The sequence below is a fragment of the Emydura macquarii genome, unplaced genomic scaffold (genome assembly GCF_026122565.2).
Source record: "Emydura macquarii macquarii isolate MOO-44397 ecotype Brisbane River unplaced genomic scaffold, CSIRO-AGI_Emac_v2 contig_3113, whole genome shotgun sequence".
NCBI lineage: Eukaryota > Metazoa > Chordata > Testudines > Chelidae > Emydura > Emydura macquarii.
Window position 1 is genome coordinate 614,312 of NW_027133250.1, and position 72,089 is coordinate 686,400.

A 72,089-nucleotide genomic window follows, 5' to 3' on the forward strand; every position below is an offset into this window, starting at 1 on the left:
CCCCCTTCCAGGAATGTGACCCTAATAAATGAGCATACCCCAAGGTGAAGGGCAAATCTGGTAACAAATGTGCTAGACCATCCCCCTCCTTCAGCGGTGCTTGGGATCTCACCCCCCTCAGGTTTCAGTTGTCCCTCATCAGCGCCCCTCACCCCCATTATTTTTAGTAAAAGTCACAGACAGGTCACGCTTACATGAATTGTTGTTTACTGCTCGTGACCTGTCTGTGACTTTTACTAAAAACAACCATGACGAAACCTTAACCTTATTCATGGAGGATAGGTCCATCAATGGCTATTAGCCAAGATGGGCAGGGACACAACCCCATGCTCTGGGTGTCCCTAAGCTTCTGACTGCATGATGCGGGGAGTGGATGACTGGGGATGGATCACTTGATAAATTGCCCTGTTCTGTTCATTCTTTCTGAAGCATCTGGCATTGGCCATTGTAGGAAGTCAGGATACTTGGCTAGGTGGACCATTGGTCTGATCCAGTCTGGCCATTCTTATGTTCTTAGTAGAATGAATGAAGGCCCCTGGGATGTAAGGGACACCTTTGCAGAGCTGAGCCATCTGTTGCACAGTCTGTCTCTCAACAGGTGGCCACCATGTAGCCTGTGAGGGGCCTCCCTTGCATGGTCATACGGTGAATAGGCCACAGACTAGTAATACAAACTCCTCCAGCCTCCCAGCCCTGTTTTGAACTATGCCCTCAAATGACTCAGCTATTTACACTGTCACCCTCAGCCACATATAACCAAGGGAGTATCTAGTAGATGTAGGGAGGTGAAATTACTGTGGCACTCTGCACCGCAAAGCAACACTCTGGAACCCCCGTACACTGCCATGTGTTTGTGATATGTTCTGTACAACGGGTGCCTTGTGAGAGATCATCTCGAAAGTCTTGATGTGTTGAACATTAATATCCTGTTGGATTGTCTGTGCTAGCATTACATGTGAAGTTATGAGGTTTAGCTATGTGTGTCTTGTTCAAATGTGTTGTGAGGTTGGGAACATACACACTAGGAGGGTGGTGAAGCACTGGAATGGGTTACCTAGGGAGGTGGTGGAATCTCGATCCTTAGAGGTTTTTAAGTCCTGGCTGGATAAAGGCCTGGCTGGGATGATTTAATTGGGATTGGTCTTTGTAGGCTGGTGGCATGGTCCAGCTGGGGGCGTCGCGACCCTTTCTTGGGCCCAGGCTCCGAGGAAGGCCACAGCGCCTTTCTCTTAGGAAAAAAGCTCTTGGCTTATGAGCCTTTTAGCCCTGGCCCTAAGTGGGGCGGGCTTTTCTTGCAGTCAGTAGCCCCCTGACTCTCACGTAGGGCAAGGCTCATATGGCACCCACAACCCCCAGCCTTCCAGCAGGCCGGGCGGGCAAGCTGTCTATTGCCCCCGGCTCTCAAGTGGGGCTGCCAAGCACATGCAGTCTATAGCCCCCAGCCCTCAAACATGACAGGGCTGGAAAGCAGTCTGTTGCCCTTGACCTTCAAGTGGGCAGGCAAGGTAAACAGTTGACAGACCCCGGCCCTCAAGTGGGCAGGGCAGGCGAAGCAGTCTATAGCCCTTGGCCTTCTGACAGGTGGGGCGGGCAAGGCAGTCTACAGCCCCTGGCCCCTAAGCCGGGCAGGGCTGGTGAAGGAGTCAATTGCCCCCGGCCCTCAAACGAGTGGGGCAGGCAAAATAGTCTAAATCCCCCGGCCTTATTGGTATCCTCTGGGCAATCAGAGAAGCCAAGCACTCCCGGGGTGGCTAGGGAAGGGCGTGGGAGGGGGTGCAGGCCCACCCGGCTCCACTGCATCCCAGCCCAGGGCCCTAGCAGTGGCAAAGCAGTTTGCCACTGAATCAGTGGGGCTCTAGACACAACACACTGACTGGTCTGGCACACAGTCAGTCACTCTCTAGTCGGCTGTCCCTGGGCTACTTCCTCCCACCCAATCCCCAGGGTACCTGCATCCAAGTATCTCCCTCCAAGTCGCTGGGGTAGACAGCGAGCGGGCAGCCTGCAAATCCCTCACCGTCGACCAGTGGCAGGTCCAGAAACTCCTCAGAGTTGTCAGTGGAGGGCAGCTCCTCCGGGTCCCAGGGGTTCCTCCCATCCATGAGGTTTAGTCCGCTCCTGTGGGTCCTCTATGTCAGGCAGCTCCTCCAGGTCAGGGCCAGCCTCAGGGGGTTTCTCTGACCCAGCGGGCTCAGGTAGCTGTTCCCAGTCACTCGGGCTCGGCAAGCCGGGCAGACTTTGGAGGCTCTGGTGTGTGGGGCAGTTGCTCCAAACAGCTGCAGGGCCTGAGTCAGGCCTAGATTGCAGCCTCTGGGAAGACACATCTGCCTCCAGCGGTAGCTTCCTCCTGACTGAGCTGCTGGACCGGTCTTTTATACTTCAATCCCTGGTCCTGGCTCCACCCCTCTGCTTCCGGGTGGCTTGGCCTGCAGGGCCTGGATCTGTCCAGTAGGGCCCAGGCTCCGAGGAAGGCTACAGCACCTTGTTACAGTCCTGCTCTGAGCAAGGGTTGGACTAGATGACCTCCTGAGATCCCTTCAACCCTAATCTTCTATGGTTCCATGATTCTAACCAGCCCTTCAGGTACAACAATGGAGTAGCCAGACATGCTGATGGACCATTAAAGGGAATCCACTATCCCAGGAATGGTATACAATGGAGACTTCTCAGAGAGAGCATGAAGACAATGGCGACTGCTTGACCAATGGGGACGAACCCCCGAGCCATAGCAAAAGATCTTTCCAGCAAGGTGGAAGAAACTATAAAAGAGAGGAAGTGACATTATCACTTTGCCTCTCTCCCCCCAACTCAACACTTTGAAGAAACACTTGGAAGATAAAGACAGTTCCAGCCTGTGTATTGAGGAACAGAAACGTGTTTGTACCATCTGTCAGGGTGAGACACTGCTTAATTCAAATTCTGTTTAGTTTGTAGAACTCAGACTGCACATTTCTTTTTGTTTCTTAAGAAACCAACTCTGACCTCTATGTCTGCTGCTTATAATAATTTAAAATACATCTTTCTGTAGTTAATAATTCTGTTTTATATTTTACCTAAAACAGTGTGTTTTGATGGAAGTGTTTGGGAAATCTCAGCTCAGCTAACAAAGGCTGGTACATGTCCTCTCCACATTGAGGGAGGGATGGGCTGGGTAATGAACTAGTCTTCTGGCCAGTCTTCTGACTAGTGCAAGACAGTACAGTTCTGGGGTGCAAGGTAGGGAGCTGGGGGGTTGGCTGGTGCCTTTCTTTGTGTGATTCATGTGTGGCTTTGGGAGCATTCCTGTGAACTAGCTGGGTATGAGGCTCCACATGCTGTTGCATTAGGTGATCACAGTGCCTGGAGCAGTTTGTTGCTTGTCACTGGCAAAGCACTGTGAGGGACAGCCCAGGCTGGAGAGTTAAGGAGGCATAGTAGTACCCCAGTTTCAGGTTGCACTCCGAGGACTCCATCACAATTACCTCTGTATATGGCATGGTGACACCATAACTGGAGACTGTGTCCAATTCTGTGTCTATGCTTCAATTAGGATATTTAAAAACGTAAGGAATCTGAAAAGAACTTCGAGAATGATTCAAGCTCTGGAAAATCTGCCTCACCAAGAAAGACTAAAGAAACTTAATTTATTTAGCTTAACAGGGAGAAAGGTCAGAGGTAATGTGATCACTTTCTGGAAGTACCTACACAGAGAGAAGATTTCTGATAGCAGAGGGCTCTTCAATCTCTCAGACAAAGGCAGAACAAGATCCAGTGACTAGATGTAGGAGTCATTGGGTGAGGTTCTCTGGCCTGTGTTCTGCAGAAGCTCAGTTGAATGTTCTTAACAGTGCCTTTTGGCCTTAAAAGCTATAAATCTGTGAGCCAATTGGCACCGTTGGGCTTCCAAATGTCACTGCCATCTTGAACAGTGTCCAGTGGGTATGGTTCCTGGTATAGCTACCATCTCATTTGGCCTCAAAAACCAAGAAGGAGGTGGGAGGCACCCGCCACCAGCCTTGCTGAGCAGATTGTTATTTATACAGCTCATTATCTAACACCATCTGCCGTTGTGGTGCTGATGCCTATTTGAAATCACAGTGGCAGGTGTTTGGATACAGGCAAGAGTACTATTTTGCATCACATCTGTTGGTGCCTGTGCTTCTCTTCATCTACAATATTGCACTAGCCACTCACCTCAGAAATTCTGCACCAGCTGCCTCAGTTGCATAACCTGGGATCCAGTTCTGGAACAATTTGCTAATGGGGATGCCTCTGCCAGCACCATCAGCTCTGTTCCTGATTAAACTCTTCCTCCAACTCCCCTTTAGTCTTGTTTGAGCCAGGCTCAGCCATATCTACACTTCAGGCAAATTCATCTGTCCTTAGGGCTACTACACACCACACATATAAGAACATAAGAACGGACATACTGGGTAAGACCAATGGTCCATCTTGCTCAATATCCTGTCTTCCAACAGTGGCCAATGCCAGGTGCTTCAGAGGGAATGAACAGATTGGGTAAATCATAAAGTGATCCATCCGATCACCCATTCCCAGCCTCGGGCATACAGCAATCCTTGCCTATTCTGGCTAACAGCCATTGATGGACCTATCCTCCATGAACTTAGCTAGGTCTTTTTTGAACTCCATCATAGTCTTGGCCTTTACAACATCCTCTGGCAAGGAGTTCCACAGGTTGACTGTGCGTTATGTGAAGAAATACTTCCTTTTTTGTTTTAAATCTGCTACCTATTAATTTTATTTGATGACCCCTAGTGTGTTATGAGGAGTAAATAATACTTCCTTTTTTACTTTCTCCACACCAGTCATGATTTTATAGACCTCTAGCATATACCCCCTTAGTTGTTTCTTTTCCAAGCTGAAAAGTCTTAGTCTTATTAATCTCTCCTCATATGGAAGCTTTTCCATACCCCTAATCATTTTGGTTGCCATACCTTTTCCAATTTCAATGTATCTTTCTGAGATGGGGTGACCATATCTGCACCCAGTATTCAAGATGTGACTGTACCAAGGATTTACAGAGTCAATATGATATTTTCTGTTTTATTATCTAGTCCTTTCCTAATGATTCTCAGCATTCTGTTAGCCTTTTTGTCTGCCTCTGCACACTGAGTGAACCTTTTTCAGAGAACTATCCACAATGACTCCAGGATCTCTTTCTTGAGTGGTCACAGCTAATTTAGACCCCATTGTTGTATAGGCATAGTTGGGATTATGTTTTCCAATGTGCATTGCTTTGCATTTATCAACATTGAATTTCATCTGCCATTTTGTTGCCCAGTTATCAAGTTTAGTGAGATCCCTTTGTAACTCTTTGTAGTCTGGTTTGCACTTAACTATCTTCAGTAATTTTGTATCATCTGCAAATTTTGCCACCTCACTGTTTACCCCTTTTTCTAGATCATTTATGAATATATTGAACAAAACTGGTCCCAGTACAGATCCCTGGGGAACTCCACATTTTACCTCTCTCCATTCTGAAAACTGACCATTTATTCCTACCTTGTTTCCTATCTTTTAACCAGTTACTGATCCAAGAGAGAACCTTCCCTCTTATCCCATGACAGCTTACTTTGCTTAAGAGCCTTTGGTGAGGGACCTTGTCAAAGGCTTTCTGAAAATCTAAGTATGCTATATCATCTGTATCACCCTTCTTGGGATTATGCAATAATGTCCCACTCGTCTGACAGACACTGGCGTCATCTTTAGAATGCCATTGGCTCTTCACCACCACTCCACCTGTTTTAAGGTGCCATTGCCAGTCACCTCTGACATAGTTTGGAATTGGATTATCGAAGTGAAAAGGAAAGTTTCTGTCTTCTGCAACTGGGGAAGGGCAGGATGGGATGCTCACAACTGCATTGAGCAGCAATGTGTATGTGGCAGTGAGAGGACTCTTGTTCCAAGACAGTGGCCATCCATGTGGATGTTTCTTCCCTTGAAGGGGACCAGCAGGCCAGAGGGTTCTAGATTGTAGGAGCTGTGCCACACTCTTGGAAACCCAGCCACCACAATGTGAGGCCACCTGTGCACTGCAGACACATAGCACATCCCTGCAGAGGGTGGCCTTTCTCTTCTATAGGACGGGTTATTGTGCCTGGATGTGGGGAGGGATTAGCGAAATCTGCTACAGGGTGAAAGTCCTGAATCCTGGTCCATGCTGAGTCTGACTCTCCATGGGGACTTATGCAGTCAGTGGCCTTGTGTATCAAAGCATGGAAGCCAGTGGAAGCTGAAATTACCCTTGTTTCCTCAATGGTCCTCTGAAAATGTTCCATGTCTAGGGCCCCTGGAACTGTGCTTCATGGGCACAGAGGCACAGCCTCAATAGCTTCGCTTGTCTGAGCCCTGCTTCAGCTCATCATATGTGGATGAGTCTGTACTTCAGTATCACTTGCCCCTCAGTGACTCCTAGGAAGGCCCACTGGGTCAAAGACTCTATCCTGAGCAGGTGGGCTCTCCTTGGCCTCTCGCTCTTCCTGGCCAGTCCCTCATCCCTTGTCATAAAGACCAGCACAAGTGTATGGCACCACCATTCCCTCTCCAGTGCCCCCTCCCTGTTGGCTGCACATCACTGCTGCGCCAATCTTCTATCGTTCTGACACCTCGGCCAAATCCAGAGAACCCGTTGAAAATCCCAGCGTGGCCCTGCTCGTAGCCACCTCAGGAGACCTGGGCTCCTTGTATCTGAGGAATGGCTTGACATGAGTAATGAACACCTGGCAGGAGGCCTCATTTCTTGGAAGATAGACTTAGGGAGGTAAATGTTTGAAAACAAAGTATTTGTGCTAAATAACATAAGTAAATAGGTCACTAGGCGAAGAATGTTTGTGCCAACTAAGGTCAGAGGGAGAACATCATGGAAACTATTTAGTATGAGCTAGATAACAAGGAACAAAATAAATTAGGAATGTAGCAATGCGGTAAAGAGGAAGTTGAGCCATGGACAGAGCTTGCCGCACAGGGATTGGTTCCTGTGAACTAACCAAGCCAATCCCAAAACGTGTGATGCAATTTATAGTAAAGGCAATGAGATGTGTAATGTGTATAAAGGGAGACGGTTTCTGTGTGACTCTGGAGCTGTGATGTACCCTGCATCAGGTGCCCCCTCCATGTTTGAGCCTGATCAACTCGGTGCACCATCGCTGTATGCTAAATAACAATACCTGAGTGACAAAGTCTGGAGTGAAACTGAGGTCTTGGGAAGCCAAGTGGAAAGAGGTCTTGGAGGGAATCCCAACACTCCTCTTCTTGGTCTCATACTGACTTGCTATGTGATTCAGAGCAAGTCTGAGCCTCAGTTTCCCCATCTATAAAGTGGATGTAATGGTACTCACCTGCCTTAGAGTGCTGAGGTCTTAGGCAATAATGTTTGTAAAATGAGGTGGCAAGTGCCATGTACAAAGGCCAGTCAGTGGCATGGGAGGAAACAGAGTGTAGTAGCTGGGTGTGTCAGCTCTTTGCTCCTCTGGAGGGGAGAGGGGCATCACGACCATTTTGGTATTGCCATAGGCGGGTAAGGTTTGGTGGACATTAAAATCTCTGGCAAATCTGAATTATGCTAAAGTGCTTCACAGAAATCCCAGCATTCGAAGTCTCACTAGACTCAGCAGAAAATCCTACTGTCACACAGTCTATTGTGCGTAGGAACCCCTCACGGTTCCAACCTAAAGAACAAGCCAAGAAACCTCACAGAAAATCTTGCTGTCAGACATTCATTACTTCAGGGCTACTGAATCAATTCCCTTTCCATTGATTCTTCAGCTTCAGTGAGATCAAATTTGTGCAAAATTGATTCGCCCATTTGGAGTAACTGTCTGGAGGCCCCAGATTTCTGACTGGATCTCATTGTGGAAGTATATTATTTTCATGGACTCCAAAAAGGCTACATGTATTTAGCTGAAGATTTGCAAAGCTATTCAGCGCTGGGTGACACCAAGCACTGAAAACTGAAGTGTCAAAGTATTTGAGAAAGTCAGAAGCGTCTGTTAAAAGGGGTGTCATAGTGGGAGTTGCACTGGAACATTAGCTACAGCGATCTCTCCCAAGCCTGTCAGAATACATTTGGCCTCATGCACCCTGTTCAGATGATGCCTCCCCTGGAGAAGTGCTTCAAGCACATTCTCAGCCCAGGAAGATGGAGGCTTTGATGGGGAGAAAAGGTCATCATGATGAGGAGGTCTCCATTCCTGCCTGTCCCAACGTACCGAGGGAGTATATTCAGAAGGTTAAGAAGCAAGAATAGAGAGAAGGTGATGGGGGTAGTATCTTTTAGTGGACTAGCTTCTGTTGGTGAAAGAGACAAACTTTTGAGCTTACACAGAGCTCTTCTTCAGGTCTGGGAAAGTACTCAGAGTGTCACAACTAAATACAAGAGGGAAGCAATTGTTTAGCATAAGCAATAAGAATGGCCATACTTGGGGTCAGACTGATGGTCCATCTAGCCCAGTATCCTATTGCAAAAACGGCCAATTCCAGGTGCTTCAGCTGGAGTGAACAGATAAGGGAAGTTTATCGAGTGATCCATCCCATCATCCACTCCCAGCATCTAGCAGTCAAAGGTTTAGGGACACCCAGAGCATGGGGTTGTGTTCCTCACCATCTTGGCTAATAGCCATTGATGGCCCTGTCCTCCATGAAATTATCTAATTCTTTTTGTAATTCATTTATACTTCACAACATCCCGTGGCAATGATTTCTACAGGTTGACCATGAATTGTGTGAAGCACTTCCTCTTCTTTGTTTTAAACGTGCTGCCTATTAATTTCATTGGGTGACCATTGGTTTGTGTGTTATATGAATAACACTTCCTTATTTACTTTCTCCACACCACTCATGATCTTACAGATCTCTATCATATCCCTCTTAGCTGTCTCTTTTCCAATTTGAACAGTTCCAGTCTTTTTAATCTCTCCTCACACGCAAGCTGATTTGTTGCCTTTCTCTGCACTTTTTTGCAGTTTTACATCTTTTGCAGTGCCTTTCTTTGCATCTTATGCAGTATACATCTTTTTTCAGATGGGGCGATCAGAACTACATGCAATATTCACAGTGTGGTTATACCATGGATTTATATAGTGGCTTTCTGATATTTTCTGTTTTATTATCAATCCCTTTGCTAATGGTTCCTAACATTTTGTTACCTTTTTTGACTGATGCTGAACATTGAGCAGATGTTTTAAGAGAACTATCCACAATGACTCCAAGATCTCTTTCTTGACTGGTAACAGATAATTTAGACCCCATCATTTTGTATGTATAGTTGGGATTATGTTTTTCAACTTGCTTTAATTTGCATTTATCAACATTGAATTTCATCTGCCATTTTGTTGCCCAGTCCCCTAGTTTGGTGAGATCCCTTTGTAGCTCTTTGCCATCTGCTTTGGTTTTAACTATCTTGAGTAATTTTTCTATCATCTGCAAACTTTGCTACCTCACTGCTTACCACTTTTTCCAGATCACTGATGAATATGTTGAACAAAACTGGTCCCAGTACAGATCCCTGGAAAACGCCACATTTTACCTCTCTCCACTGTGAAAGTGACCATTTATTCTGACTCTTTGTTTCCTGTCTTTTAATCAGTTACTGATCCATACGAGAACCTTACCTCTTACCCCAGGAATGCTTACGTTGTTTAAGAGCCTTTGGTGAGGGGCCTTGTCAAAGACTTCCTGAAATTCCAAGTATACTATATTCACTGGATCATCCTTGTCCATGTGGTTGTTGATTCCCCATCAAAGAATTGTAATAGTTTGGTGAGGCATGATTTCGCTTTGCAAAATACATGTTGCCTCTTCCCTAACATCTTGTGTTCATCTATGTATCTGATAATTCTGTTCTTTAGTATAGTTTCAACCTATTTTCCTGGTACTGAAGTTAGGCTTCCTCTTGTTGGGTAACATACCTTTAGAAACCCTTCTTGTTCCCCTTCATGTCCCTTCCTAGCTGCAACTCCAATTGCTCTTTGGCCTTCCTGATTTCAATCCTGCATGTTCGAGCAGCATTTTTATAATCCTCCCTAGTCATCTGACCAAGCTTCCACTTCTTGTAAGCTTCTTTTTTGTGTTTAAGCTCACCAAGGACATCTTTGTTAAGCCAAGCTGGTTATGTGCCATATTTGCTATTCTTTCTTGTTGTTATAACCGATCAATCCAGTGTCTTTATTAAGTCTATGATTTTTAGTGTCTAGCAAAGTAATGAATTTAAACTCCCAGACTTGTCTCTTGAAGGTGTCGTGCATATTTCTTTGAAGATGAGGACTGAGCAGTCAGATCTGGCGTGGTCATTTTATGAAAGTGTTCACCCCCAGGTGATATGGTGTTTTTGTCTTTTTTTTTTTTTTTGCTGTGTGAGTTCATCTGAGAATGTAGTGATTGCCTTGTTTCACCCAAATAGCTGTTACTGGGGCATTTAGTTCACTGGATGAGGTACACCACAATGTGATAGGCATGTGTAGGACCCATGGATCTTGAAAGGTGCGTTGTCTGGGGTATTGACTAGCATAGCAGTGAAGATACGTCTGTAGATTTTGCATCTATTGTTCTGGCAGGCTCTGGTGCTGCTTTGGGTTGTTGTGTCCGGATCTGTGGGGAGTTTGCGTCTGATGATGAGCTTGGTAGGGTTGTTTGAAAGCCTGAAGATCCATGGGTCTGACTTAGATTTTATGGCTTATCATAACAATCTGTAACCCACTCACATCCTTCCCCCTTTTTTTCTTATGACTGTAGAAGTGTTAATTGGTCACTTCACCTTGAATAGTCTCTTACAATATGTTAACAACTTGTACTAAACAATTTGTTCCACCTTGCATTTAGCTGTGACACGTTGAGTCACAGGCTCCTGGAATGAACGGTGAGGACAAGGAGGAGGAGGATGGGGAACATGTAACCAAGAGATCCAGCTATTCCATGAGCCAGGGTCTGTTTGAGACTCCACTGCAGCCCAGTCAGTACTGGTGGTCGTGCATAGGAAGCCCGATGCAGGGGAGGAACCTCGGGTAAGTGTGTATTTCCCATTACAATGATATACTACTGACGGTGCCCCCAACAGGACACTGCTGTCGACTTTTCATTGATTTCCTCGTGCTAGAAGAGGTTGCAGTACAACAAAGAGTGGCAAAGTTGTTATCTCTTTTAATGCCCCTGTAGACCTAGGCAGGGAGACCACATGGAACAGTTTCATTATGTGAACAGAGCTGTCTTTTGAATCCTCCTGAAAGAGCTCAATGAAACTTTCATGGAGATACTCTGAAATCTCTTCCGAAGCCTTTAGTGATGGCATCTCTGTGGTAGGACACCTTCCCACAGCAGCCTCCAATAGGATGAGTAGCATACAGGTCTGGATGGTGTCAGGATACCAGCAGCAGCTGTGCTCTCTGTGCCTTTGTTACCCTCAAGGTAAGATATCTGCTAAAATCCCCACCACACGTGGAAATGGAGTAATGTGTTCAGTGCCATGGCCCTATATTTATAGTTCCATGAAACTGAGCAATTCCTTTCCCATTTCCCTCATCCCTGGCAGGCCATACTCACCACGACTGGTGCTGTGAGTGGTGGCATGCTCAGGTGCTGTGAGGCAGAAGTGTCAATCAGCATGTCGATTGTAAAACTGACCATAGCAATCTGGCATTGTAAGTTTCCACAGTGTGATCACCATTTGCCACTATCAGCGCAGCTTTCATTCGGGTGCCCCTGCCCTGGAGGACTGGGCTGAGCTCAGCACACAGATCCAGGAATTGGCCTTGCACATCCAAAAGTTTTGCAGCCACTTCTTGTCATCACAAGCCTGCATTATAATGTGGTCCCACTAGTCAGTGCTTGTTTCTCAGGCCCAGAAGTGGCATTCCACCATCTGCAGCTGCTCTGGGAATGCCACCAACAACTTTGACTGGTTCTTTGCTATGTCCGATAGCATCGGTCCTCCAAGATATCATCCTGTTCCTTTCTGTTTTGGTTCTTCTTGCGGCTCTGCAAATACAACAGGATCGTGCATCCTGTGCTCATAATGCTTTTGACAATAGTGCAGAGCTGTGCAGGCTCCATGCTTCTGTCAGAGATGGCAGACAGCAAGGAGGGTCATGCGGGTTTGTGTCATTTTTTTTTTAAAAAGGCACAAAAATTATGGGATATAGATGGCATTATGGGATGGAGACAGGTGCATGCTGGGAAGTTGACCCCTTGCTTCCAGTCACTCCTGTGCAACTTGTTTCTGTCCCATCATGCATTTCCAAAACTTCCCAAAAGACAGTGCACTGGACAGTGGTAAGTTGCACACTGGGATACCTACCCATGCTGCACCACACTGTGCATTGACACAATCACTCCCAGTGAGTACACACAGCGTCAAGGACCCAAGTATGCATGCGCACACATGATAAACTAAGTGCGGTGGCTTTATGCCGACGTAACTTTCGGTGGTAAAAGTCTGAAGTGTAGCTGTGACCTAAATTGCTGTCACTTACATGGATGGCCTGGGCTGGTGCAAAGACACCAAGAGAATCAGGGAGGTGAAACTTGATCCTTTATGTCCTACCCCTACATTGAGATACACTCAGTGAAGGGGAGAATCTGAGACTAACCTGGCAACCTGCTCACTGAATCTGAACCTGGGAGTGTTGAACTGACCGCACCTGCTTTTAGGGCTTTCCGCCTCACATCTAATGGCACCAGATGATCAGGTCGCTATAGTGACTCCTAAACTGTGAGGCTTATTCTGTTTGGCAATCTTATTTCCTCCCAGTTTTCAGATCTTTTAGACTTCTTTAATCACGTATTCTAAGCATCTCTTCATTGATGACACTTGCTTTGGCTTTTTAATAATTTATTCTTCCATGTTTTTGGTTATTTATTTATTGGTGTTGCTTTAATGAAGTAGCCAGATCTGATGGGACAGACGCATTACACATTTCTGTACAAAGATGTAAACTGGCTTTATTTGATCAGTTTGCTCAGAACCCCAGGGGTTTAGGCAGAGGAGCACTTACAAATAATGCAGCCATCAAGATTATCTTGTAGGAAATTCATTCGTGTTCTCATTACTGCCACTCCCAGTTCATTGATGACAGGACAGCACTGACCCCCCAGTCCCCGTGGTACTCCATGGACTCCTCCTCCTGACCCAAACGGCAGTGGAATGTCATTTATCTTTGGTTATGACCTTTCAGCCCATGCAGTTCTTTGACAGTTTCATACCTGAATTAATGTTCAAGTAAGGTTTCCTCAAACATTGCATCAAATGATTTACTAAAATCCAGTATGACTGTCAACCATAATCAGATGTAATATTAGACCATTTTTTTCCCTTCTTCCACTAATCTGTAAGCTGATCAAGGAATGGATCCAGTTTGTTTGCTATTAAACTAAATGGAGCATCACAATAGTAAACAATGCCTTTTCCAGTGAGCACAAAGAACAGCAGCTGGTTGTTAGACTGGCACAATCATCGTCCCCTCTTTTGGTATTTGGGCATTGTATTGAGTTGGCAAAAGGAGTCTTCGAGGGGTGGCAGGGATGCAGACGCCACACACTGAACACACCTGAAAAGCTATCAGGCCTGTGATTTCCACCAGTGTGAGATGAAATCAAACCCAAAGGCTATCTATTCAAATTCTTATATGACCCTATTGTCCTGAGTGCCTTCCAAAAATATTTACAAATGTATCCTCCCAGCACCCCTGGGTGGTATTGTTAGCCCCACTTGATCAGTGGGAAACTAAGGCACAGACTCTAATAACTCATCTAAGGTTATACAGGAAGTCTGTGGCAGAGCTGGGAATTGGACTCAGGCCACCTAAGTCCTATTGCAGGGTCTCAACCTCATCATATTTCACCTCTATATTTTCTTCTCTCAGTATGTACATGAAAAAACAAGAACAATGTCATTTAAAATACTTTCACGTCCTGTTTATTGTTCCTGTTTATTTCTGCACCTTTGATTCTATTAATGATAAAATGTATAAAAATAATTTTAAATGATGCTTTCTTTTTTTTATATTCATTAAATGTACAGCCCTCAAAGTTAGGGACGATGCGAAATAAACAAAGGCTCCACCTAACTCACATGCTTCTTTTGCCCCTTTTCTTGTTTCTTATTATCAGGTTCAGTGTCACAACATCATGAACAATGATCCAGAAAACAGTTCATTGGAAGTCTATAGACTTCCAATGGGTAGGATACGTACAGGGGAAAATTCAATCTGGGGATAAGGCCTCTAAAGTTAATATGCATTCCCCTCAGCAGCAGCCCTCTCTGACTCAATCACAATACAGAATTTCTGCTAATAACATTCATAAGAAATACTGAATTCCTGCCTACACATCTTTTCGCTCCCACTGTGTCACACTGCCAATGCAGAATTGAGCAACCCATGCTACACTGCAGCAGGACACTTAGCTTTCCTATTCATTCCATCTCTCGTTACAAATATTCCTCCATCTGCTGATTTTGTAAGTGTTCATGCTCACTGCAGAGACCAGAAACAAGTTCCACTAAAAGATATATAACCACAGACAGAAGATGAATACAAAACGATTGGCAAGAAGTTCACAGTTACATGCATAACATCAGGCTAGCAACAGAGACTGCAGGACTAAGAGTACATAAGCCACTAGGTGGGCTGTAGGAAAGCACTGGGACAAATGACAAAACAAGAAAGTAGCAAGACTAAGAACACTTTCTGAACTGGATTAGTTTCTGGAAGGCCTGTTTAAACTCTTCATTAAAAGCGGTGTATATGACTGGATTGATAAGCGAGTTTAAGTAACCAAGCCATGTGAAAAAGTCCAGTAGGAGTGGATGAAACCAGCAGGCATCCTGACAGATAGGCAGAACCAGGGTCACAACAAAGAACGGAAGCCAGCAGAAAATAAAAGCTCCCAGGATAATGCCCAAAGTTTTTGTGGCTTTCCTTTCTCTTGCAGCAGAAATTCTTTTCCTTTCCAGGACACTGTCTGCAAGTTTAATTTTCACATGATTGATAAACACTGGGGAGCCCCCTGACGGTGCCTGCCCCCCGTGAAGGCTAGAGTTAATGGAGCAGAGAGAAGACCCAGTGGAGCCAGTGATGAGGTGGGCTGTGGTAAATCGTTTTCCATATAATGAAGGTGGCTTAAGAATCCTGGATCGAGCTGCTATGTAAATTCTCCCATACAGGATAACAAGGAGCACAGTCGGGATGTAGAAAGCTCCACAGGTCGAGTAGATTGTGTAGGACATCTGATCAGTGTTCACAGTACAGTCTGCCATTTCTTCATGAGCTTTTGCCTGCCTCCAGAAAAGTGGCGGCATGGAAATACAAATAGAGATCACCCAGACAACAGCTATCATGAGGGCTGCTCTGCTGGCAGTCCGACGTTTTGTGTATTCCAACGCATCTGTGATGGCCCAGTATCTGTCCAGTGCAATGACGCAGAGGTGCAGGATTGAGGCTGTGCAACAGGTGATGTCTGATGATAACCAGATATCACACATAACTTGACCAAAGGTCCACGTGTGGCTGACAGTATAAGCAATACTGATTGGCATTACTAAGATAGATACTAAGAGATCCGTCACTGCCAAGGAGCCAATGAGGTAATTTGCAGGTGTATGAAGCTTTCTAGTGAGAAAAATGGTGATAATTACAAAGGCATTGGAAAGAATAGTTGCCAGGGTTATAACAGACAGAACAACTGCCAGGGAGATCTTCAGCCCTAGCAGCGTGGTCTCATCCCAAGCCACTGGCATTTCAGTGGTGTTCCATGACTCATTTGATGTGCTCTGGAGAGAAAGCTCTTTTGAATGGGTATACTGGGCCATTCTTTGGGTTTCCTTTGCACTTTTACCCTCCATGAACAGGTAAGAATGTTGCTCAGTTTCTGTTGAAATGGAACTTTTGTGGCTAAATGCCAAGGTTGGAGCAGGAGCCTGGGCAGCAGTTGAAATATTTTTCCAAACTAGGTTCCTGAAGCTTATTTCAACACACCTTTTGTAACACAATTTAATAAGCAGCAAGTTCTAATATAATCATCCAGATATTATTTCTGCCATATATTAACACCGACTATAGTTTAAATGGTGGGAATGTATGTGTATTACATTTTTATTTCGCAATTTCTCCCTTAGCCAAAAACCGAAAAGTGTTTTAATTTCTGTTTTCTCCACATCTCTTTTTTGTGCTAATTCTCCAGCCGGTTCCATGAATCAGCATTGGAGAGTGAGAGACCGAGAGAGGAACATTTTACAGTGTCATGCTGGCCCCTGTCTTTGGGACAAAACTTTCCTAGAAGATGTTTGCCCTCGGTTAATAGCAGATCATGATGACTCTTATGATGGGGAACTCTCTCTTCCCAGCGTACACGTGACACAATACAATACTGTTTGACTTGTAACTTCCGGCAGACATCGCAGGTTTGTGGGTTGTGTAGGACTCTATCTGTGTATGCTTCTCAGACCATCCTTGCTTCCTCTCAAATGTACATTCAATCCTCATACACTGGACTCGATTATGAATGATTAACAGAGTTCAATGCTGTGGACCTGGAAGTCACTAGTTACTGAGTTTTCCATGACTGAGCAGATGGTGAATGATTATAATGAACTGCAGAGTCATGATTCCCCCAACGGCAGAAGGACTTCATCATCTGACATGGCTGGTTATCACTGAAAGGATCTAAAGGGAGAAAGTGAATGTGTTAGCCCAGAACTGTGACATCATTTGACATAGGAATTAACAGCCCTCAGTTTCCGACTAGTCCCTCTGGGCATTAATGAAGCCACAGGTCTCTTTTCAATATTTCTTTACTGTTAGTAAGTGACTATCTGTATATCTTTCAGCTAGCCCCTCCACCCCGCCAACCCCGCATATAATAAACCCCTACCACCAGCCCCACTTCCTCAGCCTCTTCCTCCTGGAAAAGGCCAAAAAAATAGGTGGCCTTGCAGCATGCCAGGAAGGTTTATAAATCTGGGTTCTGACAGACCACATGGGAAGCACAGTCAGTGCTGAAAGCTTCTCTGAGAAATGTCCTATCAGCAGCCCCCTTCTGAAACCAACCAGCCCACGCATCTCTGCTGATCACAAATGGTGCAGCTTCATGGGAGGGAAGTTCTGTCAAATGGCGAAGGTCCAAACCATTTAGGGCATTGTAGAACAAGACCAACACCATAAATTCCACTGAGAAAGTAAGTTTGAGCCAGAAGAGAATCTGGGGCCAACGTGGAGTCTGGAGACACTGGACTCCTCAGAGAGAAGGTTTCAGCTGCTGTTCCTCGCTTGAGGTCAGATTTATTTTGAATGGGAGCTTTCTGTTTAGAAAGCTGTGCTGCTTCAACAGTGGGAATTGGTATTGTTTCAGAGCTCCCTCTAGACTATTTCTGGGTTGGAAATGTAGCAAAAAAACAACCCCACCACAGAGCAGCTTTCTGAACATTTGCTAAAAGTCCCATTTTAAAGACACTGAGCCAAGATTCAACCTAAAAGAGTTTTTGAACTTACTGATACCTCAGAAATTGGCATTTTCTGAGTTTGGGAAACACATTGAAGTATATTTACCTGGCTGCTGGGCTGTTCACACATACCAACTCACAGGAAAACCCTGTAACAACAAAACAGATTAGAAACATTACTTAAAGACAGTAATATCCTGCAGCCAGGTTCCAGAGCATTGCAAAACATTTCTCACACTGGTGCTCTCTCTATTTTAGTTTGTTGGGAACAGAAAGGCCACTAGAGACCTTTCCCATTTATTATAAGGAACAGCCATTCTTCCAATCTAGTTCTAATCTCTATTGCAGCTATGGAAAATAAAATACAGAGCAGAACCATCAACCAAGAGCATATTACCAAAGTATTATCATATTGCTCCCCACCGTTCTATGACCTAAATGGGAATCAAATCCTGATGTAATGCACAAAATTCTTACCCAAACTAACTGTCCCCTAATGAAAATCTTGACTGTCTCAGAGCCAGGAAGAGAATATTACACAGGAAGAAACTCCTGGTGCAATCCAGAAGTTCCATTCGGGCAAAGCAGCAGGGCCTGATGGACATTGGATTAATTTGTATATGAATATGTATATGAAATGTATATGTTTGAAGCGCAAGTGGTGTTTTCATCCATCCTCCCTGTTGAAGGAAAAGGCCCAGGTAGGGACCATCGCATTGCGGAAGTAAATGCGTGGTTACGCAGGTGGTGTCAGAGAGAGGGCTTTGGATTCTTTGATCATGGGATGTTGTTCCAGGAAGAAGGATTACTAGGAAGAGACGGGATTCACCTAACGAACAGAGGGAAGAATATCTTCGCAGACAGGCTGGCTAACCTAGTGAGGAGGGCTTTAAACTAAGTTCAATGGGGGATGGAGACCTAAGCCTGAAGGTAAGGGGGGAGGTGGGACACCATAAGGAAGCAGAAGGAGGAGGGTGCAACAGGGGAGGCCTCCTGAATTGCACTGAGAAAGTCGGGCAATCGGCTACTTATCTCAAATGCTTATACACAAATGCAAGAAGTCTGGGAAACAAGCAGGAAGAACTGGAAGTCCTAGCACAGTCAAGAAACTATGACATGATTGGAATAACTGAGACTTGGTGGAGTAACTCTCACAACTGGAGCACTGTCACAGATGGGTATAAACTGTTCAGGAAGGACAGGCAGGGGTGAAAGGGTGGAGGAGTTGCACTGTATGTAAGTGAGCACTATGATTGCTCTGAGCTCCAGTATGAATCTGTAGATAAGCCAGTTGAGAGTCTCTGGGTTAAGCTTAGAAGCAAGAACAATAAGGGTGATGTCCTGGTGGGTGTCTGTTACAGACCAGACCAGACCAGAAGGACGAGGTAGATGAGGCTTTCCTCAGTCAACTAGGGAAAGTTTCCAGTTCACAGGACCAGATTCTCATGAGCGACTTCAATCACCCGGACATCTGCTGGAAGAGCAATACAGCAGAGCACAGACAATCCAGGAAGTTTTTGGAGAGTGTTGCGGACAACTTCCTGGTGAAAGTGCTGGAGCAACCAACTAGGGGCCGTGCTCCTCTTGACCTGCTGCTCACAAACAGGGGAGATTTGGTAGGGGAAGTAGAAGTGGGTGGCAACCTAGGCAGCAGTGACCATGAGATGGTCGAGTTCAGGATCCTGACAAAAGGAAGAAAGGAGAACAGCAGGATACGGACCATGGACTTCAGAAAAGCAGACTTTGACTCCCTCAGGGAGCTGATGGGCAGGATCCCCTGGGAGGCAAATATGAGGGGGAAAGGAATCCAAGAGAGCTGGCTGTATTTTAAAGAAACCTTATTGAGGGCACAGGAACAAACCATCCCAATGTGCAGAAAGAATAGCAAACATGGTAGGCGTCCAGCTTGGCTTAACAAAGAAGTCTTTGGTGAACTTAAACACAAAAAAGAAGCGTACAAGAAGGGAGAAGTATAAAAATACTGCTTGAACATGCAGGAATGAAATCAGGAAGGCCAAAGCACAATTAGAATTGCAGCTAGCAAGGGACGTGAAGGAGAACAAGAAGGGTTTCTACAGGTATGTTACCAACAGGAGGAAGATTAGGGAAAGTGTGGGCCCCTTACAAAATGGGGGAGGCAACCTAGTGACAGAGGATGTGGAGAAAGCTGAGGTACTCAATGCCTTTTTTGCCTCTGTCTTCACAGTCAAGGTTAACTCCCAGACAGCTGCACTGGGTGGCACAGAATGGGAAGGAGGTGAACATCCCGCAGTACTGAAGGAACACGTCCAAGACTATTTAGAAAGATTGTACATACACAAGTCCATGGGGCCAGATGCAATGAACCCAAGGGTGCTGAGGGAGTTGGCTCGTGTGATTACAGAGCCATTGGCTATTATCTCTGAAAGCTCATGGCAACAGGGGGAGGTCCCTGATGACTGGAAAAAAGCAAATATAGTGCCCATCTTTAAGAAAGGGAAGAAAGAGGATCCAGAGAACTACAGACCAGTCAGCCTCACCTCAATCCCTGGAAAAATCATGGAGCAGGTCCTCAAGGAATCCATCTTAAGGCACTTGGAAGAGAGGAAGGTGATCAGGAACAGTCAATATGGATTCACCAAGGGCAAGTGATGCCTGACCAACCTGATTACTTTCTATGAAGCGGTGACGGGCTCTGTGGATGTGGGGAAAGCGGTGGACGTGATATACCTTGACTTTAGCAAAGCTTTTGATACGGTCTCTCACAGTATTCTTATCAGCAAGTTAAAGAAGTATGCATTGGATGAATGGAATATAAAATGGATAGAGAACTGGCTAGAGCATAGGGCTCAATGAGTAGTGATCAATGGCTCAATGTCTAGCTGGCAGCTGGTCACAAGCGGAGTGCCCCAGGGTTCGGTCCTGGGGCCAGTTTTGTTCAACATCTTCATTAATGATCTGTAGGATGGGGTAGATTACACCCTCAGCAAGTTTGCAGATGACACTAAGCTAGGGGGAGTGGTAAATACCCTGGAAGGTAGGGATAGGATACAGAAGGACCTAAACAAACTGGAGGATTGGGCCAAAAGAAATCTGATGAGGTTCAACAAGGACAAGTGCAGAGTCCTGCACTTAGAATGGAAGAATCCCATGCCCAGCTACAGACTGGGGACTGACGAGCTAGGCAGCAGTTCTGCAGAAAAGGACCTGGGGGTAATAGTGGATAAGAAGCTGGATAGGAGTCAGCAGTGTGCCCTGGTTGCCAAGAAGGCTAATAGCATATTGGGCTGCATTAGTAGGAGCATTGCCAGCAGATCATGGGAAGTGATTATTCCCCTCTATTCGGCATTGGTGAGGCCGCATTTGGAGTATTGTGTCCAGTTTTGGGCCCCCACTACAAAAAGGATGTGGACAAATTGGAGAGAGTCCAGCGGAGGGCAACAAAAATGGTTAGGGGGCTGGAGCACAAGACTTATGAGGAGAGGCTGAGGGAACTAGACTTGTTTAGTCTACAGAAGAGAAGAATGAGGGGGGATTTGATAGCAGCCTTTAACTACCTGAAAGCGGGTTTCAGTGAGGATGGAGCTAGTCTGTTCTCAGTGGTGGCAGATGACAGAACAAGGAGCAACGGTCTCAAGTTGCAGTTGGGGAGGTCTAGGTTGGACATTAGAAAACGTTTTTCACTAGGAGGGTGGTGAAGCACTGGAATGGGTTACCAAGGGAGATGGTGGAATCTCCATCTTTAGAGGTTTTTAAGCTGTGGCTTGACAAAGCCCTGACTGGGATGATTTAGCTGAGGTTAGTCCTGCTTTGAGCAGGGGGTTGGACTAGATGACCTCCTGAGGTCCCTTCCAACTCTAATATTCTATGATTCTATGCAGCTGAGTCCCTTGCTAGGCACAGCCAGTCCATATTGCACTGGCTCTCTCCTGCCTACACCAAATCAAACCATAAGTGACTTAGGTGCTTAAGTCCCATTTTCAAAAGTGACAGGCTCCTAGGGGGATGTTTTCCAAAATGTCTAAGGGCCAGATTTTCAAAGGTATTCAGGCTCCTAACAGTGCAGGCAGGTGCTCAGTGAGACTTTCAAAACTGCACAGGTGCTCAACTCCGCTTCTGAAAACCCCGTTTGGATCTGGATTCACAGAGGGATTCAGGCAACTAACTGCCACTTTAGGCACCTAAATCCCAGAATCAGGTCCCACTGGGATTCACAAAGCCCCACTCAGCTGCTCCTGAACCTCAAAGGTGCTGAACTCAGCACCTACATTTTTGCAGTGAAGTTCCCCTAGGTGCCTATGTATCTGCCTCTGAGTTTGCACCCTGCAGCACCTCTCCAGGCATCTGAATGCCCAAGCCACAGGCTGATGCATGAACTGCGGACAATAGGCATTCCTTCACCTGCCCTGCCGAGTGCCCTGCCTGGTCAGGGAGCTCAGAGCTCACCTGCAAGACTGAGCCCCATATGTGAACTAGCACAAAACAGGGAAGGGTGAAGCTGCTAGCTGCATAGCTGCTAGCCCAGTGGCTAGGGTACTCACCTGGCATGTGGGAGCCCCCACTTCAAGTCCCCCTCCACCTGAGGGGGAGAAGGCCTTTGAATGGGATCTGCCACCTCCCAGCTGAGTGCTGCAACCTTTGGGCTATGGGAGGAGGGCTGGGGGTCCCTCAGACTCTCCTGTTGAAGCTGTCCCACGGTGATTATATAATTGAAAAAGTTTTTGATAAAGAGAGAGGGTGCAACTGTGAGAATGATTCACAGCCTGGCGGTCAAAGCAATCACCCAGGATATGAGAGGTCCACGCTCCTGTTCCAATGACTTGTTAATCTATTTATCCTCAGTTTAATAGCATCAACAGGAGACGCTGAAGTGCTGCGCGCCGGAGTGTACCATAGCCCAATGGGTAGAGCACTCACCTGAGCAATAGCAGAGCTCTGTCAGAGCCCATCTCCACCCCCAGCAGAGGAGCCCTGGACTGGGGGTGTCTCACACCCCCCGTAAGTACCCTAACCACTGGGCTAACAGTGCTGAGGGAGGTCGCCTCTGCACAAAACCAGAGTAGGCACCTAATGCCAAGAGAGGGCTTGCAGCTGAGAATCCCAAGTACAGGGAGGCACCTGCCTTCAGCCTGGATTTAGGTGCCAAACTTCTTGAAAGTGGCAAGGCATAGGACACACCTGTTGCATTGGTGTCTCTCAATGGCCAGCATGAGCAGATCTCTGTCTAGTTGCTGGTTTTTGTGTATCCCATTCAAAGATGCCCATCTCTCCTCATTCATTGTAAGCAAAGTATGAGCACCTCACTCAGGCTTCATGAATCCCCTGATCCCAGGCCCCTAAAAGTTAGGTGTGGCAATACAAAGCATTGGCACACATAAGGTATGCCTACACTGCAATTAAACACTGTTTGATAAATTAAACAGTTACAAGTCACCAGGACCAGATGGTCACCACCCAAGAGTTCTGAAGGAACTAAAATGTGAAACTGCAGAACTACTAACTGTGGTATGTAACCTAACATTTAAATCAGCTTCTCTACTAGATGACTGGCGGATAGCTAATGTGACACTGATTTTTTAAAAAGGCTCCAGCGGTGATCCCAGCACCTACAGGCTGATAAGCCTAACTTCAGTACCCGATGTATCAACTGAAACTATAGGAAAGAACAGAATAATCAGACACATAGAGGAACACGATTTGTTGGGGTAAAGTCAACGTAATTTTTGTAAATGGAAATCATGCCTCGCCAATCTATTAGAATTCTTTGAGGGGATCAACAAAAATGTGGACAAGGATGATTCAGTGGATATAGTGTACTTAGACTTTCAAAAAGCCTTTGACAAGGTCCCTCACCAAAGGTTCTACAGCAAAGTAAGCTGTCATGGGATAAGAGGGAGGGTTCTCTCCTGGATCAGTAACTTGTTAAAAGATAGGAAAGAAAGGGAGGAATAAATGGTCAGTTTTCAGAATGGAGCGAGGTAAACAGTGGTGTCTCCCAAGTGTCTGTACTGGGACCCATGCTGCTCAACATATTCATAAATGATCTGGAAAAAGGGATAAACAGTGAGGTGGCAAAATTTGCAGGTGATACAAAACTACTTAAGATAGTTAAGTCCAAAACAGACTGCAAAGAGTTAGAAAAGGATCTCACTACACTGGGTGACTGGGCAACAAAATGGCAAATGAAAGTCAATGTTGATAAATGCAAAGTAATGCACATTGGAAAACATAATCCCAACTATGCATATACAACGATGGGGTCTAAATTAGCTGTGACCACTCAAGAAAAAGATCTTGGAGTCACTGTGGATAGTTCTCTGAAAACGTTCACTCAATGTGCAGAGGCAGTTAAAAAGGCTAACAATGCTGGGAATTATTAGGAAAGGAATTGATAATAAGACAGAAAATATCATATTGCCTCTTTATAAATCCATGGTACGCCCACATTGTGAATACTGCATGCAGATCTGGTTGCTCTATCTCAAAAAAGATATTTTGGAATTGGAAAAGGTGCAGAAAAGGGAAACAAAAATTATTAGTGAAATGGAATAACTTCCATATGAGGAGAGATTAATAAAACTGGGACTTTTCCGTTTGGAAAAGAGATGACTAAGGGGGATATGACAGAGGTCTATAAAATCCTGACTGGTGTGGAGAAAGTGAATAAGGAAGTGTTATTTATCCCTTCACATAACACAAGAACTAGGGGTCACCAAATGAAATTAATAGGCAGCAGGTTTAAAACAAACAAAAGGAAGTACTTCTTCACACAACGCACAGCCAACTTGTGGAACTCATTTCTAGGGGATATTGTGAAGGCCAAAACTACAACAGGGTTCAAAAAATAACTGGTAAGTTCCTGGAGGACAGGGCTATCATTGGCTATTAGCCAGGATGGGCAGGGATGCAACTCCATGCGCTGAGTGTCCCTAGCCTCTGTTGCCAGAAGCTGGGAGTGGCTATGTCAGGTTCTAAGGGCCTTTCATATTCATTCATATTCATCTAGTTAAACCAATATTCTCCTGTGAATTTTACATCTTTAACAAGTTTTATCCATTTTTAGCCCCATTAGGAAAAAACCTTACATCAAGCCAAATATATACCTGTGGAAAAATAAAAAAAGTCAAGAATTAGTTTTCTTAAACTACGGTTATTTAAGGAAAAAACCCATGCAGTTTAATAAAGCCAAATACAAAGTAATACATATATGCATACACACTAAGAATAAAGAATGCAGAATTGTATCCTGGAAAGGAGTGACTCGGAAAAGGATTTAGGGGTCAATGTATTTAGCCAAGGGCACATGTGCTCCCAGTGCAAAGCTGTGGCTAAGAGAGCTAATGAGATCATTGGAAATATAAACAGGGGGATACTGAATCAGAGTAAGGAAGCATTATCACTTCTGTATAGAGCATTAGTGTGACCATAATTTGAGTACCGTGTCCAGGTCTTGGGTCCACACTTTTAAAGAAGGTTGAAACACTGGCGAAGTCTGAGGGGAGTTACAAAAACGATTCAAGATCAGGAAAACCTGCTTTGCGGTGAGATTCTTCAGGAGTTCAATCTCTTTAGTTTATTTAAAAGAGGAGACTTGATGGGGAGATTTCTGATAGGACAGTAGAGGGATCTTTAATTTAGCACACAGAGGTAGAACATGATCCAATGGCTGGAAGATGAAGTTAGACAAATCAAAACTGGAAACAAGACACATTTTTAACCATGAGGGTAATTAACCAATGGAACAGCTTCCTCAGAGATATAGCAAATTCATGAGCACAATGGAGTCTTTACACTGAGAAGAGGCATCTCTTTTGAAAAGATGGTCTAGTTCAAACACCAAATATTGGGCTCTTTGGTGTCACTTATCTAATGGGGAAGAATAATTCCCTATGCTGCAGAAATCCCTGGGTGAGGTTCTCTGGTGTGTGTTACGGCGGAAGTCAGATTAGATTATCAGCGAGGTTGTGGAACGATGCCATCTTGTGGATCCTGTAGGTATTTAATGAAAGCAGGCTAGAGAAAGCCATGGAGAATTTTTGGAGGTTCTTGGAGTAAGCTATTGAATCTGGATTCTTCCATTATTTTGTTGATGTAATTGTAAAATAAAACATTTGATCCTTCACTTTGAATGCACCTGCATTTTATGCAGAACAAGATGAAAGTTTACAGAACGTTTATACAGCACAGCTGACAACTGTGTCAATCAAACAGAATATGCATAAAACATGCATTGACCAAGATAAATGATAATAGCATCTACTACTGCAGTAGACACACATAAACAGGGCAGGAATGGTGAATGCTAAATGTATGTGAGTGCAGGCCGTTTCTAGCGTTGCAAGAAAGACAGCAAAAACTGAAAAAATTGGGTGCAAATTCTGACCAAAGCAGCTCCAAAACAGAAGCTGGATAGATAGCTCGACAATAACACTGAGTCACCGTTAGAGGAGTTTGTTTACTTCATGTTCTCAGAATTAAGAGAGGCTGCGCCTGTTAATGAACAAAAACTGGAAATGGTTATTGATCCCAGAGGGAAAGAAACCATTCATTTTGCCTTTTTGAATAACTAAATAGCCAGTTACGATACAGTAAAAGAGAGTATTTCGCCTGTGCTCAGACAGCCCCAGCCCACTGCAGCAGTGTGCAGAGGGACTTAGCGCCAGAGTTTTACAAGAGTCTAGGTGCCTACAGTTAAATATGCTTTCCAAAGTCCCAAGATTTCTCTGAGCTGCAGCTCAGCCTTCCTGGGATCCTGCGTGCTAGTTGCCCACGATCAGTTCTGGCAGAACACAGTCCAGTCTGCAGAGAAGAAAAGAAAGAAAGAAGAAAGAAGAAAAGAATAAAGGCCTTGATCCACAGCTGTGCCAGGAACTGCTTGGGCTGGGGATACAACATATGTGTCTCCCAGTGAATAGTGGGTAAGGAACCCCACCATAGCAGTGCTCTCAGCACAGACAGACAGATGGGAAGCGGGGTGATTGTTCCCATAGCACTGCTGTCTGCTCAGACAGACAGACAAATGGGGGGATGGTGATTGTTCCCACAGCAGTGCTGTCTAGACAGGCAGACAGACAGATGGGGGAGGGTGACAATTCCCATTGCGGTGCTGTCTAGACAGGCAGACAGACAGACAGGGGGATGGTGACAATTCCCATTGTGGTGCTGTCTGCACAGACAGACACAGAATGTGGGTCCAGTGCTTAGGGCAAATTCAAAAATTCTCATACATTAAACACCAGACCTGCACTTAGTGAGCTAGCACTGGGTGCCTGTCTGAGAAATGTTCTGCCAATACTGGTCTGCAATAACCACGGAATTGGCTTTCCCTCTGAGCCCTGGTGTGTTTCCTTCATGTGAATATCCTGGGGAATGAGTTAATGGGCAGCCGTATTGGGTGCACAGAGTGAATTTAAAGCAAACATTAGAAAATATTGGTGGAAAACTGAGAACTATGCGTGATCACCATGGACACCTAATTTTCAGAGCTATGTCCATGTATGTCTGTTCAGGGAGCAGAAACAGTCCATGTGGCCGACAAGCCCAAGAAAACTAGCCAATACGGCTTGACTTCTGAATACACACAATGAAGTGCTCATGAACAAGCTCCAGTCCAAGAATTAGTCACTGAATGGTTCAACCATTTTGAATAATGAATTCATGCAGGGAAGCTGGGACGATTCACCTCTGGGGAGAGAGGTTATCACGGGACTCTACCAGGAACAGCCCAAAACCTTCTTCTACATTGTGTAATGGAGCAGGTGCTATATACATCTCTGCATTTCTAAGCTGCAGCCCAGCCCAGCCTTCCTGGGATCCAGTCTCTTCAGTGTTGAGACTCAGAGGCAGTCTGGCTGTGCTGGGCACTTGCTCTATCCATTCAGAGGGTGCCTCACTGCCCCTAAGGACCAGGAGCTTTCCTCCTCCCTTCTCCTCCAACAGAACTCCCACTCAAACTCCCCTCTTTACAGCTCTGTTTGCCGGCTCCTCTGCACAAGTACAGGGGTAACTGGGTGACATGCAATGGCCTGTGCTGTACAGGGGTCAGGCTGGATGCTCTAATGGTCCCTTAAGAACACAAGAACAGCCATACTGGGTCAGGCCAATGGTCCGTGTATCTCAGTATCCTGTCTCTGACAATGGGCAATGCCAGATGCTTCAGAGGAAATGAACAGAACAGGGCAATTATCGAGTGACCTATCCTGTCATCCAGTCCCAGCATCTGGCAGTTGGAAGTTTAGTGACACCCAGAGAATGTGGTTCTGTCTGTGATCATCTTGGCTAAAGCCATTGATTGACATATTCTCCATGAATTTACCTAATTTTTAAAATTAATTTATACATTTGGCCTTACAACATCCCCTGGCAATAGAAGCCACGTCCCCCACCCACCCCTGCCCCTGCCAGGCATGCTCCAACTACTGCTGCCGTGTAAGAGGGAGCAGCCCAGCTCATTTGGGCTGGGATGCTGAGCAGGAAGGACACACGGGAGAGGTTTCAGCCAGAGAGCCAGAAGGTCCCACGGACAGTCCACAGAAGTCAGGCTACAGGCCGCTACACCCGCTGCTGGAGTTGGGGACCCAGGAAACACCTGGACAGAGGCTTCAGGAATTGGGGTAGGAAGTGGCCCAGGGGGAAGGCTACTGAACAGCCTTTGAAGAGACAGTGTGTTTTGGCTGGATTCCCGTTGTTGCAGTGAGCAGCCTGAGTCACTGACAGGGCCCTGGGCCAGGACCCAGTAGAGCGGGAGGCTCTGGGTCCCCGTACCTCATCTTCTCCCCTCCCCACACACACACTTTCACTCAGCACTAGGCCACCCGGTCCTGGACCTAAGGCCCGCTGCTGGCTCTGACCACAAGACTCCCCCCTCTTTTGCCCCCTTTTGGGCAGTGAGGTCTAAATGCCCTGCAACAGACCCCATCAATGAATGATAATAGATTAGGGAGGCATGATTTTCCTTTACAAAACCACATTGCTTCTTTCCAACATATTGTGTTCATCTGTGTGTCTGATCATTCTGTTCTTTACTATAGTTTCAACCAAATTTGCCTGGTAGCGAAGTTAGGCTTAGCAGCCTATAATTGCCAAGATCGTCTCTGGAGCCTTTTTTTTTTTTTTTTTTTAAATGGCAGTGTCTTAGCTACCCTCCAGTCATTTGGAATAGAGGTTCATTTACATAACAAAGTTAGTAGTCCTGCAATTTCATATCTGAGTCCCTGCAGAACTCTTAGATGAATAACATCTGGTCCTGGTGACTTATTACTGTTTAATTTATCATTTGTTTCAAAGCCTGCTCTATTGACACCCCAGTCTGGGACAACTCCTCAGATTTTTCACTTAAACAGAATGGCTTGGGTATGGGGAACTCACCCCACCTACTCTGCAGTGAAGACCAATATAAAGAATTCATTTAGCTTCTCTGCAACAACCTTTTGTTCCCTGAGTGCTCCTTTAGCACCTTGATTGTCCAGTGGCCCCACTGACTGTTTGGCAGGCTTCCTGATTCTGGTATACTTAAAAAAACTCTAGCTTTCTGGCCATTAACTCTATGAATTGATGAAATTTTGAGACCTGACCCTGGTGGTTTTCAGAGGTGCTGAGTCATCTATAACTGCAACCCAAGTCAGTGGGATGTGTGGATGCTCAGCACATCTGAAACCAGATCTGTAGGGATTTCAAGTTGGGCATCTAGAATTAGGGGTCACATTTGGTCCAGGATTCTGCCCTAGTCAGAAGCATCACATTTGTCCCACCATCTGTAATGCCCAGGTGTCAGGCAAGTTGAAATGCAGCCCAGATCAGATAAGAGGAGAGCCCAGTATAGCTGTCATTGATTCAAGGCTTTAGCAGAGCATAGGTACATCAGGATTTTGTGATCGGCAAATACCTGCCCAGAGCATCTTGCCCCTTCCAAGAAGTGCCTCCAGGTTTTGAAAGCTGCCTTGGTGGCAAGCAGTGCCTTATTCAAAATCTTATCGTAACATTCACCAGGGAGAGCTTTCACGTGAAATATGCACAGGGAAGGAGCTCTTGATTGAGACTCTGTCTTTGCAATTAGGGCGGTATCGTCCCAATGCTGGAGGCATCAGTTTCCAGGATAACTGGCGTCGGGATGCACAAGGATGGGTGCAGTGGTGAACTTCTCCTTCAGGTGTTTGAAAGCATTTTGAACTTCTGAAGTCCAGACAAATTTGGCAGGTTTGTGAAACAAGGGAGTTATTGGAGCCAAAATTTGAGCATAACCTGTATAAAGTGCCTATAAAACTTTGCAAACCCAATGAAGCATTGGATTTCTCAAATGTTTCAGGGCATCGCCCAGTTATGGATCACTTCAACCTTGCGGGGCTCCATGCAGATCCCTTTGAGACACAGTATATATCAAAAAAACTCTATGATAGGTTGCATGAAGGTACATTTTTCCAGTTTCCCATAGAATCCATGTTGGCGGATGGATTCCAATACGTTGCACACACGCTGTCATGCATGGGTTTATTCTTGGAATCGATTACAATGTCCTCTAGACAGTCAATCACACAGAGGTTCAAAATGTCCGACAAACATCACTGATGAGGTGAGGAAAAGTGGCAGGTGCTTTGGTAAAGCCAAAAGGCATAATCTAGTATTCAAAGTGGTCATATTGTGTTCAAAAAGCTGTCTTCCATTTGTCATCCCTTAACCAGATCCTGACTAGATTATAAGCCCCTGAGATCCTACATGGTGAATATCTGGGCCATTCTTACACAGTCTAGGAGCTCTGTGGTCATGGGTAGTGAATATCAATTTTTGCACAGTGATTTTATTTAAGGCATGGTAGTCCACGGTCAGCCTCAAAAGATCCTTTTTTTTTTTTTTTTTAAATGAGAAGACAGGGCTTTGGCTGGGGAGATGGACTGTTGAATAAAATTGTTTTTCAGATTCTCATGGATACAGTCCTTAAGAGCTACCATTTCAGGCTCAGACATGCAGTATATTTATCCAAATAGTATCTTGGCATTGGGATGCAAATCAGTTGGGCAGTCATAGTCACACTGGTGGGGCAAGGTGTCTGCATTCCATTTTTTGAACATGTCTGTGAATTCTTGGTCTCTCATGGGCAGAGAAACAGCTGACCCTACAAATAAGGAGGCCCAGTCAGCTGCTCAAGCCTGTGCACTCCTCAACATACCTGAAATCCAAGTGGGTCTGGCTGGAGGTCCTGGGAACCTGGGCCTCGGGGCCAAAAGGCAGTTGGTGTAGCAGTACTAAGAGTTACATGTCACAATGCACTGTCACCAGGAGATACTTGGTGTGAAACTGTCTGGTATATAAGGGATCATTTATAGTATTATTTAATATCAATATTGCAAAATTACAATAATTTGTACGAGATATGCCATGTCACGTACTTTTGGAAAGGTTATAATTCACTAAGATTGATAAGCACATTTATATATATATATAAGTGTTGTATTGAGTTCTATATATGTATATCTATATCCAAACACTTGTGCTGTGTTTCTGGGTGACATCCCAGACAAGATGGCAACAGCACTAAGCCTGCTTAATGGCCCAATCAAGGGAACTCAAAGGTAGTGAGAGAACCAAGGGGCTACAATTTATGAGTCACCAGGACATGTAAGAAAATGCCCAGGCATGGGGGATTCGGGGGCTTTTCTATGCCATGTGCTGTGTGGCTGTGTTTAGGACAAGCCACATGACAAAGGGACATAAAAGGCAGCAGCACCATCTCCATTTTGTCTTCATTCCTGGATCAACTTATCTGTAATTGAAGCTGTGAAAGAAAGGACTGAGACCCATCCAAGTACTTGATGTACACCGGAGGGACTGTATGAGCCTGCAAACTCCACAATTCTACTGAGAATCTGATATATATGGACTTTACAGTCATTTCTATGTATCCAATTGCTTTGATCATTTCATATTTCATTTACTGTTTGTTTCTTTCCTTTTATAATAAACCTTTAGTTTAGTTATTAGAGGATTGGCTGGCACTGTGGTATTTTAGATAAGATCCAAACTTATATTAATCTGGCAATGTGGCTGACCCTTTGGGGTCAAGAGAACATTTTGGTAAAGGGAATAAGTTATTTAAAACTCTATCTCTTTACTAGACTTGCTGACTGGGAGCCAGAAACTGAAATGCAGTAAAGGGGCGCTGTGTAATTTTTTGTTTTAGCTTCTTGATAACCAGTGCGGGGAACTAGAAGCACTGTTTGTGATTGGCTGGTGAATCTAACTTCAGTGTTAGCCACCAGTTTGGGAGAATCTGCTCTCCTTTTGCAGCCTGCCCTGACCATGGCATTTTCAGGTGGCATAGACGGGTCGCACTTGGATGTGGGGATTCCATGTATCACAGGAAAGTATGGTGACTGCGTTAAGCTAAAGTGAATGGCATTCCACAATTACAGCTTCCAGAACAATGGTTTCCTGACCGACAGGACCAGAGGCAAGCAGTGAACTGTCAAGTGTCTCAGCCAGCTCAGAGAGACCAAGTACTTGGGTTACAGTGGCATCCAGGAAATTAGCCACTGCCCCAAAGGTCAATCAAGCCCACTGGAGGGGAAAAGCTTGTCTGGAGCCCTGAAACTGGAGTTGTAGTGGGAGCTGTAGATGGGGGATTATTTCGAGGAGCTGGGACAAATATCTCAGGGGCTTGTGGAGTGGGGTCTCCTATGTTACTCAAGCTCCACCCCCTGATCAAGGGTGTGCAGGGGCATTTTCCTGGAGCAGTGTTATTTGGGGCCTTGGCTGGTCAGAGGTCACCTAGCTCCTGGTGCCAAAGTAAAACCATAAATTCTCTTGCCACCAGTGTTCCCATTCAGAAGGGTCCAGCTGGCCTTGAGCTGAGTCCACCTGCTTGGACTCAGGCTGGGGAGGTTCAGGTGGAACCTCTCACATTACTGCTCACTAAGCCAAATGCCAATCCGAGTACAACGTTCAGTGAAGACCTTGAGTTCTGTGTAGAGCTCCACGCAGGCCAGTTAGTCTTTTATCTCATTGCTCAAGCCTAGTCAAAATTGATGCAGCTGGGCCAGCTCATTCCAAGCCGTGCCTGGCAGCAGGCACTGGAAACAGCTCACATACAATGCTGCCTATCCTGGGGCTGACGGAGCCTCTGCGGTGTAGGCCTGATGTGAATCATCGAAAATTGTTGCAAAAGTCGTCAGGAAGGAATCCCAGCTAATCCTGTTCTAACAGGGGAGATACGCAGTCTCGGGCTTTGCCAGCAAGGAGTCTAATGACCTTGGCCTGGTCTGTCACATAGACGTGGGGCCACAATATAAATATGAACCTGCATTGACTTACAAATCTGCAAATCTTACTGCAGGTACCATCCTAATGCTCCAGTAAAAGGCACCATGGGCTTGGAGACTGAGGAAGCTGTGGGTCATGGGGCTAGGGAAAGCATTCCCGTTTGCAGCTCTGTACTCCGTTCCTGTCAGACGTGAGTTTCTGCCTTGAGTTGGTCTGCTGGGGACTGCAAGGCTTTTGAGAGGTTGATTTGCTCCTGGGGATTTAAGGTTCTGGAGGGGGGCAGTGGTGCAGCCCCCATAGCTTCCAGGTCCCCCTTCCTTGGAGAAGAGGTCAGGCCAGGAGAAGATTGAAAGTGGTCTGAGAAAACTGTATTGCCCAGAGCTCAGGCAGGTTGAAGGGCAGTCCAGATCACCAATCAGTGTTCACAGAAGAGGTTTGATAGCCAGGAGGTCCAATCCAAGGGGATGGCACAGCAAGGCAGCTGGGGGGAGGGGTCAGATGAGGCAGCAAGAAAGGTCAAGCAAGGTCCAAGTAGCCGCTAGCAGGCAAGTCTTGCTGCTCAGACAAGGCCAGAAAGGAAGCAGGAAGTTTATATACAGTCACCAGCCAATCAGGATGAAGACCATGTGGCCAATCAGGAAGCAGGCTGTGGAACCCCTGAAGCTGGACACCCAAGTCTGTGAATTCCCTGGGACTTTGATGAGTCAGTGTGGTGTGAAGGCTAAGGCTGGAGTCAGTGGGCCTGGGTTCAAGAGCAGCATCCTGATCTCCTGCCTAGCAGCTGTTCGGTCAAGCTCACTTTTGTGTCAATCAGAGAGACGCTGGAAGGTGAGATTTGTCAGGACTCAGTCCACGCCAGAGCTCTGCCTGGTGAGTGAGGCAGGGCCACAGCTTCTGCTACAGCTAATGGATAAACTGTCTCTGTTGGCTGTCTTTTCACAGTGACTAGTTCATCCTGCTGCCCTGGAGCAACCCCCCGCACTGCAAGCATCACATGCCCAACCTCCTCTTTGTCACCCAATGCTGCAAAAAGATCAAGCAACCCTGTGATCGTCACTGGAACCTGTTTCCCCCGCCATAGAAGTTGTGATCCCTGTTCTGATGCTGATGTCTGAAGTACCTTGTGCATGGGAAGAGCTGTGGAAGGGATTTTCCAGAACCCTAAGCACTGGTCTGACTCTGCACTCAGTGGGAGTTTTACACTGGTTCCAATGGAAGCAGAGGTAGGCCCATGCTGCACAATGGGATACACCCCTCCTCCCAAACAAGAGAAAGCAATAACCAGGAATTGGTTCTTTATAAACCGGCTGGAATCTCCACTGAGAAACATCCCCTTTGATTGCAGAATCAGACAAGCAGATATGGACAAGCCCTTTGACCTCCCATCAGTCCAGCTCCCTGGGCCTGGCCCAGGACTGTTCCCTACAGGCCACTTACTAATGTTTGGTCCGGCCCAGTTTTAAAGTTCCCATCAAGCGTATCAGACTCCATCTGTGGCTCATGGAAAGAGAAACATTGAACAGTGCAGAGCTATTCAGGTAAGTACAAAGGCAGGATATGTTGTCTGGGCTCTTCAAAACAAGAACCAGGCTGAAGCTGTACACAGCAAGGGGAAAAAAGCCATTGGAAGGATGAGAAATAAGCGCAGACACTCAGTCTGCCTCTCTCACCCACAAGCAGCGCTATGGTTCTTGTTATTAGATAAGCACCTCCTGTGTGCTCATTATTGTACAAAACACAATGGAGGCAGTTCCTGCCCTGGTGCAGCAAAGAAGACAAGGTAGGAAGGACTGAGACACCAAGGGGAGGATTTAATCTTGAAATGTCTGCATTTATTTAATGGGCATCAGGGGAAAAGTGAGTCTTTAGGCTTAAATAGGAAAGAGGGAGAGGATTTAATAAATTCCAAGGCCAGAAGAGACCACTGTGGTTATCTAGTCTGACCTCCTCTGTAACACAGGCCATGGAAGTTCCTCGCATAATTCACAGAGCAGAGCTTTTAGCAAAACATCCAATCTTGATTTAAAAGTGTCAGTGATGGAGAAACCACCACGACCCTTGGTAAATTGTTTATCCTCACTATTAAAAATTTACACCTTATTTTCTGTCTGATTTTGTCTAGTGTCAACTTCCAGCCATGCAAGTACATGTAGACTTCAATCAAGTCACCCCTTGACCTTTTCTTTGTTAAGCTACACAGACTGAGCTCCTTGAGTATATCACGATAAGATGTGTTTTCAATCCTTTAAACATTTTCATGGCTCTTCTCTGAATGCTCTTCAATTTATCAACATTCTTGAATTGTGGATACCAGAACTAGACACAGTTTTCAAGCAATGGTCACACATGTGCCAAATACAGAGGTCAAATAACCTCTCTACTTCTACTCCAGATTCCCCTATTTATGCATGTCAGGACTGCATTAGGTCTTTTGGCCAGAGCATCGCACTGGGAGCTCATATTCAGTTGATTATTCCAGAGTTACTGCTTCCCAGGATGGAGTCCCCCATCCTGTAAGTGTGGCTGACATGCTTTGTTCCCAGAGGTAGACATTTAGCCTTCTTAAAATGCATATTGTTGGCTTGCACCCAATTCACCAAGCGATCCAGATCACTCTATATCAGGGACCTGTCCTCTTCATTATTTACACTTCCCCTGTACACTTGATCAGCAATGATTTTAGTTTTCTTCCAGGCCACTGATAAAAATGTTGCATAGCATAGGGCAAAAAATCGATTCCTGCAGGACCTCACAGGAAACAGATCCGCTTAATGACCATTCCCCATTCACAGTTACACAGTGTCTAGGAGGACCCGCTCACTCTTCCTCCAGGGTAAGCCATGTGGCTTCACCTCCTCCTTACACTGGGCCTCTGGGCCTTCAGCACCCCTGCTTCACCCCGTGAGCTCCGTTCAGCGAGTCCAACTGAGACAGACCCTGATAGAAACTTGTCCATTCATCAGGATTAATGCACCTTGCCCAGGATTTGCAGTGACATTCACAGAGTGTCAGGTTTATTAGTCAACAGGACACAGCCTAGGAAGTTCTTAGGTCATCTCAGAGAACTGAAGGTCAAAAGGTAGCCCAGAGCCCAGCCAAACTGTAATGAACCCCCTTGTTCAAATTCTGTATGTCTCTCTGCCTGACCTCCTTAGTAAGATCTCAGGACAGAGCCCCGACTCCTTCCAGCAACCTCAGATATCGCCCCCTTAGGCCTCCCCAGACCTTTGTTCTCCAGCTAGGGAGAGATGGGGAAATCCATCTCCCTCTGGGGTGTTGGTTGCTAGGTGTCAATGTCCTGGTGATTGGATTTGCCCTTGTCTTCTCAGATGCTCCATTGATATGGGGACCTGGGGCTAGTCTACACTTAAAACTTACAGTGGCACAGCTGTACTGATGCAGCTGTGTTGCTGTAAGTGTGCTTGCATAGCTGTGTTATGTCAACGGGAGAGAGCTCTCCTGCCGATATAAAAAAAGCACCTAAATGAGGGGCGGTAGCTATGTCAGTGGGAGAGTGTCTCCTCCCAACATAGCGCTGTCCACACAAGTGCTTATGCTGGCAAAACTTATGTCACCTAGGGGGTGTTTTTTTCACACCCCGAGTGGCAAAAGTTTTGCCGGCATAAGTGCTAGTGTAGACAAGGTCCAAGGCCCAGAAAGGTAGGCGACATTCATACCTATGTCTCTTAGTTTGTCCTGAGAGCAAACAGTCCTTTTCCCCCTCACTGGGCAACAATGTAGCAAATGGGGGAAACTGAGGCACACATAGGCTTCATAAAAATATTCGAGAAAATTCCCAGTGTCACACCTGCACCAGTGCTGCTGGAGCCATCACCACTGCTCTTACCAAAGCCAAAACAGCTGTTGCAGGAGTCAGAGCCATGAACCACCACCTCTGCCACCAGTGCTAGAATCGAATGGAACCGCTAGGAAGAGAAGTGTGCTGGTTCCTGCTGCCCCATCTGAATTTCCCCATGTAGTGGAAAGGGAGGAGGAGCTGCTGAACAAAATGGAGTCAGCCATTGGCAGAGACACTGCTTTGGCGGCTCCCTCCCTGAGCAAGTTGAAATGTTGGCAGTGGGGACCACCAGACAGCACTCCATAATTCATTGTACGTGAAGTTATAAGATTTCTGTGTATGATGTTATTAACACATGTTCCAAACCCCATGGCCCTGCCCAAGCAGAAGTTGGCAAACAGGTCTGTCCTAAACAAAGGAATGTGTACTTGCCTTAATTTGCATTTAAGCAGTAAACAGAGTCATCAAGCAGGAAGGAAAAACAAAGAAAGCTCAAGCAGGTGAAAAAAAAATACCATCAGGGAACATCCTTCCACAAAACTCTTTACCTCCTAGTTCCCAACTAGGAAATGTTTTAAAGAAGAAGATTGAAACTATAAAAAGAAGGGACAAACATCCCAAGACACACCCTTCTCTCTCCCAAAGATAAAAAGCCTTTGGACTCCTGAGGTGGGAGATGTCTTGACCTGAAGAGTTTGGTCAGGAACCTTACTGCAAATGTGTGGTGAGAAATTGTGCTTGAATCTAATATAGTTTGTTAAGTTAGAAACTAGTAAGTGTTTTATCTTTATATTTCTTGTAACCATTTCTAATTTGTATGCCTCATTGCCTGTACTCACTTAAAATCTCTCTTTGTAGTTAATAAACTTGTTTTATTGTTTAATCTAAATTGAATTGTCTGTAATGATAATAAAATGGCACATTATTCCCTTAAAGGAATAACAGACTTAATATATTTGTACTGTCTAGCAGAAGGCTGGGCAGCACAGGACATACATTTCTGGGGGAAAATCCGGGCCTGGGAGTGTGTTGGAGTCACCCTGCAGTATAACCAAGGCTGGTGAAAGCCAGGCTGTGACTGGCAGGCTGCAGTTTCACATAGACACTTAGAGTGTGGCTTGCATGCTGGAAAGCTGTTTGTGAGTGGTCCAGGTGGGAGCTACTTCAACCAGGTATTGTAAGGCACCCAAGGTTGCAGGACAGGGGTGATACAGCCGCCCCACTGGTCTAAATTGTATCCCAGTATGCCCAGAGCTGCTCATTAACCCTTGATTCACTTGTGTGGGGCTTTATACACCCTATCACACAGCCTCCCTTCAGGCTAGGACCCAGGTGGCTGGATTTCCTCCACCCTCCTCCATCTCGACACTAAAAATCAGGATTTTTGAGTGCCTTTCCCAGGTGATGGAGTACCTGGAAGTCGTAGGGCTGCAGGAGAAGGAACCATCTCATGATCTGGGTGTTGGGTGTCCTTCGTGGAGTTTAGCCAACAGAAAGGGGCAGGTTTGTGATGAGTTGGAAGGGGTTACCTAGGAGGGGGTCCTCAGTCTCCTCTCAGCTCCATCTCAGTGGCTGGGCTTCAGCCCCCGGACAGGGGTGCCTGAAAGAGGAGTTGTTGGTTCAGCAACTTTTGGCCTCCCTGCCTAGCTTCGCCTTTGCAAAGGTTTGGTGGCCTACGTTCAGACACCTGGTCTTCGGTGTGAAAGAAGCTGGATCCTTGGCTGCCACATCGTTCTCCATGAGGGTTATGGCCTCCACTAGTGTCACAGGTCACTGGTGCCTCACCCTGGATGAACTGCTCCAGCAGGATAGCTTCTGCTACTTGCATCTCGCTTGCTTCTCAGGGTGCAGCCAGTGGCAGTTCTTTCAGGTGTTGTGTCACTACCGGAGTCAGGCTCCTGGTGAGTACTTTTCCTTCTTGACTCACTGGTGGATTGTGTCAGGGTTGATATCCATGTAGTCTAAAATGGCTGCTTTTACTTGAGATAATCCAGTGCCTCTATGGAATCCAGGCCTCTGTAGGCAGGTCCTGTCAAATATGAGGTGATGAGGCTGGCCCAGTGTTCCAGCGCCAGTGCAGCACCATGAACACCCTCTTCAAGGTGACCAAGAAGGCTTCTGGGTCATCCGTAGGGCCCATTTTTGTAAGCCTGACAGCCAGCCGGTGGGGGGAACGGGAGACATCACCTGTGGGTTCCGATGCTGCAGTGTGAGATGCCTTCTGGAGCTGCAGGAGCATCACCACCTGCTGAATTAGGCCTTGCTTCTGAGGCTGGGCTACCAGCTCTCGGAGTAGCTGCAGTGGCTGGTGGGCAGCTACCTGTCACAGCAGCTGACTCTGTGGGCTGCCTGCTGTCCTTGGCTCTCTCTCACCCACTGAAGCAACTTTTCCCAGTCCCTTGTCCCCCTTGGGCCGGTTTCATCGGTATGCTGGCCGTCCTCCTAACGGGACTGGGTCGATGCCTGCATTCTCCACCAGTTGTTGGGGGTTTGTGCCTGAGTCTGGCAGTATCGCCCAATGGCAACTGTCTGTGGCGAGCATCCATGGGGCTGGTGGTATGGGAACTCAAGCCCTCCCTGCTCCCCTGTGATCCAACGGAGGACCCTGTGACTGGCAGCTCGGATACGCAGCGTGGGGCAGACGCCCCCAAGCCTGTTCCCTGGGTCACTTCCTGCCCCTCACAACAGAGTCTGGACTCACAAAGGCAGTGAGGGTGGGGTTCTCCCTGGTAGTGATCCAGAGGCTCTTCTCCGCCAGTCTCCACAGGGCCCTTCGGCGGGTCGGCAGTGGGCTCTGGTTCAGGCAGTGCGGATGTCCTGCAGCCTTTCTGCAGGAGCTAAAAGTGTAGGACTGCGCCCTCACTCTGCCCACCCTGACTGACCTGGGCTGGTCCCTTTTGAGCTCTGCCTCCATTGTAAGCATGCCCTGCAGGTGTGGCTGGGCAGGGCCTTCTGGACCACAAGCTGCTCGTTAACCATTGGTTCTCTGGTGTGGGGATTACACACCCCATCACACACACCCCTTCGCTCCATTTTTTGCCCCTCCTCTAGTGGAAAAAAGGGGAGAGGGAAAGGGAGAAAAAGCGGGGGTGGGGAAACAAAACAAAGAAACTTCAAACGGAAAAATATTTGATTTGATTCTACTCAAATAACATCAAAATAAAACGTGTTAACTTGGACAAAAACAGAAAAATTCCCTGAAAAATTTAAAATAAAATGAAAATTGTTTCATTTCCTTCAGAATAATTCCCAGAAGGTAATCGCCATTTTTCAGCCAACTCTAATGATTAACCAAGATCTTATCTCTTAGGAGAGACACCTCTGATTCACCCACTTTCTAGATTCCTCTCTCATATCCCATGATTCACTTGTCTTTTGTGAGCCAGCGCCATTTTCAAACTGCTGTCAGTCGTCCAGGAGAGAACACAGCTGCGTGCTGAGATCCTGACAGTCATTAATATGCAGAGACTACTGCACTAGTACTTGTGGTCGCACAGCCAGATGACTTGGGCTTTGGAAGCCAGCCACCACAGAGCTGAGCTGATTTGGGCAGAGGAGAAAGAGGAGAGTGGAACTGATGATGATTGTGGATGATTTTTTCCAGACGCAGCTTCACCCAGGGAAGTGCCATTTCTGGCTTAGGAAACCAGCACTGGCTGGTGGGGAAGGATTGTGAGCATCCTGACCTGGGATGACCAGCCCTGGCAGCAGAACTTCAGGATGACAAGAGGCCACTTTCTCAGAGACCTGTGCAGAGTTCACCCAGGAGCGGCAGCGATGGAACATCTACATGAGAGCTGCCCTCAGAATGGAGAAACGTGGCCATTGCCTTCTGGAAGCTCGCCATCCCCAACTGATACCTGTCGAATCTACCAGTTGCTAAGCAACCATTTGGTAGATCAACTGCCCGGCTGCTGGGATGGAGCACTGTGCTGCTCTGAAGAGGGTGCTGATGCTCCAGGTTATAAAACTTGGCAATACACAGGAGACTGTTGATAGGTACTTCTCCATGGTGCTCCAAAGACTGATTGGTCACGGTGCCAGGCTCGCCAATATTAAGTAGGGTGGTCTGGAAAGGACCATGATGCTACGATCTTTCCAAACTCACACCTGTTTTATTTAATTAAGAGTGGAAATTTTGTGTCCAGGACTGCTGTGGACATTAATGGTGCTGGGATTCCCCATCATCACAGGAGAACAGCAAAACAAGGTCACTGGACTTCAGACAGGTGGATTTCAACGGACTCAGGGAAACAGCAGGCAAGATCCCATGGTAAGATCAGTTAGGAAGAAAAGGAGTCGGCGGGGCTGGCAGTTCCTAAAGGATTTAGTTCTGGAGCCAGAGATTTGTGCTTTAGTTGTCTAAATGGTCAAAAAGAAAGTTGAGGTTTGCAGAAAAACCTCAAAAGGGGTTTAAAAATTCAAAGATTGCTGGATTGACTGTTTGGTAATTAAAAAGCGTGGTGGCAGTCAGGACGTTTTGTAACATTTCAAATAGGGATTCGTTTTCAGGACAGGGTTTTAAATAAGGGTTAGCAATAAGAAAAATCCAGCAAGTGACAGTTAATGGCAGTTGGAAGGGGGAGTCCCTCCTCCTAATGTCACCCCTCCCCTACCCACTTTCACATACAAACTCCTTCTTCACACCTAGCCCTCCCCTGCCTGACACTACCCGCAACACCTAGCCACTTGCTGGCTCGCAGAGAGCTGCACCTCCGTAGAGGACAACGAACAAGAAGAAAGACCTTTGCAGAGGCTTGAAAACATCTATGCAGCGGGGAGCGTCACTGGAGAAAAGTTGTGCCTAAAGGCAGTGGTGTACCGGGGGGAGGACCAGGCCCCCGGTGCTGGCCTGCGGGGGGCGCCAGGCCAGCCCTTCATGACACGCAAGAGTCGGGGGTGCAGGAGGCTCTGAGGAAGCGGTGGGTAAATGCAGGGAGGCGCTGGCCCTTCACGACGGGCGGAGGGTGCAGGAGGCTGAGGGGCGGCTGGTCCCACTTCTGCTCCTGTGCCCCCTGCCCTCCGCCCATCATGAAAGGCCGGCCCGGCCTCCCTCAGGCTGGGGGGTGAGGCCGCCCCCCATCCAAGCAGACAGCGGGCTGCAGGGCTGAAGCAGCGGGTAAGTGGGAAGGAGGGGGGTGTGGCGCCCTTTGCAAGGGGTGGGGGGCACAAGAGGCTCTGCACCCCTCAGCGTCTCCCCCAGCACGTCTTGACAGGCCGGCCCAGCCCCTCCCCAGGTCTGGGGGGGGGGTGCAAATGTAGGCTTGGTCCCCAGGCTCTGGAGACCCTCCATACACCACTGCCTAAGGCTTTAGACAGCCGGGCTAACTGAGTTCCCACTCTGTGACTAAGCCAAGGTAATCCCTCCGTCAGGAAGTCACACGGGCACCTCTGGGTTACAGACAACCGGGCTCACTGATTCCCCGCTCTGGGTCTGAGCCTGAGGTAACTCTCGGTAGGTTTTGGACAGAGCAGAAGGACCTTCCCTGACGAACAGAGGGATGTTTTTAAGGTTGTGTAAGTAAAGGTTACCTGAGTCTACATGTCAATAAAGTTGGATGCTTGTAGTCTGAGTGAGATTCTCCCTCTCTACCCATCCAGCAACCGCCTGGCTAACGCTTGCTGGATGATAGATGTTTATGGTTTATACTGAGTGTTTTAGAATAATAGTGTCAAGTGTTATAGTATTAAGTACTATAGTGTGAAATGATCTAGTGTTACGAACATTGAGTATATTGTTCGATGATTACAAGTCATGCTTGATTTCCATCCCTTTCTACTTAACGTAACATTCACTTCTAAATACACTTGGTATCTGTTTTCGAAGTATCACAGCTTGTGTGTTCTATCTCGATCGGAGGCTGTATCCGTGTCCTTTCAAGGGAAGGTTGTCTCCCTGGAAATTCTAATAGAGCGGTCTATCACACCAGGCGTTTGAGGGGTAATCCTGTACTCTAAAAATTCTCCCGATAACAACAAATTGGCTTCCCAAAAATCTTCTAGTAACAATACTAGAGGCTCAACAGCCAGCTATTCTGATGCAGAGAAAAGATAAGAAAAGCCACAGAAGGGCACAAGGAGCTTTTTAGCTATCAAAAAACCAAACGGGATCAGGGCCCAAGCCTAATTTTTTCAGGCCCAGTACGAACTTGTAACACGGGCCCCCTCCCACACACATACCACAGTCCCTCATCCCATACAATCAATCTCATGAGCCATGGAAAATGTTTTCCTCATGATAATGGGGGTTGTAGCCTGGGCTGGGCCCCCCAGGGCCTCCAGGACCTGGTATAGTGTACCCTTCCCCCCATGTGGGGGCCCTGAACAAGATACATATAGGGAATGGAAGGAGGGCATGTCACCGAGAAGTATACATGGGACTAGTACGAGCGTGCAGGGACAAAATCAGGAAAGCCACGGCCAGGAATGAGTTACAGCTGGCAAGAAGTGTTAGCCATAACAGCAAGGGGTTCTTCAAACATATCAGACAAAAAAGAAAGACCAAGGACGCTGTGGGTCTGCTGCTCAATGGAGGTGAGCTGGTAACGGAAGATGATAGGAAAGCACAGCTACTCAATGCCTACTTCGCTTCAGTCTTCTCACAAAAAATAACATGTGACCAGATGATTAGTGAAGTTACCACAGGCAATAAAAAGGAAGGACTGCAGATTGGGATAAGTAAAGGACACATCAGAGATCTTCTGACCAATCTGAATGAATTCAGATCAGGAGGCCAGATGCTATTCACACCAGGGCATTACAGGAATTAGCTGAAGAAATCTTGGAGTTACTGGCAATAATATTTGCAAATTCATGGATAACAGGAGAGGTCCCAGGAGACTGGAGAAGGATAAGACTGTGACCATCTTTAAAAAGGGGAAAAAAGAGGAGCGGGGAATTACAGACCAGTCAGCCTGATACCTGGGAAGTTACTTGAGCAATGTATAAAACATTCAGTTTCTGAATACCTAGAAGATGAAGGGGTGATCATTAGCAGACAGCATGGATTTATTAAGAACAAATCATGCCAATGCAGCTTGATTTCTTCTTTGACAAGGTAATTGGTTTGGTGGATGGGGGAATGCAGTGGATATAATATACCTGAACTTTAGTAAGGCTTTTGACACAGTCCAACATGACATTCTAATAAATAAGCTGGAGAAATGCAGGCTCGGCAGACTTACCATGAAGTGGATACATAATTGATTAAATAACCGCAATCAAAGAGTAACTATTAATGGAATGATGTCAGATTGGTGGGAGGTCTCAAATGGGGTTCCACAGGGATCTGTTCTGGGTCCAATGTTGTTTAATATCTTTATCAATGACCTGGATGTAGGAATAGAGAGCATACTGATCGAGTTTGCAGATGACACAAAGCTGGGGGAGGTTGCAAACACTTTGGAAGATAGAGTGAAAATTCAGAAGGATCTTGATAAACTGGAGAACTGGGCTATAGACAACAAAATGAAATTCAACAAAGACAAATATAAGGTGCTACACTTAGGGAAGAAAAAACAAATGCACAAATACAGAGTGGGAGAAAACTGGCTTGGCAGCAGCCCTGCTGAGAAGGATCTGGGAGTTGTGGTGGATCACAACCTCAACATGGATCAGCAATGCGATGCTGTTGCAAAAAAAGGCAAATGCAATGTTAGGTTGCACTAACAGAGGCATAAGATGCAAGTCATGGGAGGTGAAAGTAGCACTCTATTCGGCACTGGTTAGGCCTCAGCTGGAGTACTGTGTCCAACACTGGTCACCAAGGTATAGAAAGGATGTGGAGAAACTGGAAAGGATCCAGCGACGAGCAACAAAGAAGATCAAAGGGATGGAATGGAAGTCCTATGAGCAAAGGCTGAAGGAACTGGGTATGTCTAGTTTGGGAAAAAGAAGATTAAGGGGGAACATGATAGCGATCTTCAAATACTTGAAAGGCTGCCATAAAAAAGATGGAGAAAAGTTGTTCTCTATTGCCACAGAGGCCGGACAAGAGGCAGTGGGTTCAAACTACAGCACAGCAGCTTTAGTTTAAATCTCAGGAAAAATTTTCTAATCGTAAGAACTGTAGGACAATTGAACAAACTGCCCAGGGAGGTTGTGCAAGCTTCTTCACTGAAGGTTTTCAAAAGGAGGCTGGCTAGCCATCTGACTTGGATGGTGAAAGCATAACAAATCCTGCATGTTGGCAAGGGGTTAGACTAGATGACCTCTGCGTCCCTTCTAACCCTGTGATTCTATGAGACCCAGCTTTCCTGGCTTACGAGGCTTTTACTGGGCACTTGGACAGGAGACAGGAGCTGTTCAACTCCACCCTGCGTAGCTGCAAAATGACAGTGGAGTGTGCATTTGGAAGGCTGAAAGGGAGATGGCATTGTCTCAGGATGAGGCAGAAGGCTTCTGTGCAGAATCTGAATCATGTGATCACTGCTTGCTGTGTTTTGCACAACAGCAGGGAGAGAGCCTCACCAATGGCTGGGAGCAGAGGTGCAGAGACTTTCAGAATGCTACGAACAGTCGGAGATGCTGAACATATACAGCACAAACGTAAACACAGTGGAACATAGACCACAGTATGAAACAGTGCAAGCTTTATGGACCATATCAGGACCAATGCCTAAGGTACAGAGTGCACGTGTTTGTGCTCCTCTCGTCACAAGCGTGTGCAAGTGCAGAGTTTCTGCATGTTGCCCCTTGCCTTGGCCAGCGCAGAAACCATCAGCTGTAGTTGCAGGAGTGAAGGTGGGCTGAACAAGTGAAGGGGTTCACTGTGCTCATCGTCTTGGGTGGTGGAGTGGGAAGGGATGTGCCTGTGGCTGGAACTTGTGCTGCTGCTACCAGTACGTGTTGTTCCCCATGGGCTACAGGACATGGCTAGGTTGGGGAGCTGGGCAGGAACTTTACACCAGAATGTTTTTCAACAGGACTGTGCTTCTGCATCAACCCCAGCACCTATTTCTGCATGTCTCTGTCCTCTTCAGTGCTGTCCTATGTCAATTTTCTCTCATTCTGCAAAGAGATCTTCCCTCCACACAGCTGTCTTCTTATTCCTCTTCTGGGATGCAGCTACAAGGTCCCACACGTGTCATCTTTTCTCTTCCTTTTCTTGACCTGGAGATTAGCCAGGCATTGTGGGGTTGATGATACTCCTGTCCAGGGGCTGGGAGAGCACAGATGCCAGGTGTAGGAGCCAGGAGAGCAGAGATACAGAACAAGGAGTTATTTTATTGGTTCAGGTCTCCATGGCAGAAATGATAAAATATTGCATTTTTCTCAATTTGGAACACCACTAGTCCCTTCCCAGTTCGGGATGAGCTTGGAGATGGTGAGGAGGTGGAGGTTTTCCACCTTACTACTCCTTTGCACAGGGACACGGTACCAGTCCTGGATTGGGGATAGGCTTAGGGTTGGTGCTTGGTGGGGGGAGGGGGGTAGAAGGGGGCAGGTTATTAATTGCATGTGCACCTCTGCTGACTGTCCTTTCTTGGAGACTAGTACTCTGAGGTGCATCACTAAGATGCACAGAAGGGTCATGTTCAAAAAAGGTGATGGGAAACCAGAAAGATACGCAGTGATGCTGCAGCAGCTCTGGAAGGATCATTCTGGAGAGTAACCTCCTCTATCCAGGCAGCCCTGAAAAGGCTGCTTTGCCTTGCAGTGTCTGTGCCAAAAGAGAGCACCTTCCTTCCTCTGCTAGCACATCTGCAGATCAGCACAAAGTGCTCTGCAAAACAAGCAAACTTCTGCGGTGACTGTTCGGAACCGAAGGGGTTAACAATGCAGAGTCGGCGACAAAATATTGAGCGCCTCATAAGCTCTGTGCATTTTGAAACATCTCACTTTGGAAAATGGTTAACAGGAAACGTTAAGGCAGCTGAAAGCTCAGGGCATTGCTAAAATGTGAAGAAGTAAAGTACTTCTGAGATTGTATTTTCTCTTTTTGTATCTGCCTTTTGAATAAACATGCGTGCATTGCAATGGGATTGATTTCTGACTCCCATGGCGCTGCCAGCTTGAGTTTGTGTATGTGTGTGGGGGGAATGGTGATTGATTGGGAGGGAGAGGGAATGGTTTGATATTTCAGAGAAATAAACACGGTACAGCTCAAATCCTACCATCACAGATGCTACTTTAAGCACATGGAGGGTAGCGGTTGTCTGGGAGGGGGAGGGGACATTAAGCAGGATGAGAAAGGGAGCTCAGGGGCGTCGGTGTGACCAATGGATTTGGGATTTGATATTTCAGAGAAATCAGTGCTGTAGCGCTTAAATCCTCTGGCAGAGATGCCATTTTGAGCATGTGCGTGTCAGGATGGAGGCGAGGGGGTGATAAAAGCCAGTATGGCTCTGAGTGCACATCTGCCCCAAAAGACAGTGGCCATCGGGTTCCCAGAGGAGAGGTTGTTTAAGATCCTGCATGGTTGTATTCTAACACAGCACATAGTATTTGCTGGCAGATCTCCCCTCCCCAACACTGTCAGGCTGGGTATCTGCCTGGGTCTGGGCTGCCATCTTCAACACAGTCCTTTCCTTGGGGTCTGCCTCAGTCCCTTGTGTGGGGAAGATATCCTGGCTTTCCTCGTCAGGGTCCTGGGTGGATCCAGGTTTCTTGGTGTCATCAGTGCTGTCAACAGAATCCTGGGGTTTGGTGGTGGCCTCCATGGCAAAACTCCAGTCCGGTTTGTGCTGCGTGACAGGGGGGCCGGGTGCTGGGAATGTGGCTGGAGGGTCTGGTGCTGTCCTTGTTTCTATAATTCCTGCACAGCTCCTTTCCTTCTTGTGACACTGGAACTTGTCCTCAGAGCAGCCATGTTCCCTTCACTAGGTGCTCGTGCATCTTGGCACTCTGGTGGCTGCTGTTAAGGCAGAACTGGTCCATCTCCTATCCCAGCTCTCAGGGAAATACAAGGTTTCTGCATGGCCTGGCTGCTGTAATGGTGAGACGGGCATGTGACTCTGGAGTGTGATATTGCACACCTGGCTTGGGCCAGTATTTAAATGCGGAGGGGATATCCAGTCCCCAGGACCCCAGTGCAGCGGCAGGCACACAGGTGAACAGACAGATCCAGCCAGGCGTGAAGCAGCGCAGTGTGGGAGAACAAGGGGAGGACTGCTAGAGGCAGAAAAATTCATCTGAAATGAACCTTCTTCTGGACAAACTCCTCGCAAGATGGACTTAATCCATGCTCAAAGTGGGTTAGCCAAGTCGCAGAAAGTCACCAGATAGTTTGAGAAAAGTTTTGTATTGTGTGGCCATGGGGCATTTTGAACCATAAAACCAGATGTTAATGTGACAAAACGTCCCCCTGCAGAGCAGCTCTTCGGCACTTCGTCTAATTGTCATTGAAAGTCAAAGGGGCTTATGAGTCTACATCACTTATGGGCTTTTAAAACTGTTACCCAGTAACCAAGGAGGATGTGACTATCATAAGCAATGGCTCCTGTGTGCTCCACTCTCAAACAATCCTTCCTCCGCTGTGCTGCGTGAATGCCCCATAGAGAGCCCCTGTTCAAAAGTGAGCAAGAGGCAGGCACTCGATCTTGGCCAATGGTAGCCAGTAGGCGGCAGCGTAGGCTTAGATTTGCATTTTGGAGCACTTTAAAATAAAATAGAAAATCATCAGGAAAGCAGAGCTTCAACGTGTGAAGAGGAACGGTCCTTGCTCTGTGAATGCTGCAGAAACCTCACTGCCCTGAGATCTGCATCAGGGCCCGATGGGTCCCATCTGACGCCAGGAATAAACAAAATACTACAGGTGACATTTGCAGGATGGGAGTAGGAGGCTGTTGCCTGCAAAGCAGCGACTCTGAATGGGATGGAGGGGTCAGGATGGAGAGCAGCTGACCAGGAGCTCCCAGGGCGGTGCCAGGGCTAAGGACGAACATGGTTCTTGGAGGCACATTAATGAGGGGATGTCATTTAGGAGTAGGGAAGTGATACTACCTCTGGATGCAGCATTGCTGAGACCAGTGCGGAGCAGTGTGTCTGGCTCCGGCGAGCAGATTTCAAAGCACATCTATCTATTTAGTTTAGTGAAGAGAAGGTTAAGAGGCAACTTAGATTATAGGGTTTGTTAATTTAGCAGACAAAAGCAAACAAGATCCAGGAGCTGGAAGCTGAAGTCAGCAAAGTTCAAACTGGAAATACCATGCACATTTTTAACAGGGAGGGTAACTAACAGAGATGGCTGGAAAACAGCAGTTCCCTCTTACAAAAGATGTAGCGTTTCTAACTTTGTTTTTGTACCAGTGCAGAACAAAACCGAGACCTCTGGAAAACATTTTTTCAGGGCAAAAACAAAGAGAGAGAGACAGAAACTGACTCACCTTCAAAAGATAGGCTGGTAATTATGGCAAGGCACTCACCTTGGCTGTGGAAGACCCAGTTTGAAGTCCTTGCTCTTCCTGCTTCAGAGCACATCCCCAGGTGAGTGTCCTATTCACCAGGCTACGGTGTCAGTCCCTCTTTTTGCCTCAGGGATTATTAACTTATTGATACAATGGGATCAGCTCCAGCTCCCACATAAGAGACTAAGAGAAAGACTGACTAGAGCCAGCTGAGCCCTAGACTCTTTAGATTCAGAGACTTTAAGATCAGAAAGGATCATCTAGTCTAACCTCCTGCACATCACAGGCCACAGCACCTCACCCACCCACTCCTGTAACAGACCCTGAACCTCTGGCTGAGTTCCTGACATCCTCACATCATGATTTAAAGACCAAGTTGCAGAGATTTACTAGTTTAAACCAGCAAGTGACCTGTGCCCCACAATGCAGAGGAAGACAAAAACCAGCAGGGTGTCTGCCAATTTGACCTGGAGGAAAACTCCTTCCTGACCCCAAATATGGAGATCACTTAGACCCTGAGCATGTGGACAAGACCCAGCAGCCAAACACCTGGGAAAGAATTCTCTGTAGTAACTCAGAGCCCGCCCCATCTAGTGTCACATCACCGGCTCTTGGAGAGATTTGCTGCTAGCCGTCGCAGACAGACTACCGGCCATTGTAGACAGTCCCCTCCTTCCTGGCTCTTCTGGTGTGGGTGGCAATCTCCCTCTGACTAACCCTTAGAAACCCTCCTGGCAGCACCGCTGAAACCAAGACACTTCCATGAAACACTTGGGTGTTGTCAAAACAGGGTTTTTGATGGAAAAAAGTTTTGTTGACCAATTTTTGACCAGTTCCAGTGATTTTAACACTGGGAAAAGATTACCAAGGGAGGGGGTAAAATATCTGTCACTGGGGGCTTTAACTCCAGGTTGATGTCTTCTAAACGATCTGCTCTAGCCCCAAGGTCAGTCTCCTGATCAGAAAAGTCTCCTGGGACCTTAATATCTCCATAGGCTTTTCCTGAGAGGGGGGAGCTAGGATCCCATCTGCCCTACATTCCTCTCAGACATTCACAGCCGCCTTCGGAGAACAGCCACGCCCTGGGCCTGCGGCCAGACACGTGCTGTGCCGTCCTGGAGACAGGCTGCTCCTGGGGGTGGGGAGCGTCACCGGCCTCCCCTGACAAACGCCAGCACGCTGCAGAGTCGAGGCCACATGCAAACAATGCCCGGCAGCCCCAGCCCCGCCCGGTCTGTGCCTCCCGCCAGCTGCTCGGGGGCAAAGGCACCGCGCCCATCGCCTCGCCTGCCCCGCTGCCCGCAGTCCCTGCCCGAGGCTGGCGCCCTTCGGGACTGAGCAGCGAGCACTTACCTGCGCCGGTCCCCGCCGCGCCCCAGCTGCCCGTCCTCTCCTGCCGCCGCCGCCCGGGAGCGGGCTGGGTCCTGCGAGCTGCGCCGGGGCCGGGGCAGGGGCCGCCAGGCGGGGAGCGGACGCTTCGCGGCCCCCCTCCCCGCTCCGGCGTGCGGGACGCTCCGCGGGTCCTGCCCAGCCAGCCGGTACCTGCGGCCTCCCGGCGCCCCGCGCCAGCCCCTGCGAAGGTCGGGCGCCAGCCGGGCTCCGGGCGTCTTTGGGAGGGTCTCGGGACCCCCCCGGGCTCTGCTCCGTGACTCCGGCCCTGCCCAGCCCCTGGCCCGGCGGCCCCTCCCGGGGGACAGCGGCGGCGCGACGCCCGTGCCTGCGGCCCGGCCCGGCCCGGCCGGCGGAGCTGTGCCAGGAGCGGCGCGCTGCGCTGCGCTGGGGGGACGCTGCTGCGCGCTGGCCGGGCGGGTGGCTCCGCCGATGTGCCGCGCTCCTCTGGGTCTGCGCTCCTCGCGGCTGGGTCCAGCTGCTGCCTGGGGAGAGGCGAGCCCTGCCCCCGGACCGGACCGGAGCGGAGCGGAGCGGAGCGGACCCGACCCTCTGCCCCAGCGCTGGGTGGAGAACGAGCCCAGCCGCCCCCACTGCGCCCAACTCCGGCGCCCGAGGCGGCGGCCCGGCTCAGCAGCGCAGCGCAGCGCAGCGCAGCCCGGCGCCTGCAGCTAGTTTCTGCTCCGCCGGTCTGGCCCCCCCGCGAGTCCCGGCGCCTGAAGCCCGGCCCGCCAGGCGGCCCCGCGCTATGTGCAGCGCTTCCTCTCAGCCCCACGGGGGCCACAAACCCCGGGGTAAGGTGGGATCCAGCGACCCTGGCTGGGGGCCAGGAGAAGCGGCATCGCGCTGGGTTAGGCAGCGAACGGGGGCGGGCATGTGAGCTGGTCTCAGGAGCACACTGGGGTGCATGACAGATTTTTCCCTTTCTTGTACCGAGCCCGGATATGTTTCCTGGAGTAGCAGGAACAAGGCCTGGACTCCATTTGGATGGGGCAGTTCTGGGTTGGCGGACAACATTTGGCGGGATCCAGATGTTGGGTCCTAGTCTTTGCAGCAGCCTTGGACAGCGGGTCTGGATTCCTAAGGCAGGAACTAACAAGGTCCGAGTGGGAGTCAGCCCGCACTGGAGCAAGGCGGAGTAAGAGCTGCTGCCGGCACTCACTGGTTTTTCCCTGAGCGACATAAATTATACTGACAGGCCTGGTAGCGCAGACAGCCCAGTGTGCTGTATCCTGCAGCTGTGCCGCTGTAGGTGTGATCCAGCAGGGGAGAGAGCTCTCCAACTCACTAGCTACCCCTGCTCCTTTAGGTGCTTTCACCAGGTCCCTGGGAGAGTGTCTCCCACTGACACACTGCTGTTCACACTTACGTTTTTCCACACCCCGAGTAACACAAGTAAGTGCTCGTGTGGATAAGGCCTAATTCTTCTGTCCAAGTAGTGCTGGGTTCGGTTGGTTTAGCTGTGTGGCTGCGGTTTTTCACACCCCTGAGAGACCAGGGCTATCCTGATGTAAATTCCTAGTGTAGACCAGGCCTGGTACAACAGAGCCACGCCTTATCCACTTTGCAATGTGATCTTTCTCGAAAGACATGAGGGTGGGGAGTGTCACTGCCTGGTTCACTGTGGCTCTGTGTCACCATCTGGCAGCTAGAGCACGGACAGAGGTTCTCGGCTCTGCTGTAGTTTTCAGGCTAAAAGCTTTGGCCCAAGTGCTAGAGCTTCCGATTTTTCTATCCAAGGGCTCCAGGTTCCGTCCCTACCCAGAGGTGCTGCTGTGCTTGGATTTGTTGTCTGTAACTACCAGGCACAACCTACTCTCAAAGCCAGGAAGGAAAGCCAAGAACCCTGAGGCACAACGTTTTGGATCTTGTGCAATATTTGGTGCTTTTCTTAAATCCCCAGCTTCTGGAGTCACGTGGTTACATGAGAATCTCAGTTTTCATTTTCAAACATGTTTTTTTAAATCATTTTTAAATCAATCTGATTTTTGCACACTTGAGGCTGGTGACACTGAGCCAGTCCCTGCTTCAGAGAGCTGGGGTTTTAAATAGACAAGACAGACAGACGGTAGTGGTGGGGAATCACAGGTGAGGTGGCCTAGGCTGCCAGCATGGATGATAATAGGGCCCGGAATAGAACCACGCCTGCTCATGCCTAGCCATATCCTTTAGGCAATACTGCCGCTCACAGGGGGCAGGGTGAGACATCGTTCTCCAGGTAGGCAGTGGAATTTGGAGGCTTGGAGTCAAAAACTGTCCAGACTCTTGCCCCTCGCCTTGTCTCTGTCTCAGCTTGGATGTTGATTCCTGTCATGACCCTGGGAGGGCGAAGAGTCTGCCTCCTTGAACCCAGCTGCCTTTGTGCTCTCATGTCACAGAGTTCCTTTGAGGGGAATGAGGGTCTGAAACTGAAAAGCAAAGCAGATTCTGCCTGAATCACAGAGCCGGGCTCCCCTTCTGGGCAGCCCTGAGATTGGAGTTCACTCACCAATGAAAAGGGACACCGTGGGGGTTTCACACCAGGGGCCACAAAAAATGCCATGCAAAAAATGCACCCTAACGCTCCATCTCGCCTCCAACCTATGGAAGACTCATCGTCAGGGTGAATCATTTCCAATTCAGAGACCATCTTAACTGCTTAGAGACGGCAAGAGGGAGATAGTGTATCAGGCAATAGCTTTGCTTTGAACGTGTAGGAGCGTTTGCATCTTCGCTTATTTTCTTTCCAAACAAAGTGGGTGTGACTGTGGGTGAAAATGCATTTGATGTAATATAAACAGAGTGAAGCTTTTAAGTCTCCTACTTAAAATCCATCTCTTAGGCCATGTCTACACTGCCGAGTGAAGTTGACTTACTTTAAGTCGACTTTCAGCAGCTGATTTTTAGAAGTTGCAGAAGCGTGTATACACTACACTGTTTGCGCAGGTCTCCTGCGTTTACACTGAGCACTCTTAATTCGAATTGCAAAGCAGTGCAATGTGGGTAGCTATCCTACAGTGCAACTAGCAGGGTGGCTGTTGGGATGAGTGTAATCGTCCCATGATGCAATGCTGCTTTCCCCTCCCTTCTTCCCTTACCCCCCGCCTCCCCCAAACAAACAGGAAAAGTATTTTCGCGCCATTGCTGCAGAGACATGGAGCCAGCTCAACTCTGCACTGTTATTGTGAGCGTCACAAATACGTCATGGCTTATCGAGTATTTTCGAAGTAGAGCAAGAAGCTGACGCACACACAACAGCGATGTCACCGAGGCTGCCCTGCTACAAGCCATGGAGCAGAACAATTCCCGATTGCTGCAGACTGTAACGAATCATCTGCAGTCCATGGAGCGCTGGTTCTGATGCAGGGAAATAGCACAGACTGGTGGGACCGCAATGTTATGCAACGTTATGCAGCTGTGGGATGATGACCAGTGGCTGCAAAACTTTCGTATGCAAAAGGCAACTTTCCTGGAAGCTGGCAACCCCCGACTGTTACCGCTCGGTTGGGAATCAATTCGGAGTTGGTAAATCTACAGTGGGCACGGCCGTGATTCAAGTATGCAGGGCCACCAATAGACTTCTGCTTCGAAGGATAATGACTTTGGGAAACGTGCAGGACATAGTGGAGGGGTTTGCCGCAATGGGGTACCCAAACTGTGGGGCGGCCATTGATGGGACGCACATCCCTATGTTAGCGCCTGCCCACCTAGCAACCGAGTACATAAACTGCAAGGGGTACTTTTCCATGGTCCTGCAGGGGCTTGTGGATCACAGGGGCCGTTTCACTGACATCTATGTGGGGTGGTCTGGGTAGGTGCATGACGCTCGTATATTTTGTAACTCGGGGCTGTTCTCTAATATGCAGGCAGGCACTTTTTTCCCAGACCAAAAAATTCAAATTGGGGGTGTGGAAATGCCCATAGTGATCCTGGGGGATCCTGCTTACCCCTTGCTCCCTTGGCTAATGAAGCCCTACACCAGACACCTTGACAATGACAAGGAGTGTTTTAATAAGAGGTTAAGCAGTTGCGGAATGGTTGTAGAATGTGCCTTTGGGTGTGTAAAGGATAGATGGAGGAGTCTGCTCACTAGGCTGTACATGACTGAGAAGAACCTCCCTTCGGTGATATCTGCGTGCTGTGTTCTTCATAATGTGTGTGAAGTGAAGGGGGAGAGGTTCCCCCAGGGTTGGGCTGGGGAGGCAGAAAGACTGGCTGCCAGTTATGAACAGCCAGATGCCAGCCCTACGCTGAGAGTTAACAGTGGAGCGCTTTGCATTAGGGACGCTTTGAAAATGAGGTTCTGCAATGAGAAGCAGGACTGATTTTTGTTCCTGGTTGTTGTTTGCCTTTGCTGAACCCACCCCCATCAATATCTGTACCCTCCAAATCCCTCCAGAATAAGATATGATTTAATAAAGAAACATGTAGAAATGATGCAAACTTTATTTCTGAACATTAAAGTCATGGGGGAAGGCGGGGAGTGTCCATTCACTGTCTCCAGGGGTAGGGTGGTAGCTTGCTGTCAGCATGGCCACCGCTGCTTTCTGCTCGCCTCCACCGGTGTGGAGTGAGCATGTACTGCAGCTTGGCCAGCTCGGTCGAGGAGTGTTATGGAGGGGCTGCAGCGGGACTTTGTCCTTCCTCCGCTCCTCCTGAAGCTCCACAAGTTGCCGCAGCATGTCTGCCTGGTCCTCCATGATTCGCAGCATCTCCTGCGTGGTGCTGCGATCATGCTCCTGATTTGCTCTGCGACTCTCCCTGTCCATGTCCATATCCTGGGACGAGGTCAGCCGCCACGCTCTGTGCTCTGTCTCTGTGGCCGCTGAGGTGTTCATGAGCTCGCCAAACACGTCGTCTCTTGTTTTTTTGTTTTTTCCTCTTTCTAATCTGCGATAGTCTTTCCGCAGCATTCCTTGAGGGTGGGGCCAAGGCTGAGGTGTCTATAGAATGAAAGAAATATAACAAGGCAGCCAGGGTTAGCATAGTGAAGAAAATGATACAGCTGCAACAGTGTAGAGAATAATCCCCAATCCCCATACAGTGCACAGGGCAAACAGAGCCTCTTTCCATTCCTGGCGTCCCAGAAGGGTCTGCTCGCTGTGCCCTTACAGAGAGGATCTGAGGACAGCATGGTGCGGGGGGAGGGAGTCTCTGCAGGTATTTTAAACCCTTACAGAGAGGAACTGCGGAGAGTGTTGGGGGGGCAGGAAGTCTCTGCAGGTATTTTAAACATGCACGGTGTGCCCTTACAGAGAGGCACTGCGGACAGCTGCGTGGGAGGGGAAGTCTCTGCTTAAAACACAGATTTGCTGGATGCAGTGGGGTACCAGCAGGGTTCCGCCATGATGCAGGGTTCCTTGACTGCAGCGAAGTATCCTACCGTGCAGGGAGGAAGAAGGCAGCCCTCCCCTGAAAACTTTTGCGATGGATAACAGATGACATACATGACCGTTTCCTTGAGATATCAAATGATGATAAACGTAGCATTTCTCATCACATAAATAAATTGTTCCCTGGGTAACCCCCCAGTACAGTCATCGAAACGCCTGAAATCCCCTTCGTGCCCCCCCCACCCAGTGTAAAAGGACAGAACTGCTAAGTAGAAAAAAACCTCACCAGATGTGCCTTTCACGGGATCATTAGTGCTGTCCTGTGTGCTGCTGGACTGCTCTGGGGTCAGGAATATGCCCTGACTTTCAGGGAGATCAGACAGCACGCTCTCCTGCAGCCTGCTCTCCTCAGCCTCCTCCTTGTCCACGGAGTCCTCATCATTGTCCATGGACTGTGACCTAGCGGAGGTATCGATGCTGCAGGGTGGCAATGTGGTGGGATTGCCACAGAGAATTGCATGCACCTCATCGTAGAAGCGGCATGTTTTTGGCGAGGAGCCAGAACGGCTGTTAGCTTCCTTGGCTTTCTGATATGACTGACACAGCTCCTTGATCTTCACTCGGCCCTGCTGAGCATCCCTGTTGTGTCCCTTCTCCAGCAGGCCCTGGGATATCTTCCCATAAATGTCCAGATTCCTTTTGCTGGCTCTGAGCTGAGCCAGAACAGACTCCTCGCCCCACAGCCCGATGAGATCTAAGACCTCTGGTCGACTCCATGCTGGAGCGCGTTTGGGCTTTGCAGTAGCCATGCGGAGTCCAGCGACAAAGCTCTCTCCACGCTGGCTGCACAGGAAATGAAAATTCAAATCTTCCCGGGGCATGAGGGGAGGGGCCATTTCTGGGTAGTGTGACCACGTGACAGCAGAGCGCGAATGTCCAGAGCGGTCAAAATGGGGCATTGTGGGATACCTCCCAGGGGCCAATAAATTTGATTTAAGTGAATTTGTGTCTACAAGCAAAGGGACTCACAGAGAACTCTATGGCCAGCAGAGTTAAGGACACTAGGAAGGATTTTTTTAGAGTATATTAGGAACAAAAGGATCCTGACTATGGTATTGGTCCATTACTAGATGGAAATGGTAGAATTATCTATAATAATGCAGAAGAGGCAGAAGTGGTCAATAAATATTTCTGTTCTGTTTTGGGGAAAAATAAATGATGTCATCTCATCATATGATGATGATTACAATCTTTCAACTCCATTAGTATCTCAGGAGGATGTTAAACAGCAGCTACTAAATTTAGACATTTTAAAGTCAGGAGATCCATATAATTTACATCCAAAAATTTTAAAAGAGCTGTCTGAAAAGCTTGCTGGACCATTAATGTTGATTTTCAATAGGTCTTGGAACACTGGAGACATTTCAGAATTGGAAGGAAGCTAATGTTGTGCCAATACTTAAAAAAGGTAAACAGGATGACACAGGTAATTAATTATAGGCCTGTCAGTCTGACATCGATCCTGTGCAAAATAATAAAGCGGCTGATATGGAATTAGATTAATGAAGAATTAAAAGGGGATAATATAATTAATGCCAAGGAACCTGGATTTATGGAAAATGTCCTGTCAAACTAACTTGCTATCTTTTTTTTTTATGAGATTGCAAGTTTTATTGATAAAGGTAGTAGTGTTGATGTAGACTTATTGATACGTTGTTGTATATGTTGATATAAGTAGACTTCTGTAAGGCATTTGACTTAGCACAGCATGACATTTTGATGAAAAAAACTTGAATGATATAAAAATAACATGACACACATTCAATGGATTAAAAACTGGCTAACTGAAAAGTCTCAAAATGTAACTGTAAACGAGGAATCGTCATTCATTCATTCAGGAATCATCAGTCATATTCCTAGTGGGATCGGTTCTTGGCCCTGCACTTTTTAAGTTTTATCAATGACCTGGAAGAAAACATAAAATCGTCACTGATAAAGTCTGCAAATGACACAAAAATTGGCGAAGTATTACATAATGATCTGTGTTGCTTGGTAAACTGGGTGGAAGCAAACTATGTGTTTCAGTAGGGCTATGTGTAAATATATACATCTAGGAAGAAAGAATGTAGGCCGTACGTACAGTATGTGAGACTATATCTTGGGTAACAGTGATTCTGAAAAAGATTATGAGTCATGGTGGATAATCAGCTGAACATGAGCTTCCAGTGCGATGCTGTGACCAACAGGGCTAATGTGATTCTTTGATGCCTAAACAGGGGAATTTTGAGTAGGAGGAAAGAGGTTGTTTTACCTTTGTATTTGGCACTGGTGGGACCACGACTGGAATCCTGTGTCCAGTTCTGGTGTCCACAATACAAGAAGGATGTTGAAACTTTGTAGAGGGTTCAGAGAACAGCCAGGAAAGTAACTGAAAGATTTTTCTGACGGATCGTGTTTACCAAGAGACTACCTAGCCTAATATGCTCACTTGCAGAGGGACAACCTAGGGAGGTGGTGGAATCTCCATCCTTAGAGGTTTTTAAGCTGTGGCTTGACAAAGCCCTGGCTCAGATGATTAGTTGGGGTTGGTGCTGCTTTGAGCAGGGGGTTGAACTAAATGACCTTCTGAGATCCCTTTCAACCCTAATATTCTGTGATTCTATGCACCCATTGCTATAATTGCTCTCCACAAGCTACCCTTAGTATAATTTTTATGTGTGAGGCACCTGAATATTCAGCTGCTAATATTTTATCTGCATTGGTAAATGGATTACCCTTAATTTAGGATAGTGCAGGTTATGTACTATATGTATTTTACGACTTTTAAACCAAGCTTGGTACTTTTGGATAAGTGAAGCATTATACTCTGGTGCCTTAACCCACGTTTAGATAACTTGAACATTAGCTTTAATACAAACATTTAAATCTGTATAACAAACAAACAAACAAACAGCTTCCACAAGCCCCCTGGCTGCTCAGTCTTTCAGAGCACACGAACCAGGGCTATTTGCTGTGAGCCCAACAGCAGCCCTTCAATCCTTGAAGTGACAGGGCACAAGCACATCAGACCCTGGCATTCCCCAATGTGGAAGCACAAAAGCAAGGCCTGGTCGGCCTTACACTGAAGTGGATGATGGAAATGTAAGTTAGTATGACTACAGATGGAAAAAACCAACTGAAAACTGTTTATTGCACTTTAAGCTGTTTTCGAAACTATCTGCTCTTGTAATCACTCCCAGCTATGCTTGTAACAGATAAGGAGGTAGCCGTTAGACTTGTGTAGTAGATAAGGAAGTAGCCACAAGACTTGTTTTGCAATGGAAAACTCCACTATGCGATCAGTATGTGAAGAGCTATCCTATATAAGCCATAGGCATCCAAACCTGTACGGAGACTCCTGACAGCAGCCCAGAAACCCTGTGCTGTCCAGGGCTCCCCTATGGCCATAGCTCTCTGTGTGTCTGTCAGAATAAAGCTCTGCTTGATCTCACCCTAAATGAGAAGCTGTGTGATTTTTTCCACAACACCTGTGAGGGCTACACTAGCTTGAATCAATCAGCACGGCTAACAATAGCAGTGAAGACCCCGCAGCATGGACCCTGGCACAAGCTAGCAATGCAAGTACATACCGGGGTCTTAGGTGGGCTTGTACAGACAGCCCCCAGTTCTGTGGCAGCTGCCCGAGAAGAAATTGCACCCAGCTGGCTTTCTCTGAACTGTTTCGGTTTGGCAGGGCTCACAGGTATAAAAAGCCATAACCATGTGTTTTCATCACTGCAGCCAGAAGATCTGATTCTGATATACACAAGGAGGCTCTTTGTGGAGGGGGAAAGAGCTATTTTTATCTTGCCACTGTTCAGGGGCATGGCTGCCTTTTAATATCGAGTCCCTTCTTCATCCAAAGAGGTGAATTCATGGATCGTGTCACTGATTTTTTTGGATTTATTTGCATCTCTTGCTTTTCTGCTTCCCCTCTTGCTGCTCCTCTTCATATGACTCCATTTTATCAGCAGGTGATATATCTGTGACAGTCACCTGCCATTCTGGAACATGAATTGCATCCGCAAAATATAAGGCAAAATTATAGGGCTATTTTCTGTTAACTTTTGTGAGTGACTCTGGCAATCAGAGTAGAAGACAAACGTCCCTGATTCAGCCAGAAATCTGACAGGATTGCTCTGAGGTAGCACCACGCACTCTCTCTCTCAGGTGGTTGTCTGTTTCTTGCTCACATGTTCGGGGTCTAACTGATCACCATATGTGGGGCCAGGAAGGAATTTTCCCCTAGCTCAGGCTGGTCGTGACCTTGTGGGCTTTACTCCTTCTCTGCAGCATGTGGGTATGGGTCATTTGCCAGGATTATCTGGGTATTTCTCACTTAATCATTTCCCTGCCATTGTGGGGGGCCTCAGGCAGTGGTGCACCTTGGTCCCTCCTATTCTCTGCCTGTGGCACATAATAGGCTAGTCTCCTGTGGGCTGTGATGCTTTGGTCTCTATGACAGACTGTCCTCTATGTTCATTTTTTTTACAAAACTATGATAAATTTTGTACAAAGTGTGTCTTGGGAGGTATCATTTGAAAAGATGTGTGGTGATATTGTCTATCAAGTTATAAAATTCTGTTGTATAACTTTGCTGTGACATGTTCTAAAGTTAGAAAAGTGGGCACAGACTAGTTCAGAGACAAAAGACACACTGATGCCCCAGCCATGTATCATGATAATCAAATGGGCTATCGTGAACTATCACTTGACTAAGCAGCTATTCTTTGGCAAGAAGGAGGATGTGAGAGAGAACTTCACATATTAGCAATGGAAAACAGCTAAGAGTTCCCATGTAAACAGACAGGCTATCACCTGAATGCCAGTATAAGAATAAAGAGGAAATCCCATAGCTCACCTCACGCCTCCATTCCTCTGTGATCACGGCATCAACAACACATGAAAGGACACTGGAGTTTGCAGCTTATCTTTTAATTTTCTTTGTAACCAATTCTGACTTTTATGCCTTATTACTTGTAATCACTTAAAATCTTTCTGTAGATCATAAACAAGTTTTATTGTTTTATCTAAACTAGTGTGTTTGGATTGAAGTGTTTGGGAACCTCCACTTTGTTGCAGGGTCGGTTGAAGAGAGAGAGATTGAGCCGGGTGGAGTGATAAGGAGCGTTTATTTGGTTACAGCTTCTAGTCCATTTGTTCCCCTTTGTCACGTGCGTCCAACAAAGTGAGCCCCGAGTTCACTACTTTACAACTTTTTATTTAAAATAATATGTAAATACACACTTTTTTACAACACCCCATAAAATCCTTATTTGGTGATATAAATGATTATAAAATGAATATTAATGGCTAGGAGGCATCTAATTATACCCGCCCCTGTTTGTTATTTCCCATGAAACTTGCATAGCAGATACATTTATTTTAACAGCAAGAATGACTATGAAGTCCCTTAACAAACTAGCAACAAGGGAAGAACTAGGGGGAGAGATCCCGAGCCTTCCCTAACAGACATGCTGTCTGGGAAAGAAGAGATAACATCCTTTTACCACATTCTTTGTTTAGGTGGTGAGGGGAGGAATGAAAGGGAGCACATAGCCAACTCATATTACGCCCTTGTTACCATGGTATTTATCGGGCAGGTTTGCCCTGTTCTGGACACTGCTAGAAAGTTGCTCTGATTTGCTCCCTCCTTCCCTAACTTCAAGGCTAGAAAGTTGCTGTGGTTTGCACTTGATTATTGCTTGTGTAGTACATGGCCTTTTTAGCCCAAGTCAGGAGTCCCGCAGAAGACAATTTGTGTCCAAAGCCTGGGTCCAACTCCCAGTCCCCCAGGAATGTGGCCCAGCACTGACATCCTTTGTCCCCGCGTCCACACACTTAAGAAACCAAGGTTTGTGCATCTCATTTTCCATTGATGAAATGACAGATTTTCTATGAGCTTGCATTGTTCAGTAGGGAGTTGGGCAGTACAAAACGCACATTTTTGAGGGAAAGTTTGGAACTGGAAAGTTGCTGGTGTTGCCCTGTATGTAATCCCTGAGTGGCAGGCCACAGCACCAATGTAAGTCAGCTGGGAGTGATTTTGCCCGCTAGAGGCTCTGTGTGAGCAGAACAAGGAGTGGTTGCTCTCACAGCAAAGCAGTGTAAAAGGTACCCTGGGTTGGAGAACAATCCAGATTATACCCTGGGGAATGTCACAGTCTCATTTCTGTTGTTGGATTTAATGTCTGGGTGCTCAGTGAAGTTGGTGGACTGTGATATACAGGTCAGACTAGATGATCTAATGGTCCCTTCTGGCCTGAAATTCTATGATTCTATGACTCTAAACTGCAGCAAAAAGCACTTTGCTTTAATCAAATATATAAGAAGACACTTAAATAGTGAAGAGCAGGAAGAGTTGGAAGATCAATGATTAATAGGGAATTAGAGGAGGTTAATGTAATTAATGTAATCAACACAGGTTCATGGAAAGTAGATCTTGTCAAACTAACTCACTACTTTTCTTTGATGAGATTAGAAGTTTGATTAATAAAGGCAAAAGTATTAACATAAGAGACTTCTGTAAGGAGTTTGACTTGGTACAGCATGACATTTTGATTAAGAAACTAAACCAATATAAAATTACCATGACACACATTAAATGGATCAACAGCTGGCTATCTGATAACTCTCAAAATGTAACTGTAAACAGGAAATCATCAATGAGTAGGTATGCTTTAGTAGATCCCACAGGGATCTGTTGTTGGCCCAGCACTATTTAACATTGTTATCAATGAACTGGAAGAAAACATAAAACCGTCACTGCTAAAGTTTGCAGATAACACAAAATTTAGGTCCCAATCCTGCATAATGTGGGGTGTGCATGGGCCCCTGTGCCCAAGGAGAGTCAACTGCAGAATTTGGGCATTGGATTACAAACCCTTTGAGACAGGCACCCATTATTTGTATTTGTGTCTGACACCCATCGATATCTATGGCACAAGATAATCCTTAATACTGCTGCTATTTTTATGTGATAAAAGGGCCCAACACGAGGAATAATCACTGCAAAAAGGAAGAAATGCCCACACTTCATGCCACAGAGGCAGCTCCTTTCTTTGTTCAAGAATGTTGATTTCTCAGTTCTTAGGCAGTGTGTGTTAGGAAGGATTTGAAATAGGTGAAATCTGGGCGGCTTCTAAGAAGAGCCAAAGCATTGCTGAGTTTTTAATTTCCTCCTGGCTTGTTCCTTCTTTAAATTATCTGCACAAACTGAAAGAAACGGAATTTATTTACCTTCTTAAAATACTATTGACTATATTTCAAGACACAGAATTTTAACAAACAGATTAAATTATTGATATAGCAGCAAGTACGGAGTAGATGTTAACCTCACTGATTTTAATTTCCTCAGTACTAAGGACATAGAAGTCAAGGAAACAGTGTGAATGCAAGAAAAAGCACATCAGGAAATTCATAGAATACTAGAAAATGATGGTATCTCTCCAAAGCCCAGTGAATCATGTCAATACAAAGATGCCATAAACTAAAGAACTAGACAAACATTTCAGTTTTTTTCACCAGATTAATTTTGAATGGGAGAGTTTATAAAGTGTGGGTTAAAGAGAACGGTAAAAAGCACCAGAAAGAGGAGACAAGCTTTCTCTATAGAAAGGGAAACGGTCATTATTAAATCACGTTTTTACCTGTAAAAGCAAGGCTCGAGGCTTCACTGGAAGACGGCAGTGCCAAGAGAAAAACAATTCAGAATTGCCACCCCAGATCAGCTCCAAGGTCCATGCCACACAGTGTCCTGTCTCTGAAGGTACATCTACACTGCACACTCCTTTTAGCATCGTGTAGAGTATGTACACAGTGCAGGTACAAATAGAACTGCTCAGGGGAGTAGAAATGCTCCTGAATCCTGTGGGTATGGACCTGAGCATGTAGCTTGCAGGGCTCTCTACTCATCCAAATGGTGCCGCTCCATCTGCACTTCTGGTTTTGGTGTCCTGCTGCCTCTCCACTGCTGGAGTTTTTCCCACCAGAGAGAAAAACTCCTGCAACATGGAGCTGCTGGAGCCTTTCCTTGCCAGCTCAGGACTCTCCCTAATGCAGGCATGTTTCCATGTGGCGGGGAAAGGCTCCGTCTGGGAGGAGGCAGCAGGGCAAGTCTCCAACAGCTTCCCACTGCCAAATCTTTCCCCACTGCCATCTCTCTGCCAGAGCCTTTCACTGCCACATGTGTCTGCACATTGCAGTGTGGACGCAACCTGCTTTTCATGCAGCACATACCTCCGCAGAGGTGTGCCGTGGAGATGTAGCCTGACAGTGGCCAGCACTAGGTGCTTCAGAGGAAGGTGTAACAGACTCAGAGAAGACGGTTATAGAATAACCTGTCCCAGAAGGAAGCAGATTGCTGGCCCAGGAAGTTTCTCAGTCGTGTGTAGTCTGGAAGTAGGAAGGCTTACATCCCTTAGATAATTGTGTCCTGTCTATTGTACTGTACCTATGGATGTTCCCATTATCCATATATATGTCTAATTCTTGTGTGAATCCTACTAAACTTTAGGTCTCAATAGTATCTTTTTTCTTTGTATCAGTTTTAACTTTACTGCCTTCCAATAAGGACCCCTTCTTATGTTATGTGACCAGGTAAAACCCTTGTTTCACCATTCATTATTTTGTATACTTCTCTGATGTCCCCTCTCTAAGTCTAAACAGTCCTAACCTTTTAAAATTCACCTCAGATGGCAGCCTTTTCCTGCCTCTGATCCTCTTCATCACTCATCTATGAAACACCTGCATTTCTGGTTTAGTTTTTTTGACATGGGTGACCAAGGCTGAACGCAACTTTGTTTGTGGCCACGGAGGAAGATCAGCTCCTAAAATGGCAATATAAGATTTTCAATATGATCTAGCTGCTGTTCTTAATACAGGTGGACAGCCTGACTGATTCTTTGACCAAGTGCAAGAACATTTAATTGTGAACAGCACTGAGTCAGAGAAGAACACAAAGCAGTGCAGTGAGAGAGAAAATATTATGGTTCTCTTAAACTATCTGATACTATCCCTCTGAATGCTAGCTACATAAAAGTCTGTCCCCCAGTGCCTATTGTGCATATTATCATCCAAAGGGAAAGATCTGAAGTGTGCTGAGTGTGAGCACAAGACAAGAGACTTCCCTAGTTTAGGATTTCAGGGGTCTCAGTAGAGCACTTCTTCCCGCTAAGAACAGAGGGCAAAGTTCACTCTGCTCTCACTCCACTGGAGCATGCACAGGAAGGCACAGTTATGACTGAGAACTGACCCGAACATTGATTTTTCTGACTGTTGAGTGCTTAACAGGGTATTAACCGGCTCTGCATTGAATTTATTATCCGTACGTAATATGAATGTGATCATATACTATTGTTATATTTATTTTACTTGATGTTATTCAGTAATTCCCATAGCACTGTAAAGACAGTACATCAGACCTATATTAATTGTTCGTATTGTACAATAGGGATAATGAGACTGACCTCTTTTGTAAAGTGCTTTGAGATCTGCTGATGAAAAGCACTAAATAAGAGCTAGGGATTATGATGAGGATGATGTTTTATACCAGGTTTATAGATGTATAATTCTGACATATGGTCAGGCTAGTCTGTGGCTTTTGCACATGATAAAATGGGTTTCGGTTCTGTACTATTTCAGTCTCATACAATGTTTCATGTAAACAGACTATAATTTATTGGCTGCTTTTATATGGCACGTACTGTACATGTCCCCACCATATTGGGGGCTCTGGGGACCCTGGGTTACTTTATTGGTTTGTGTGCTAGTCTGAGCCTCTACAAGGGTTGTTCTTTCTTCTCCTGCCTTGGCACCTCTGGATTTAGCTGCCCACATGGGACACAGGCCTGTCTACGCTGTAGACTTTGGTCAACGCAAGTTACGTTGGCACACAGCTTCCGGAGTTAGTATAAGGCTCATCTGCATGAATACTTGGCTGCTTATGTAGGCGCTGCGCATACTCACCAAGATGGTTGTATCAATGCAAACTGCGGTGCACCACGGGTCAGCATCCCAGTGTGCCACATGCTGCCGTCTGACGCAACACATTTTGGGAGACTGTTGGAATGTGTTGGGGGATAGAAATGATTAACCCAGGGATCTCTGGAAACTAGGGGTCAGATTTCCAGCATACAATTGTGTCAGTCCCAGAATTCCATCCATATTCCATAATTTTCTTGCCTTTTTAAAAAAAAATCCTGTAAATGCACGTGTCACTTTTCAGTGTCTGCCATCTCTGATAGAAGTCTGGAGCCTGCAGAGTTCTGCACTATTCTCCTGAATGTTGCAAATACAGAACATACAATTCTCCTGTTTTGCAGACCTGCAGGAAGTACCACAGCAAGGGGGAATATAACAAGTACTTGGAGGACAGTTTGTCGAAGGACATAGTGAAAAACAATTCACGGTTGTTGGTGACATTCATGGAGCAGCTGCAGATGGTGGAATGCCGCTTCTCAGCTCGAGAAACAAGTACTGACTGGTGGGATCACATTGTAATGCAGGTTTCAGATGAGGAACAGCAACTGTAGAACTTTTGGATGTGAAAGTCCACATTCCTGGATGTGTGTGCCGAGCGTGCCCCAGCCCTCCAGTGCAACGACACCAGAATGGGAGCTGCATTGACAGTGGAGAAGTAAGTGGCAATAACACTCTGGAAGTGTGCAGTGCTGGATTGTTACTGGTCAGTGGAGAATCATTTTGAAACTGGCAAATCCACTGTGGGGGCCATTAATCACCTCCTCCCTCAGTGCTGAAGGAACAGGTTCAGGACTATTTAGAAAGATTGGACATACACAAGTCTATGGGGACGGATGCAATGCACCCGAGGGTGCTGAGGGAGTTGGCTGGTGTGATTTCAGAAACATTGGCTATTATCTTTGAAAGCTCGTAGCAATTGGGGGAGGTCCCTGATGATTGGAAAAAGGCAAATATAGTGCCCATCTTCAAGAAAGGGAGGAAAGAGGATCCAGGGAACTACAGACCGGTCAGCCTCACCTCACTCCCTGGAAAAATCATGGAGCAGGTCCTCAAAGAATCCATTTTAAGGCACTTGGAAGAAAGAAAGGTGATCAGGAACAGTCAACATGGATTCACCCAGGGCAAGTCATGCCTGGCCAACCAGATTGCTTTCTATGATGTGATGACTGGCTCTGTCAATATGGGGAAAGCGGTGGACGTGATAAACCTTGACTTTAGCAAAGCTTTTGATATGGTCTCTCACAGTATTCTTATCAGCAAGTTAAAGAAGTATGGGTTCGATGAATGGACTATAAAATGGATAGAGAACTGGCTAGATCATCGGGCTCAACGGGTAGTGATCAATGGCTCCATGTCTAGCTGGCAGCCGGTCACAAGCAGAGTGCCCCAGGGGTCGGTCCTGGGGCCGGTTTTGTTCAACATCTTCATTAATGATCTAGAGGATGGCGTGGATTGCACCCTCAGCAAGTTTGCAGATGACACTAAGCTAGGGGGAGTGGTAGATACCCTGGAAGGTAGGGATAGGATAGAGTGACCTAGACAAATTGGAGGATTAGGCCAAAAGAAATCTGATGAGGTTCAACAAGGACAAGTGCAGAGTCCTCCACTTAGGATGGAAGAATCCCATGCACACCTACAGACTGGGTACCAACGAGCTAGGCAGCAGTTCTGCAGAAAAGGACCTGGGGATTGCAGTGGATAAGAAGCTGGATATGAGTCAGCACTGTGCCCTGGTTGCCAAGAAGGCTAATAGCACATTGGGCTGCATTAGTAGGAACATTGCCAGCAGATTGAGAGATGTTGTTATTCCCCTCTATTGGTCATTGGGGAGGCCGCATTTGGAGTATTGTATCCAGTTTTGGGCCCCCAACTACAAAAAGGATGTGGACAAATTGGAGACAGTCCAATGGAGGGCAACAAAAATGATTAAGGGCTGGAGCACAAGACATAAGGAGAGACTGAGGGAACTAGGCTTGTTTAGTCTGCAAAAGAGAAGAGTGAGGGGGGGATTTGATAGCAGCCTTTACCTACCTGAAAGGGGGTTTCGGGGAAGATTGAACTAGGTTGTTCTCAGTGGTGGCAGGTGACAGAACGAGGAGCAATGGTCTCAAGTTGCAGTGGGGGAGGTCTAGGTTGGACATTAGGACAAAGTTTTTCACTAGGAGGGTGGTGAAGCACTGGAATGAGTTACCTAGGGAGGTGGTGGAATCTCCATCTTTAGAGGTTTTTAAGGTGCGGCTTGACAAAGCTCTGTCTGAGATGATTTAACTGAGGTTAGTCCTGCTTTGAGCAGGGGGTTGGACTAGATGACTGTCTGAGGTCTCTTCCAACTCTAATATTCTATGACATTCGCCCCTTTAAGAACACAGGACTGTTTAGAAACCTGCAAGCAGGGACATTCTTTTCTGATCTGCAGATTACCACTGAGGATATTGGAATGCTTCTAGGGATTCTCACTGCATTTTAAAACACACAGCAGTGAGTCTCAGAGCTCAGGTCACAGACTCAGGCTTATGGGGCTCATGCTGTGGCACTAAAAATAGATGTGTAGATGTTCAGCCTTGGGCTGGAGATTGGGCTGTGGAGATTCAGAGCCCAAGCACCAGCGCAAGCTGCAGCTTCTCCACTGCTGTTTTTAGCACCATAGTGTGAGCCATATGCACTTGAGTCTGTAACCTTGGTGCAGAGACTCACTGCTGCAGGTTTTACAATGCAGTGTAGGCATACTATGGGGGACCTAGCCTACCCCTTGCTCCCCTGGCTCACGAAGTTGAATACTGGCCATCTCAACAGCACCAAAGAAAGATTCAACTACTGGCTCAGCAGGTGCAGAATGACAGCTGACTGTGCTTCTGGAAGATTGAAGGGACGCTGGTGATGTTTACTCACCAGAATAGGTCTCAGTGAGAAAAATATTACAGTGGTTATAGCTGCCTGTTGTGTCCTGCATAATATCTGTGAGGCAAAGGAGGAGGTGGAGCGGCTGTCTACTGACTTTGAACAGCCAGAAATAAGGGCCATTACAAGAGCCAAGTGTTGAGCTATGTGGGTTAGGGAGGCTTTGAAAGAGCACTTTAATAGTTAGGCACAGTAGTTTTCTATGCTGGACTGTTCTGTGGCTTAAGAGCTTTGGATGCTGCTGAGAACTCTGTAGTGCTTGCTGGATATTTATCAATATGACTGTGTGTTCCTGAAGGTCTGAATTATGTGATGCTTGCTGTACATTTACAATTTACATGTTCAGTGCTTGGAGCACTGCTATGCATTGTGCAATATGTGTGGGAACTGATAAAGATAATTTTATTCTCCAGAAATATAGCTTTATTGAGTGGGGAAAAAACTGCAGCAAAACAATGTGCACAAAACCACAAGCAATATAATACAATTTTTTAACATACATTAATAGAGTGGAACTTTAAAATTGGAAAGGCAGTAAATATATTTGTTCATTTCAGTGCACAAATGCAGTCTGTTTTGACTACACATACAGCAGCCCTGGCAGAAATAAGGACAGCGTATGGGAAGCTGTGATTTTCCTTGCTGTCCTTGAGTGTGGAGTCGTAAGGGTAGGGATGCGGCCTGTGATGCCATGTGGCCATGAGGGATGTAGGGAGCTGCTACCAAGGAGTTCTCCAAGGACTCCAAAGGGCGGAAAGTCTGGAATTTCTAGATCTGTATGTCAATCAGGGTCTGCAGCATTTGGGTTTGCTGTCCGAGAAGACCCATTATGTCCTGGGAAATTTCCATTTCCTTTTCTTTCTGGGACTTTTTCCTGTCATATCTTTCATTCTCCATGCTGTCTGCCATATTGGTCCTCCAGGCCCTTTGTTCTCAGTCTGATGCAGCACAGGTCTGAAGTATCTCACTAAACATGTCCTCCCTAGTCCTCTTAATTCTCCTCCTCGTTAGGATCAGGCATTCTGTGGGTGTGGAGGGGGAACCCCTTAAGGCTGTCACATCAGAATCTGCTGATAAAAACAAATGGATATATTACTGGATTTACAGTCACAAGGGAAAGGGAAAGATAAGTTTAAAAACTCCCTTCCCTTATTCTGAAGCTCCTCTGCACAACACTACTCCGCAGCCCCAGCCATGGTAAGTATGGCCGGCCAGGGGCAGATAGCGGGTGAGAAGGGGAAGGAATTTGTATGAATTTGCATGAAGTTGTAAAATTTTCTCCCTGTTCCATGGGTATGTATATAGGGCAATGGACTAAATATTGGCACTATTTTCCACAGGTGGCGATGGTGATCTTATCTGAGATCTCACTCCTGGGGGGAACAAAGGCCACAAGCCTGTTTGCTGCAGTGGTGCCAGTCAAACTCATTGCAGAGCGGCATGGGAAAGTGTCCTACCACAGAGGAAGAAATAAGGCAAGATCCCTAGAAACCTCCAGGAGAAGACTGCAGAGTATCTCCATGCCAGTTTCATTGAGATCTCTCAGGAGGTTACAGGGGACACCCTTGTGCACATAAACAAACTACTCTGCATGGCCCCCACTCCCTTGCCCAACCCAACAGGGAATGAAATGCAGATGCCAACTCAATCTCTGTTTGTTGTACCGCTACCTCTTCTCATATGAGTAAAACAATGAAAAATTGATACCTGTGTCTTGTTAACTTGGGGATGGACTGGGTGCCATCTTTAAATTTAAGCATTGTAAGGGGAAATGCCTGCACATACTTACCCGAGTTCAATCCCCTTCATCAGACTCATCTGAACTTACCTGATGGGACTGGCTAGCCTATGGCAGACTCTCAAACAGGTTCTGACTCATGGCACAGATGGACCCCCCGCTTCCTTTTACTCCTCTTCCTCACAATTCATGGCAGGGGTCTCTGGCTGTGGCTCCCCTGAGGTACCACAGTGGTCAGCAGGATGCTGTTGGGTTCTCTGCCAAGCTTGGCCTCCCTGTCCTTGTGATATCTCTGGTGAAGCTCCTTCCGTTTCACATGACACTGCTGCTGATCCCTGTCATACCTCTTGGCCTGCATCCCCCACACAGTCTGCTCATAGATGTCCACGTTATTACAGCCAGTCCATAGCTGTGATTGCACCTCTTCTCCCCACAGGCCCTGGCAGGAGCACATTTAGTGCATGGAATGGCCTGACCGGGTGGGCAATTGCACACCACAGGAGTGAGCTGCTAGATGTGCTTGCCAAGGTGCCATTCATAGACCATAGATTCCAAGGCCAGAAGGGACTACTGTGATCATCTAGTCTGACCTCCTGTATAACACAGGCCAGAGAAGTTTCCCAAAATTATTCTTAGAACAGAGCTTTTAGAAAAACATCCAATCTTGACTTAAGCATTGTCAGTGATGGAGAATCTACCACGACTCTTGGTAAATTGTTCCAATGGTTAATTACTTTCACTGTTAAAATTTACATACTATTTCCAGACTGAATGTAGCTAACTTAAACCTCCAGTCATCGGATCATGTTATATCTTCCTCTGCTAAGTTGAAGAATCCATTATTAAATATTTGTTCTCCTTTGCAGATACTTGCAGACTGTCATCAAGTCACTTTTTAACCTTCTCTTTGCTAAGCTAAATAGATGGAGCTCTTTGAGTCTATCATTATAAGGCAGGTTTTCTCATCCTTTAATCATTTTCATGGCTCTTCTCTGAGCCCTCTTCAATTTAGCAACATCTCCTTGAATTGTGGGCACCAGAACTGGATGCAGGATTCCAGCAGTGGTCACAGCAGTGCCAAATACAGGGATAAAATAACCTCTCTGCTCCTATTCGAGATTCCCCTTTATGCATCCCAGGATTGCTTCAGCTCACACTGTCACCCTGGGAGCTCAGGTGCAGCTGATTATGCACCAAGACTCCCAAATGTCAGAGTCACTGCTGCCCAGGAAACAGGAAAAGGCATTTCAAAAACATGCAAGGGTTTTAAATGGGGCAGGGGGTGGGCAGTCATCTGGCCTGTGTGGAGTTTACAATTGTGACAAAAGTGGTCACTGTTTCAGAGAGTGGGGCATTGTGCAATAGCTGCTGGAGCACTCTTGGGGTCGACACAAGTCACATGATGTCTACACTCGCACTGCACCAATCTCAGTAGGTCGACCATGGGTCCATGCACCTCAGGGATGTGGTTCTAACTGTAGAGAAATTTGAGTGTAGATACATGCACAGATATGTTGATGCAAAGTGAGTGTTGTTGCCCGAAGTTTGTAATGTTGACTAGGCCACAGGCTTTCTGCTTTGTCAGTGAGTAGATTTTTTTACTAGCCTCTGGAAACCACCACTCAGTCAGCTAATTCCAGTTCAATACCTCCTGCCCCCCCTGCATGTGCTATGTCTGCGGGTTGGTCTACGCCACAGACTTTTGTCAGCATTTTGCGCCAAAACAGTGATGTACACATTGCAAAACCCCTTCCCCCACTGACCCAACTCCCTGATTTTGCAAAATACAAAATAAAACTACTTCATTAAGAGGCGTAGAGCTTTTTGTGCCAAACTTTTAGTGACAAAGTGTCAGTGTAGACACCGCGCTTGGTTATGTTGCGGTAAATAGTCTCCTGGAAATGTCCCACAGTGCCCATCCTGACCACTC

The 72,089-nt window shown here is 46.8% G+C and overlaps 1 protein-coding gene across 1 annotated transcript; it reads right to left on the bottom strand.

The window, feature by feature from the left end:
• Positions 1-12,856: 12,856 nt before the first annotated feature.
• HTR1D (5-hydroxytryptamine receptor 1D) lies at positions 12,857-50,723 on the bottom strand. The gene is made up of 3 exons (XM_067530782.1): positions 50,156-50,723; positions 17,532-17,574; positions 12,857-16,649 (listed from the first exon to the last, which is right to left on the bottom strand). Exon 3 carries the CDS (start codon positions 15,827-15,829, stop codon positions 14,663-14,665), a length of 1,167 nt encoding a protein of 388 aa, XP_067386883.1. The 5' UTR covers positions 15,830-16,649; positions 17,532-17,574; positions 50,156-50,723; the 3' UTR covers positions 12,857-14,662.
• Positions 50,724-72,089: the final 21,366 nt, after the last annotated feature.

Bases quoted from the DNA above. Each gene is read 5' to 3' on its own strand.
- HTR1D (XM_067530782.1), bottom strand. From the start codon at position 15,829: ATGGAGGGTAAAAGTGCAAAGGAAACCCAAAGAATGGCCCAGTATACC.